Source organism: Pinus tabuliformis, chromosome 2_2 (assembly GCF_031772625.1).
Source record: "Pinus tabuliformis cultivar Carrire ecotype Pingquan chromosome 2_2, CPIR1, whole genome shotgun sequence".
Taxonomy (NCBI): domain Eukaryota; kingdom Viridiplantae; phylum Streptophyta; class Pinopsida; order Pinales; family Pinaceae; genus Pinus; species Pinus tabuliformis.
The window spans coordinates 160,974,649-161,046,737 of NC_142300.1; the positions used below are offsets into that span (position 1 = coordinate 160,974,649).

A 72,089-nucleotide genomic window follows, 5' to 3' on the forward strand; every position below is an offset into this window, starting at 1 on the left:
GGAAATTACTCTCATTGCCTTTGAAACCTGTTTTTGTGGAAGCCCCTTTCCAGTAGTGGGGGTTAGATTTTATTGGAAAAATACATCCTACATCTTCAGGCCAACATCGGTGGATCTTAATAGCCACTAATTACTTCACAAAATGGATTGAAGCAATTCCCACAAGACAAGCTACAGATGCAGTCATTATTCAATTTCTGGAAAATAACATCATGTCAAGATTTGGCTGCCCCATGAAGATCATCACTGACAATGCTCAGGATTTCAAATCAAAAAGGCTGGTAAGTTTTTGTAACCAGTATAATATCACTCTTGGTCATTCTACAACTTATTACCCCCAAGGTAATGGCTTAGCTAAATCTTTGAACAAAAGCCTAGTTAGAATCATCAAAAAGATTTTGCAGGAAAATAAAAGGTCATGGCATTTAAAGCTTAAATTTGCTCTATGGACTGAGAGAATTTGTACTAAAAGATCAATAGGGGTTTCACCTTATTAGGTAGTTTATGGAACTAAAGTTGTTTTTCCTAGTTCTCTTGGAGTTCTATTCATGAAACTCTTGCAGGGACTAGAAGAAGAACCAAATGTTATCCAAAGGAGGATCAACCAACTAATTTCTCTGTAGGAAAAACAAGAAGAAGTTTACAACAATCATCAACAATCTCAGAACAAAATAAAAAAGTCTTTCGACAAAAAATATCAAAGAAGAAAATTTCAGTCATCAAGATGTAGTTTTGAAGTGGGAAGCTAAGATTGAAGATAAAGGAAAACACGACAAGTTTGAGAATCTTCGGAAGGGCCGTATAAGATTTCAACCTATCATGGGAATAATACATTTATATTACAAGAGATGGATGGTCAACTATATGCGGGAGGACCTGTTAATGATAGGTTTCTGAAACATTATATCTCTTGATCTAGTTGAAATAAATACCATTGTATATATTCCATTTTTCTGTTTTCTCATTTGCTGGTGTGGATGATATATTTGACAAGTTTGAGCCCGAAGTGAAGACCATTAAAACTTGGAAATTATGTCGTCAATTTTCAGTTTTCAATAAGACAACTGGTCTATTGGTTCTTTCTTGCACCGCAACATCCTCACTAGAGCCATTGTTATCCATGATAACCCCTAGAAATAATTTGTTAGTTTGATTAATCATTTGCATCTGTTGCTTTTCCAAAAATGGTTGTTGTGCTTTGCAAATTGGAGATTAAAGAAGGAATGACAGGTCCAGTCTAATTTGTTTTGGATAAATTCCCATATTCTCTATAAAACACCATTTCTTTCACAAACCCCATTTTCCCCTTTGTATATCCCTCTAACTGCATTTCCATTTCGTTTATACATTGAAACTCTAACCGAAATCCATTTAATATTCCAACTCTAGCCATGTTCCCCATTCCCCTTTATTTTTTTTCATAAACCATGCCCCATCCTTTTTATTATATATATTTCATTATATATAACATACACCCCGCACCACTCCCGCTGTAATAAACCGGGTCCACAGGCCACATGTCGGCATATCGCATAAATCAATATAACAACTGCTTGTCTCCCTTTCTCTTTTGCGATTGCGATATCACATATCACAAGTTCTCCCGTTGATATCGCAAAGTTCCATGCCGCCGGCCAATTGTGATAAGTCTCCCCTCACCGATCACAAAGTTTTGTCTCCCTCATCGATCACAAAGTTCTGTCTCCCCTCGTCGATTGCAACAGTTCTCTCCCCACTGATTGTGATAAGTCCCGCTTGCCAATTGTGATAACTCCTCCCCCCGTCGATTGCGATATCGTAATCGGTGATCGCTCAAGTCACAAGTTCCTCTGTTGTCGAAGCCACTTCCGGGTTGCAATTGTTATGTGTTAATTTTTGGTATGTTCTATGCTAGAGCAATTTATTTAAATTTTCACAGTTAGCAATCACATCAGCATTACGATAAACTGCAGATAGAACATAAATATAATATGCAGAAGACAAGCCAAGACAAGAGGACACAAGATATGGCGCAAGCCAAGGACAAACCCCACAATGTGTGGGGAAACCCTTCGATCAAATCTTCTTTTATCTTCAAAGTTCAGCAGAGAAAGAGAGAGAGAGAGATATTAGTACATTTACAATAGAAGTCAACACTTTGACTTATCTCGATCTAGCATAGATCATTTCGTATAACGATGAGATCAGTTGAAGACATTCTGCATCAACTGATTCTCCAAGGTGATGGCTTCATCTATCGTAGTGCTGCATCTTGGTCCACCTGCTGCACCACTGCATATTGCACCATGCTACTCTAATTATGATTATCATCATGTTGCCCTTCATGTCCATGATCTCATTGATCATGATGCTCATAATTGCTATGTTGCCCATACATCATGCTGCCCATGATCTCTTGCATCATGCTGCTCATAATTGCTATGCTGCCCATACATCATGCTTCCCATGATCTCTTTTATCATGATGCTGCCTGTTGCATCATTCATCATAGTTGCACCATTGCTGCACCTTTACTGAGATCATGCTTGCAGTACCTTTTGAAGTTGTTACAGTAGCATCTTTCCTATGATGGGATCTATTGAGATCTTCACTATGCTCTTCATTTAGGGCTACATTATTATAATGACAGTTTCATATAAATACTATATATAAACTGTAGTGATAATTGTGAGATGACAACAATTGAGAAGCTCATCCTTAAATTAATGCCGATACATTACTGATGAGCTAGCAGGAGCACAGATCAACTCTCTGCCCTGCGTATAGAAGATGAGAGCATTACGTTGATTGTATAGACTGTGGCTACATTTGACTGCGAGTTAGGGTTTAGCGTATGAGTGCTGCGATCATCCCTTGACTGTGTTGCGTGATGAGGCTTATGGACAACGAATGATGCTACGTTCCATTGACATCGTTCATCTCTTGACTGCATTGCATATTGAGGCTTTTGGACAGTGTATGATGTTGCGTTCCCTTGACAACGTTCAGATTCCACGACTGTCCTTGCTGAATAGATTCTATAACTGCGTATTGTTTCCATTGCTGCGTATAGGGCATCACGTTGTCATGAACTGCATGTAATTTCACTTCCTTCATGACTGCGTATATCCATATTCCTTCATTCCCATATTGCGTGTTTCTGGATAGCGTATATATATATATATATATATATGTGTGTCCACGCATCTTTGCCTGCGTCCTAAATAGCGTGTAGATATTGCGTTGAAGGTGTATTGACTGCGTTGAATCCGATCATGAACAACGTGTAGATTACCATCCGTTGAAGGAGTATTGACTGCGTTGAATCCGATCATGTACAACGTGTAGATTACCATGCGTTGAAGGAGTATTGACTGCGTTGAATCCGATCATGTACAACGTGTAGATTACCATGCGTTGAAGGAGTATTGACTGCGTTGAATCCGATCATGTACAGCGTGTAGATTACCATGCGTTGTACTACAGCACCTCTTTATTACTGCGGCTCATTTCCATGAACAGCGTATAAGATATCTCCATTTGACAACGTGTAGGTGTCTCTGTTTGCTGCATAGATCGACTTGCGGCTAGGGCATCACCATAAGGCCAACATATCTTTTGGTTCTCTCCTTCCAAAAACCCAGACGTGGAGAGGAGATCACCTCAAGGATACATATTCAAAATGACTTCAAATCCTCACCAATTTATACTAAAACGAGGATGATGAATAGACACGTCGGTTGGGCTTCTAGAGCCTACATAAGAGCTGGTCGGCTTGGTAATAATTACATAAACAAAATAAATTCATATCTCCATAAATACTTATCAGAATCGGATGATCTTTGGATCAATCCTACACCTCTCGACGAGAGGGATCCAATAAAAATATCAGCTGCTAGAAATAAGCTAACCCACATGGAGTTTGGCCCTAGTTGCCAATTTAACACTCCCTCTCAACTAGGGAGAACTCCATCCGTTGATCCATATGTACGACTGTACTATCTCTGCCATTAGTGCCTTGCACCACTCTGCCTAGCTCTGCTAGCTCTACTCAGCTCTGCTGGCTTTGCTCTGCTCAGCTCAGTTCTGCTAGCTTTGCTCTGCTGGCTCTGCTCATCTCCGCTGAGCTATGAAGAAGAAGAATTGATCGAGAATGAGTCATATCATTCTCCACTGACCTGAAGTCAGTCTCAGAGTGCATACCACTAGTCCCAGACCAGTCTCAACTGACTCGAAGTCAGCTTCATAGTAAGTACCACTCCTACCACTGGTCCAAGACCAGTATCGCAGTCTCAGAGAGTGTACCACTGGTCCCAGACCAGTCTCAACCAACCCGAAGTCAACGTCATAGTATGTACCACTCTCACTAGTCCCAGACCAGTACTGCACTGACACGAAGTCAGTCTCGGAGTATGTACCACTGGTCCCAGACCAGTCTCAGCCGACTCGAAGTCAGCGTCATAGCATGTACAACTCCTACCACTGGTCCCAGACGAGTATCATTGATCCTAGATCAATGGAGGACATCCTAGCGTAGGGAGTACGGTAGATAGAATGATGCGTCCATCGATACTACTATGGTACCTAACTTCATTTCCCTAATCATTGATCAGATGAGAGGTACTTCCCATGAGTCCCAGACTGCATGGGTAGGATGCCTCGACAGGAGAACTTAATCAATCCTGTCCTCACAGGAGAAGACATCAATCCTGCTACAATCGCCATGGAGAACACATCAATCCAGGCTGCCATGGAGAACACATCAATCCAGGTCTCACAGGAGAACACATCAATCCTGCTACAATCGCCATGGAGAACACATCAATCCAGGCCTCACAGGAGAACACATCAATCCTGCTACAATCGCCATGGAGAACACATCAATCCAGGCCTCACAGGAGAACACATCAATCCTGCTACAATCGCCATGGAGAACACATCAATCCAGGCCTCACAGGAGAACTAATCATCCTGCTACACAAGAGAGCGAATCATCTTGTCCCACAGGAGAGCGAATCATCTTGTCCCACAAGAGAGCGAATCATCTTGTTTCAGTGCGCACCACCAGGGGAGGGTGAGTCACCCTGTGGTCGTATGTTGCTACAATAGAACTGCAAGCCCCCCAAAGCCCCGAGAGCTCAATGTATGCAGCATGCAGGACCCTTTTACAAAGGTCTCTCGACGACTCCAAGTCGTTCGGGAAAATCACAAATTTGATCTTTCCTCAGGGCTCTGTCCTGTACATCATCTCAGTGTGATGGAGCCTCCTTGATCATTGACTTACCATATCCCAGATAAGGTAGTAATTGATGTCTATCTGCTGGAGCAATTGTCAAATACGGGATTCCTCAATAATAGAATCCCATCTCTGGTTGTCACAGAGATTCACAGTGGTATTCATCATGTGTACAAACAGCTCACTGAAGAGCTTCAACAACCAGACTGCCTCACAGAAGGCCATACTATCAGCAATATATTCTGCCTTGGTGATGCACAGAGTCACCGACTTCTGCTTCTTGCTCATCCAGGATATCAAGGCAGATTCCAAACAACACTGAGAAGTGCTCTAGTGATCCTCCATACTTCCTGCCCACTCATCATTCGAATAATCACGTGGTTTCATATTTCCGGCAGTGTATCTCAATTCATGAGAGATTGTGCCCTGAAGATATCTTAGAAGATTCTTGGCACCAATCTAGTGAGGCTCAACCAAATATGAGCTCACCATGCTAACTGCAACACAGATGTCCGGACGGAGGTTCTCCAAGAACATCAACGCGAATGAGTTTATGAAACTCAGAGGCATTTCCCAAATCTGGTCCGACATCATTACCATATAACTTCTGAAAGTTAAGATCCTCGAGGCAGTCACAAGCTTGCAGCTTATCTTCTCACATTCAGAATCCAACTCCCTCTGTCTTCTATAAATGAGAGGGTCTGCACCTGTCAGACATAGGTGCCGGTAAGAGAGGTTTATCATCCACAACCTTCGAGTAATGGTTTGGATCGATTTCAATCCTAGTGAATCTCAGCTGCATTAGACAGCTATCAATCCTCTCATACTATGCCCGAGGTGTTTTCCTTCAAGCCATAGAGGGCTTTCTTCCACCTGTATACATGAGATTCCTTGATCATGATTCTCAAACTCCTCGGGTTGTTCCAAACCTGTGAACCTGCTGCATGAGGAGAATGGTCCCCTTATAATATTTTCCTTCGGTACTTTTCAGATGTGTACCTTCATACTTCTTTTTGAATTCAGGCATCCTAGTCACCATCTGACTCATAGACCTCCGGTGCTGAGTCAATGGACATGGTCCCTAGTGGACTTCCTGCAACTTGATACAACCTTGAACTCAAAAACATCTTTAAAAGATCTATGTTCAAACACGTACCTTTCCACCGATAAGTGCCACCCTGTAACCTTTGACTCCCATTTTCGAGATGGACATCAGGTTCGATCAGGTACATAAAAGAGATTTTGGGGTTCCTTGCTTTCCTGGAAGAGTCGACCATTTCCTTGATGACCTGCATTATCAGTCATTCTTTTGATCATTGAAGATGTCCCAAGAATGATTGTTATCTTCATCAAGAGATGTGTCTCTGCCATTCGAACACTCCTTCGCATAACGGCCGAACTTATTTCAACAAGGCATCCACCTTTCCTTCCACCCTTAGATCCGAACTTCCCGATGAAGTGATCTTAAGATGGACCATCATAATCTTCCGCTGCGCCATTCTGATAACATTCTCTGCTTTGACTTCACCCTAGGTGAATTATGAGGAACCCATTGATCCTTCTGTCTTGTCCCAACTGTCTTCGGTGATTTCTCTTTCACTCTTTCTTGGGCATTGTCTTCACCTCAGCTCCGATTCCATGTTAATTTTTGGTATGTTCTATGCTAGAGCAATTTATTTAAATTTTCACAGTTAGCAATCACATCAGCATTACGATAAACTGCAGATAGAACATAAATATAATATGCAAAAGACAATCCAAGACAAGAGGACACAAGATATGGCGCAAGCCAGGGACAAACCCCACAATGTGTGGGGAAACCCTTCGATCAAATCTTCTTTTATCTTCAAAGTTCAGCAGAGAAAGAGAGAGAGAGATATATAGTATATTTACAACAAAAGTCAACACTTTGACTTATCTCGATCTAGCATAGATCATTTCGTATAACGATGAGATCAGTTGAATACATTCTGCTTCAACTGATTCTCCAAGGTGATGGCTTCATCTATCGTAGTGCTGCATCTTGGTCCACTTGCTGCACCACTGCATATTGCACCATGCTGCTCTAATTATGATTATCATCATGCTGCCCTTCATGTCCATGATCTCATTGATCATGCTGCTCATAATTGCTATGCTGCCCATGATCTCTTGCATCATGCTGCTCATAATTGCTATGCTGCCCATGATCTCTTGCATCATGCTGCTCATAATTGCTATGCTGCCCATACATCATGCTGCCCATGATCTCTTGCATCATGCTACTCATAATTGCTATTCTGCCCATACATCATGCTGCCCATGATCTCTTTTATCATGATGCTGCCTGTTGCATCATTCATCATAGTTGCACCATTGTTGCACCTTTACTGAGATCATGCTTGCAATACCTTTTGAAGTTGTTACAGTAGCATCTTTCCTATGATGGGATCTATTGAGATCTTCACTATGCTCTTCATTTAGGGCTACATTATTATAATGACAGTTTCATATAAATACTATATATAAACTATAGTGATAACTGTGAGATGACAACAATTGAGAAGCTCATCCTTAAATTAATGCCGATACATTACTGATGAGCTAGCAGGAGCACAGATCAACTCTCTGCCCTGCGTATAGAAGATGAGAGCATTACGTTGATTGTATAGACTGTGGCTACATTTGACTGCGAGTTAGGGTTTAGCGTATGAGTGTTGCGATCATCCCTTGACTGTGTTGCGTGATGAGGCTTCTGGACAACGAATGATGCTACGTTCCATTGACATCGTTCATCTCTTGACTGCGTTGCATATTGAGGCTTCTGGACAGTGTATGATGCTGCGTTCCCTTGACAACGTTCAGATTCCATGACTGTCCTTGCTGAATAGATTCTATAACTGCGTATTGTTTCCATTGCTGCGTATAGGGCATCACGTTGTCATGAACTGCGTGTAATTTCACTTCCTTCATGACTGCGTATATCCATATTCCTTCATTCCCATATTGCGTGTTTCTGGATAGCGTATATATATATGTGTGTCCACGCATCTTTGCCTGTGTTCTAAATAGCGTGTAGATATTGCGTTGAAGGTGTATTGACTGCGTTGAATCCGATCATGTACAACGTGTAGATTACCATCCGTTGAAGGAGTATTGACTGCATTGAATCCGATCATGTACAGCGTGTAGATTACCATGCGTTGAAGGAGTATTGACTGCGTTGAATCCGATCATGTACAACGTGTATATTTCCATGCGTTGAAGGAGTATTGACTGCGTTGAATCCGATCATGTACAGCGTGTAGATTACCATGCGTTGTACTACAGCACCTCTTTATTACTGCGGCTCATTTCCATGAACAACGTATAAGAGATCTCCATTTGACAACGTGTAGGTGTCTCTGTTTGCTGCATAGATCGACCTGCGGCTAGGGCATCACCATAAGGCTAGCGTATCTTTTGGTTCTCTCCTTCCAAAAACCCAGACATGGAGAGGAGATCACCTCAAGGATACATATTCAAAATGACTTCAAATCCTCACCAATTTATACTAAAACGAGGATGATGAATAGACACGTCGGTTGGGCTTCTAGAGCCTACATAAGAGCTGGTCGGCTTGGTAATAATTACATAAACAAAATAAATTCATATCTCCATAAATACTTATCGGAATCGGATGATCTTTGGATCAATCCTACACCTCTCGACGAGAGGGATCCAATAAAAATATCAGCTGCCAGAAATAAGCTAACCCACATGGAGTTTGGCCCTAGTTTCCAATTTAACATTATGGATGCGATATTTTATATATTACAATTTGTTACAGTTTCAGGTCCAACCCATTGGCAAAACATTATGGAATATGGTAAAAGGTCCCCCTATTGTATTGTGATTGTGATAACAACAGGCTCAGATCAACGACCCAGATGGAATCTTGCTAGAACAACGACCCAGATCAACGAACATTAAGATATACATTTCACTTCTGCTCAGTGGGACAACGAGTGTGTTTTTCGGCATATATCCAGCAACATGGTCATCAAACAGAATGCAGAGAAAAGAGGACAGCGAGACACAGAGGACAATAGGGATAATTTTAAAAACCCCCGTAAATTTATATGTATAATAAATGGGTGAATCCCCATGATACATAAGGAAAATGGAAGGTGATTTTATCAATAATATAATATGCATATATAATTTTTTTGGCGAATCTCTCACCAAATTATATTATCTTGTAAAATTCATGGCGAATCTTTCACTGAATTATAAAAACTTGTAAGATCTTGGTGAATATTTCACTAAATAAAATAAATTTGTAAAGTCTCAGTGAATCTTTTACTAAGTTATAAAACATTGTGAAATCTTGGCGGGTTCACCAAAGACGCGTAGAATTGATCAAATAAGACTCGCAGAAGTTATCAAATTCAACACATAGTTAAATTCACAATGTTCACTACGTTGTGATTAGGGTTCACCATAGAGACCACTATAGGGATCAAAAGAGACAATAGCAGCACCCATGGCAATAAGAACACCCATTGATTATACTGGAACTTGTTCGTAAAGAGAAAAAAGATGCATCTCTAGGGTGCACTCTAATTTTTGTATTTTCGATATTTATATGTATAAATATCATATGCTAATCATTTTACAATGAAAAAATTCACTTTCATGATAATAGGGACAAGATTAGTTTTGAAATCAAGTTAGACCTTTGGTAGTGTCCAAAATTGCTGCGATGATGAATTCTATTAATAAAAAATTGACGGCACCCGGTGAAAACTAGATGTCACAATATCTTTTGTTGGTCACCAACAAGCAGTTTTTAGGTGTCCATATAGATTTGATGGAGGTGTCATGTTGAGCGCATCGTTTTAGCTATAGGAATAAATAAAATATAGAAAATTCCACTTTTATTCACAACACCAACTATAAGGAGCTCTAGTTTCTTTTAAGCATTGAACTGTGTAATTTATGGAATCAACAGATGCTACTAGCTCAACCATATGAAGGGAAGTGAATGAGTCTTGCACTGTATGAGATAATGGTTCTGTTTAAATGCATGGGTACACATGAATCAATATCATTGTAGCAGCACAAATTAAAAGAATGATCAACGCACATAACATTATCCCTTTCTGAAGTGATTCAATACCAATGGTAAAACTGACATATAGGAGGAATTGTACACAATATTATCTCTCTTTGTACATTTGGATTTGCGACTATATATATCTTTTCAAGAGATATCCCACCTAATTCAAGTATTGAGTGGGAAAGAATGATAGCTCAAATGCTTGTAGTGAAAATAACGAAGGTGTGGACAGATGCTTAGTATCGATTATGCTCACCAGATTTGGTGAGAACTCACTTATTCATTCAGAACAAATGTCTTCATACAACCCTTACTTTTCTTAAGACACTGGCACCTTTAAGGCACATTAAGACGCCAGGGTTGCAGTTGCATGTCTAGTGTTTGGATTGCTAGTTGTTGTTGATCATAGATTCAAATCTCTTTATGTGAGGCCACGTAAACAGGGTCGGTGGTTTATCCAGTTTAATATCTGCAAAATATGGGGAAGTACATTGGGGTTTCTCGTGCTTTCATTCCAAGTAGTAACCCAAAAAGAAATTGTATTATTCTTTAGGAATATAGATATGTGCATCGCCATCATTTAACATGACACCATTTCTAAATAATATAAAGAGCATAACCACACATCCCCCTAAAAACTAAACATAAATAACCAAAAAAAAACAAACTTCAAGATATTCAATCACAATTGCTAAAAACTTAGAAGGCATTTATGTGACTTGGCTCTCCTATCATTAACTAGCATTTTCACCAGGAGGTGCAAAGAACCGTCGATAATCTGTGTGGGTTATAATAATAAAAAACTAGATTGAAATAGAATGTAATGCTATATAAATAAAAACAAAATAAATACACATTTACAATGGATTTTCATCATAGAAAAGAAATACAAATCATATCCTTTCCCTTGTAGGATAATATCTCACATCATTGCCTGCAATATTCCATATGAAAGAGTGAAGCATGTAATTAACTTCGTTTTTTAGCAAATTCATTTTTGTAGATTATGCTAATTGGTGAATTAAGATTTTTGTGGATTTTGCTAATTGGTGAATTAAGCTTTTGAGGTTGGGTTGTCCTTTCACCTTTTTTTAAGACTTTGCATCTCCCCTTAAATCCCTAGGGATTTGGGAAGCTGATGATATCTTTGCATAAAGATGGCTTTCTCTTATTCATTGTAGCATCATTTTCAAAAATAAAAACCTATTTCCCTAAAAAAAATCACAGTAACACAGAATTAAATACCTGTTATGTTAACCATGTGAATAACATTTTACTGCTTTTGCATTTGTTTCCTCAATGCCCCTAACGGCCCATAAGCAACATATTCGTTTTGGGTTCCACAGGTGCAACTGTTCCTATTGAGGTCAGTACTACAACTGAGACACAGTCCTTTGTAATTTACATCACAAACACCATTGATAGTGAATTCAAGGTGCACGGTATCGCAAATATATTTTGAAATATCTATTTCTTTCTCCTCTGCAGGGAAATGCATTTGGTCATCCAAGTCAATCTCAGTCTCTTCTTCATCCTCACTAATTTCACCACCTCCCTTTGCTTTATCTAAAAACCTATTTCCCTATAAAATCACAGTAACACGAAAGTAAATACTTGTTATGTTAACCATGTGAATAACATTTTACTGCTTTTTCATTTGTTTCTTCAACGCCCCTAATGGCCCATAAGTAACATATTCGTTTTGGGTTCCTCCGGTGCAATTGTTCCTATTGAAGTTAGTACCACAACTGAGACACAATCCTTTGCAATTTACATCACAAACACCATTTATAGTGAATTCAAGGTGCACAGTATCACGAATATATTTTGCAATATCTATTTCTTTCTCCTCTGCAGGGAAATGCATTTTGTCATCCAAGTCAATCTCAGTCTCTTCTTCATCCTCACTAATTTCACCATCTCCCTTTGCTTTATCTAAAAACCTATTTCCCTAAAAAATCACAGTAACAAGGAAGTAAATACTTGTTATGTTAACCATGTGAATAACATTTTACTGCTTTTTCATTTGTTTCTTCAATGCCCCTAATGTCCCATAAGTAACATATTCATTTTGGGTTCCTCCGGTGCAACTGTTCCTATTGAGGTTAGTACCACAACTGAGACACAATCCTTTGCAATTTACATCACAAACACCATTGATAGTGAATTCAAGGTGCACGGTATCGCGAATATATTTTGAAATATCTATTTAAAATATCTCTTTCCACTTGAAGAGCAACTGCTACTACAAAATTGGTTCAAACTACTGAATTAGTCCAAACTCTTCCCCACAAGGTGAATCACTAAAGAATAACAACTTCTAATTTGAAAATACTGGTTTGCCATAGATCCATTGCATAGTCCTAAAACATGTTAAACTTTATTTATTTTAAACATGGACCTCAAAGTACAACAAAAACACAACATTTATATATATAAAATAAGCATGCAAAAAACTAGGTGGCATATATAAAGGAAAATGCAAAGTAATTCAGATAATTAAAAATGAAAGGCAGTATTTAGGTCAGAGATTTCAGTTATAAAAGAATTGAAAAGATCTCAACTTTCTAGGCAAAAAAAAATTGGACTTGTCTCCTTCATAATCATATCTTTCCACTGGGAGAAATCCTATGGCATATATTAGTCTGGGGCCAAATGGAATACATATTTTTTTTTTTTAAATTCAGGAGTGTTTTGTAACTATGAACCACTATTTGAAAATCTCTAGCTATTATATAACATAATACACTCATTGTCAATTCTACAGAGATGCTTGGAAATGGAGTCACAATAAGATGCAGTTTCAACATATGTCTCAGTAACAACATACTGAATACATACTATTTTGAGGGCTTTCAAATAAAATCAAAATGCCACGGTTCAATGAACAAATAAAATAACTATAGAGGATGTAATATTCATGGCTTAATGAACAAATAAAATAGTTATAGAGTAAACAAATAAAATAGTTATAAAAGATGTAATAATCATAATAATCTAAGATAATATTTATAGTTGGACCAAAAGTGCAGCAAGAAATATTCTACAACCTGTGAGTGATTTACAGTGTGTAGTATGTAAAGGTGTATTGAAATTAAATGAGTGAAACTCAAGATACCTTTTACAACTTGCTAATAGTGATCTATACTGTATAGTGTGTATAATGGCATGTTTATAATGACATATTAAATCTAGACAATGTATTGCGTAGATTGGTTATACATACAAGGTACATACATATGTGAACCTGGAGCCAGAAGAATTGAGCTCAAAGGTGGGAATGTTTGTGGTTTTGGATACTCTAGAGACGACACTCCAAGGCTTGTAATGCATTTTTGGCATGCCAAGAGATTCAAAATGATTAAGAAATGGGGCAACTATCTTACGTGGGGCTTTTTTGGCAGGTAAGCATCAATGAACCATCTCATACTTTCATGCGTTTGAAGAATAATGAGTTTGACAGAATGCTCGGCTTGTCTTTAATAGAAGTTTATTTTTCGAGAAATTGCTAATTGTGGGAATTCACCATCATTAAAAAGCTTGCCGGAAATGTTGTCTGCAAAGTTTCGTGCAAGTTTAGAATTTGGATTTTCTGTGTCTGCCTATTTTCTCAAACTGTATCTGTCTGTTTTTATATTGCCAACATATATGACACTCGCAGTGCGTCATAACATCAAGAAACGACTTTACATACAAAATACAACTTTGATCATTTTATTTGCAAAGTACGACTTCAAAATGCTGCATTTTAGGTTAAAAATGCACCAAAATTAACTAAGTAAATGAAGTGAACTTAAAGTGGACATACTCCCTCCTGTTGGATAGTGTTGTCCCATTGGACATAGGTTTCAATTTTTGCAGATGTGTTAAGTTCGTGACACATGTTCCCATTTGAACAGAATAACCTTCAAAGTAAAATCAGTGACCGCATCTTTCGAGAATGTATCGTTAAAATTCTTGAATCATTTGTTTCTTTCTTGAAGTGTAGATCATCTTTGTAAACTTTTAAACTTTGAAATATTGTACCAGTACACAGCATGCAGATGCTCAAGTGAAATGCAGTATATTCAGAGTGGTGAAAATGAATGAAATTTAATGCCAAAGTATTTTAGAAAATTGCCTATGAAAATTCCAGAGATAAAAGATAAGCCTTCACTTTTACTGGAGCAGGAAATTGGATTGTAGTAACGTCTTAGGCTAGGGGGGATCTCAGTATGCATCCCTTGATTAAAAATGCTTTAAAATGCAGAGGCAGAGGATCAAGGGTTGTGTTGAAATGGTCCAAGTCGAGGGCACTGCTGCATGATGCAAGCTACTTTAGCGCTGTTCAGTTGGAGGGCCCTGAGGCAAGTGCAGTCACTGACTCTTTAATTCATTGCTTCCTAATGTTATTCTACAGGGATAGGATGTTGAACTTGATAGATTTACTTTGTAGTATTAGGAAGCATTCTTTTGCATGTAGTTCAAGCACTTGTTGCCTTTTTGTTGTTTTTATTACTTTATTTTGATTGCACTTTTGTTCTCTTATCTATATTTGGCAGGGTTCCCTTTTGAATGTTCTGGGAATGATACTAGAGCCTGCACCACCATCAGTGGAAGCCATGTCAGAAATGAAAAACGCTGAATTATATAGAATGTGTTGTGGGACTGCTATGGTAAGGCAGTTTGTGGAAATAGGTTCCTTATTGTGACTTTGTTCATGTTGTGTTCTTTTTCTCATAAAACCTAGTATATGATTGTAACAAATTATATATTTGAGGGATGTCTTAAAATCAAAATTTGCAGTTGAACAAAGTTGGGGAATCCCCTCACGACTCTATTTCACTTGTGACTTACTTGTGGTGTCCATCTGCTAGTAATATGCATAAAGAGACAACCCATAGACATGTAATGTAGGCTAATCTTTCACCCATAGACATATTTGATGAATAATATTGCATACCTATGTTAAAATGTTGTAAATACGCTTCTCAAAACTATTCAACTCAACGAAATCATTCATTTGATTGCTGCCCCTTGGAAATCAGAGGCAACCGCTACTGTTTTTTTCCACTGGAAAAATCCGTAATTTTCATTATATGGAAAATTACATATTGTAGATGCTATACGCATATGCCTGAGGTCACTATTCACAGTGTGCCTGTTAGTTACAAAAAGGATTCTGTTCATGTATATCAGATCAGATGTACCACGCAGGGTCATCTTCCAATATTCTATAAAAAACCTGTTTACAAAAATGCCTTCCGGCTTTCCTAGCTGTTCAAACATGTTTAAAGATTACAAAAAACTGTTGCTGTCATGTACAAAAATTCATCAGATAATTTATTGCTCAGGTGCATGCTGATATCTCGGATCATTGTATGGACGATGGTAGTATTTGTACTCCTGTTGGCCTTGAACCTCTGTGATCTCCCATACTCCTCTGTCCATCATCGAGGCCTCCTTGGATAGTTTGTCAGCACTCTCGTTATGTTCCCTGTAGATGTGTGAACATGTGATGTTGTTAAAAGCTGCTTTGAGTTCAAGAACTTCATTCAATATAATGCTGAGTGTGTGAATGTGACAAATAGATATGTTGTTGAACCAATTTATGATGATTTTTGAATCCCCGAAGATGTTTATGCAAGTGAAATGATGACTCAAAGCAAAATGAAGTAAATGACGAAGGGTGATGAGCTCTGCAAAATTGTTTGTTCCCATTCCCAGTCCTGCTTTTATTTTGTAATAATGATGCTCGGTTTTGTATATGATAAAACCGCCCCCACAACTCTGCTGGTTTGCGGCCCCATCAAAATATGCCCAAGGTGTGTTTTGATCTATTCGGGGGGGCGGATGAGGATGACGCACTTGCGGGGGCGGGGGGTCTGGTAGTTCTCTATATGCTGCGATAATGCCTGCCTCCACCATTTGCCAGAATACAGGTTGGTCATTGAATATGATTCGGTTTCTAGCTTTCCATATGTGCCAATTTACAAGAATTGGTAGGTTAATAATCTTTGTTCCTTTGTGCCGCGTCTCCCAATCTGTCCAAGCCCCAGACAGATCAGTGCCCTCCCAGTTGCCAGAGTAAGTAATGGTGTTTTTGATAGCGGTCCACAGATCTTGTATCAACCTGCATCGCAAGAATAGATGTTCTGTGGTTTCGGATGCTTCTTTGCATATCGCACACCAGGATGGTCCATGGTAAGCTCTGTGCGATAGGTTTTCTCCAGTGGGCACCTTGTTCCTTAGGACACACCAGAAGAAAAGTTTGGATCGCGGTGATGCAGTGAGCTTCCAGATGCTGTGCCACCAGTTCGAAATAACCTCTGGCTTTTTGTGACTGATAAGAAGGGCGTAACCAGCCTTTGGTGTGTAATAACCGTTCTCAGACTGGTTCCAAATTAGTTCATCCGGCCCCTCAATGATTCTGATGTGAGATTCAATCAGGGCCTCCCTGTAAGTCTGCCATGCCTGATGCCATCTAGGAGGGAGATTTAATTGATGAGCAGTCCTCCAGGCCTGATGAAAAATATCAGAGGTTTCTCTGTCTGCAATCTGGGCAATCACTTTGATATTGCGAGCAAGTAAGTGTTCAACCAAGTCATGTGGCAGAGTGTGCCTGCCTCCACTGCCAGCCCATGGGTCGATGCCAATCCTAGCCAGGGTCCCGTCTCTGATTTTCCAGACCAAGTTGTCTCTGATCATAGGCATTGAGTGTAGTAGTGCTTTCCATATAGATGATATACCTGTTCTGTTCCAATTAGGGAGTCTGATCCAATCCAGGGTGCCAAGGGGCCATATATATTTGTGGTAAGAGAGACGGGTCCATAAGTTCTGGCTAGTTATCAATGCCCAGCTCATTTTTGCTGCCAATGCTTGTGCGAACAGAGGAAGGTCTTTTAGTCCCCATCCCCCCCACTTCTTTGGGAGTGCGATCTTCTGCCAACCGATCCAGGCAAATATGCGTTTGTCTTGGCTTCCTGCCCATAGATATCTGTTGCAAATTTGCTGGAGGCGTGCCAGAGTGTGTCTTGGAATCCATGCTAGAGCCATCCAGAAAACCGGTGTTGCTTCCAGCACTGATTTGATGAGGATTAATCGGCCTGCCCTGGAGAGGTATCTGTGGCTCCAGCAGGAGAGCCTTTTTTCCAATTTTGATACCAGCCAAGTCCAATCTGCAATCTTCTGGCAAGTGGGCTTTAACCAGAAACCCAGATACTTTAGACCCCTATCCAATGGGTGAATGATGTAGGGGAAAGCCTGCTGAGCGGTTTGAGATTCATTGACTGAGGTACGGGCCAGCGATATGGTAGATTTCTCTCGGTTTACCTGCATACCCGTGGCCTGTGAGAAGAGCTGAAGAATGCGAGAAAAAGTCAGTGAGTCTCTGATGCTACCATCCAATAGGATGAGTACATCATCCACGAACAGCAGGTGTGTGAGGAAACATTCTTCTGTGATCTTGAGGCCTTTTAGGGATCCTTCCCTTGTAGCAGAGATGATTAAGCGGCTCAGTCCTTCCATGACCAATAGAAATAGAAGAGGTGATAGGGGGCAGCCCTGCCGAAGCCCCCTTTCAGAGTGAAAGAAATGGGAGGCTGATCCATTGATCAGGATGCTGAACGTAGGAGTGGTGATACAGGCCATGATCCAGTTTATGAAAGGAAGAGGGAAGCCCAGATGAATAAGGAGCATCTTAATGTATAGCCAGCTGACACGGTCGAAGGCCTTTGATAGATCGATTTTCAAGAGAGTGCACTTGAGATGCTTAGACCAGATGGAGTGCAGGGCTTCCTGGGCGGATCCAATGGCTTCATGAATCTGTCTATCCTCAAGGAAAGCAAATTGCTGGGGAGCTATGTGAGTTGAAAGGATAGGTTTAAGCCGGTTTGCAATTATCTTAGATATAATCTTGTAGAGTACATTGCAGAGTGAGATGGGGCGGAAATCATCAAATGAAGATGGGGAGTCAGACTTGGGAATGAGAGCAATGAATGTAGAGTTTATAGCATGATATAAACACCCAGATGATCTGCTTTCCTCTATCACACTGAGCAGGTCCTGTCCCAGCAGGTCAAAGAAGGCTAAGTAGAATTCGATGGTCCAACCGTCAGGGCCGGGGCTCTTGTCCTTCTTGAACCACTTGAGAGTGCTTTCCAGTTCCTCCATTGTGACCGGGGCCATGAGATCAGCCGAGTCATCCTCGTTTACAAATCTTGGGAAATGTGAGGCCACATCAATGATCTCTGCCAAGTTTGTGCCAGGAGGGCTTCTGTACAAGCTTCTAAAATGTGATGTACCCAGCTGGGAGAGTTTATTGAAAGTGTCTGCAAGGCCCCCTTCCGGTAGGGGGAGATTCCAGATAGTGTTTGCCACTTTCCTTCCCTTAGCATAGTTGTGGAAAAATCTTGAGTTTTCGTCCCCAGCTTTCAGCCAAATAGCTCTGCTGCGTAATCTGAGGGATTCCTCCCTTTGTCTAAGCAAATTTGACCTCTGATTTTCCAGCTCAATCAGTCGAGTCTTGTCCACGCCCGAGGTGAATCCTAGGTTTCGCTCATCTAGAAGGGTTCTCAACTCTTCTTCAACTGATGTGAGCTGGGCAGTTTCCTTTCTGTTCTTCTCCTTGGCCCAATTTATGACAATATGCTTTAGCTCCGAGAGGTTTTTACAAAAACCCTTTGTCAATGAAGCTTCTCTGTTTATGGGATGTGCCTTCCAGTAATCAGAGACCAATTTCATGAAATCTTGGTCTTGGAGCCAGATATGGTTGAATTTGAAAGGGGCTTTTGGCTTATGGTGAGGCCCTAGGATTTCCAGAAAAATGGGGGAGTGATCTGATAATCCCCCAGATCCAACCCATTGTTTATAGTGGTGTAGATGCTGAATCAGGGGTCCTTTAAGTAGGAATCTGTCCAGTCTTCGAGCCAAAGCTGCAGCTCCCACCCTTCTGTTCCTCCACGTAGGCATAGGCTTCTGCATGGGGATATCAACAAAGTCTGTCTGATCTAGGATATTTCTCATGTAATCTGTAATGGAATCCACTTGTGCCATGGAACCCCAAGATTCACGGAAGCCCAGAGAAAAATTTAGGTCTCCCCCCAGGATGGTATGGTCCGCTGCCAATAAGGTAAGATTAAGTAGGTGCCTCCAGAATGGCTCCCTGAGGTGGCATGGGCCATAAACATTCACAATACGGAATGCTTGTCCAAGATCTGCAGCAAAAATGTCCAGTCCCATGAATCCTTGTCCACCCCAGGATGAATCGATCCTGATTGACCTAGGGTTGTATCCGAGCGCCAGTCCCCCCGATCGACCCGAGGCATCCATGGCCAAGAACTTCCATCTTGGTGCCAATGTGTGTAAGCAATGAGAGATGTCCTCTGCCGAGCCCAGAGTCTCTTGGAGGAGGATAATGTCAGGTTGCTCAATCTCAAAGAGTCTCCGGATGGCTAGTTTTTTGGGGGCACTAGCCAAGCCCCTGCAATTGAATGATAAGCACTTCATGGAGGACCGCCCCGGGGGGTTACGGCTGCTCTAAGGACCCCATCAATTGTGGATTGCCGACCAGATGCGACCTCCGCACCGGCCCTCCAGATGGCTTTGGAGAGATCAGATTTTCTACCTCTGGATGTCAGAGGTCCCAGTCCCAGAGGGACAATGCCCAGGCCTCCCTGAGAGCCCGGAAGTTGAGGACGAGGGCGAAGAGAATAAGGGTGGGAGGAAGTCCGCGAGGAGGATGATAGCGAGGAAGAGGAGGAGAAGGGTGGCACGGATGGTGGAGCAGTAGAGGCACACAGAGGAGGAGTCGAGAGAGGGCAATGAGCCATAGTGCAAGGTGCAGATGATGTAACGAATGCAGATGAGCTACCAAGAGATAAGGAGGAAGGGATTAGAACAGTACCCGTGGCCTGTGCGGCTGCTGCAGCGGCCCGAGCCCTAGTCATAGGGGGCGATGACGGTCCCGGCCCCTTCGACCCAGTCTTCGCTGGCGAGCCCTGTACAGATGCTTCCCCCTGTGTTGGACGAAGGATTACCGGGGATGCCTCTCGAGCTGAAATGGGAGTGATCCTTGGGGAAGCCTCTGGACTCTTGTTCAGCGGACAGTCCTTAAATAGGTGTCCCACTTGATGACAGCGGTTGCAGCGGAATGGAACGCCCTCGTAGTCGAGAATTTGTGTCCTGCTGTATTTTCCCCATTTCAGAGTGATCTTTTCCTCTAATCCTTCACGCGTGTCCAGGTGAACCAGCACACGAGCTAGGGTTCGCTTCTTTGATTCAACATACGTGCGATCATGATCCAGATACGTGCCCAAAGCATTTCCTATCTTGATGAGTGCTTCCTCGCTCCAATACTGTAATGGTAGTCCAGGCAATCGTACCCACAGGGGACCTGCTCCAATCTGTTCACGTTCTGGGTCAAAGAGGGGACTCCACCTCTTTAACAGAACAGGTGCGGTTTCGATGTGCCAATATTTTGCCAAGACTAAATCCGTGTAGTCCTCCTTAGTGAAATGGAGGGAGAACCACCCACGGGGGAGAACATGTACCTCCGGGAGTTCCTTGAGCAGGGCACCCCAGATTTCCTTTACCCATTGTGTCAGTCGGCTGGCTGTGTAGGCGCGTCCCCGCACATGTCCTACCAATACCGTTCGGGCCATGGACACCGCTTCCCCGAGAGCCGATGGGTCGCCAAAGGAGATAGTGATATCTTTGGTCGTCGCTTTGATACACCTGGTTTTCCTCTTCTTTGTGCGAGGTGCAGAAGGGTGGTCGACAAAGGGGTTTGTTACACCTTCAGGGGGAATGGGCTTCGAGGGTTTAACATTTACCGCCGGGGTGCTAAAACATCCAGAAGGCCGAATCCCAGAGGTCGGTAGGGTTTGAGGTCCCGTAACCGGAAAGTCCACGGCTGTAGTCGGTAGATCAGAGGGTAAGAACGGGGGCTGATCGAATGACAAAATCTGTGGTGAGAGCGAAGCGAGAAGCTGTTCCGTACCGGGCGATAGAGGTGGGGCTTCAAGGCCAGGCGGTGAAACCGGAGCGAATTCAGAGACAGAGCGGTTAGTGTGCGATCTAGAATGCGTGACCACAGGCGAGGTAACGGGGGAGCAGGGAACAGAGGCGGTTTGAGAGGCATTAACCGGCACGGCGAAATTAGGGTTTTCGAAAATAATGCGGTCCTCGAATGGATCCTCAGAATAATCCACAAGGTCCGTCTCCATGTGGCCTTCCATGACGGTAATCAGGCAAGACAGACAGTAAAACGGCGTAAGGACGACTCCGATGTTCCGGTTGAGAAACGGTAGTCCGGTGACCGCGACTGCCTGCGGCTGCCAGCAAAACCTATCGTGCTTATCCTAGACCTACGCGCTCCTGTAGCTCCATCCTTCTACCGGTCCTCCGCAACCGCTACTGTTATACGAGATACTCCTGAGCATTTACACTTGGTTTACAAATGGATTGTAGCAGATATAACTACTTTGCTTAAGCATACCTGATTATCTATTTTCAAGACATATCGACTGTTGACACTGCAACGTCGTGAAGTACGTGATCTTGATTTTATGGTGGATGACAGAGAGAGACTTCTCCTCGAGAAGCATTCAGATTGTAATGACGTCTCATTAAGAATATGTTTACCAAACGTATGTGATTTTAAACATGTACCATTCATATTAAAGGAACAAGTATCATGCTTTAAACTGTGTTGCTTCCCTTTGTCAAGAGCAAAAATACTGAATTTTTGTCGTCAACCCCATTTTCATCTAAACTACCTACAACTTGTTGACCATCTGAATTCTATGACCAATAGTCATCGTCTTATTCATCAAAAGGAGCCAAATATTCATATCCTTCATCAGACCTTGCACATAATAAACATAGAACACTCAACACTTCACATAATATATGTGGAATATATTAAATTCAATTTCACTTTGCTAAACATCTTAGGCACCTACACCATAAGCTGCTTATCTTATATAATAAGCATCCTTAGGCGTCCATCTTAACTGCATATCTTAGATAATAAGCATCACATGCAAAAAATACAAAAAAAAAAACTAAGCACTATACAAAAGAACTAAAGAACTAACACTATAGAAAAATCCAAACACTAGTAACATTCTCTTTATGCCCCACATAACAATGACTTACACCAGAAAGGCGACCAAAGATAACTCGCAGATTGAATAACATTGCAACATATTTAAAATGACACCTTGAAATAATTTACCACTCAAGGAAGCACCATCCCAATTTAGGACGACATGCCACCAAAGATAATTTCCAGATTGAATAACATTTCAACATATTTAACATGATACCTTGAAAATTTTTACAACTCTCAAGGAAGTACCATCCCAATCATATTCTTCATATAAATAAGGTTGGACCGAAAATTAATTTTGAATAACATTGTATATCAGAAAACTTTTACAACTCTCAAGGAAGTACTAAAACATTTTGGGAGGACATCCAAAATGGCATTCTTCATATAAATAAGATTTGACCAAAAATTAATTTTGAGTGGGTATAACTGTGGTTCTCTTTGCAATCCATCTTAAATTTTTAATCAAAAGTTGGTCATGTATGAGCGTGCTATGAATAAGAATGTTCTAAATCTCAATGGAAGGTGTTTTATTTGCAGTCAATCTAACCCCTCTAATAAAACCCTCCAATCAGAAGTTGGTCTTGTAACATCGTGCCATGAATAAGAGAAAGCGCTTAAATTGCAATGAAGCTAGATCCTTACAGCCACAAGGTGTCTTTATGTCAAATCCTTCCTGTACAAACAAGAAAATGACAATGAGGGTTATTTGCCAATAAATGTGTAAGGGTGTTGTTGGCCAAAATTCCTCTTTGAAATGGTTGCATTACTATGTTTCTAAAGCTCTTAGTTTAGTAAATTCGTATTTTCAAGTTCAAAAAAATATACTTCACAACCTGCATATTTATATAGTTTTTTCACATACATAATTTTACGTCTTCAATTGAAGCGTGAAGTTAATTTTTTCCACATTCCCTTAATGTAGCATTTGTTTCAACCTCACTTGAATGTGGAATGGATTGAGTTCACTAAAATAAAAGGCCCAAATGCTACGCCAAGGGAATGTAGATTGGATTAACTCCACTGAAATAAAGTGCCATGAAATGATGCCTGCAATACCTACCAAAACATGCATGTTGAGAAGCATATTCATCCAAACTTCAAAACATTAACTCACTAATCTGAGCTTCAAAAACATGGTTATGAAACCAATAAAAAGGAGTTACAAAAAGTAAACATAGACACCTGAAATCCTATACAAAAGTTCCCTGGGCATGATGTGAAGATCTTTGCATTACGTAAGGACCCTCTGGAGGTCTTCAACTTCACTCTCCCTAAAAAAGGGCTTCAAGTTGCCTAGCTTGTTTTTGCACAACTTGCTTTTGCCCATCTTGTTTTCCCAAGCATAATTGCCTAAGCATATTTAGGTCCACAACATTTCGAGCTTGTTTTTATGCAACTTGTTCGCTGGAGAATAATTTCCTAAGCATATTTAGGTCCTCAAAACTTCCAGCAAACCCATAATAGTTTTTCAAAGTGGTGAATTATATGGATAGACAAAAATTGTTACATCTTAAATCCAAGGGAAATATTCTTAACACAAAACTAAAATGCAATGACTCTAGATTTTGGTTAGAAGCAACATATGCCTTCTAATGTGTTGTGTTTAGTGAAGATTTGATAAGCTTAATGTTTTGAGACCCTTTATATGCACAAAATGTGGGAATAACAAACTCCATGGAAGAGTAAGTTATATGCATTTCCAAAGCACTAAAAAAGTCCCATTGTTAGAATTAACTGATTTTTGACATGGTCAATTGTTTTTTCTCCGGTGGTCAAAACAGTTGTCTGTTTTTCTTCCTCTGTCATCTTAGAGGAAGAAGATGAAAAATTCTGCTTAACATGACAACCTTCTACTAAGATAATTCTTAAAAAATCATGATATCTACGCCAAATAATAACCACCGAATCAAATCCACCACTTGTTTCTCCACTGATTGATGTACTTTTTGGGCCTCATTGACCTATTTGGGTTATTTTTCAATATTAATATCATGTACTTATGGATTTGACAATACAACTACCAAGGATGTAAAGCGCAGGCACATAGTGTTTCTATTTGCTTGTCATAAACTAATCAGAACTGAGATTCCCATAGCAATCAATAGGCCAGTCTACAACAAGGTTTTTTATAATTAATAACTTGCATTGTTCATTTGCAATAACGAAATATCTAAATATAATGCATGGTAACAAAGTTTAACTAAATGTACTCAATACTCTCTGGATCCTTCAATAGAATTAAAGTATTTATGGAAATGAATAATTAGTAAAAGTTTTTTTTTTTTTTTTTTTTTTTTTTTTCAGAAGAAAAAAACCATATAGATTATATTAAGGAAATATAATGGAGCACAAGCCATTCAACAAAGTATCGAATCACAAAAATAGATACACTTTGCGAACCATAATTGTACTTATAGTGATTCTCTCAATTATCTTGCAGTTCTACACTTCAAAGGGTTTGGACAACCTTCTAGCTGCCACAAAAAAAATTATATTTAAGAGTGAATTTTAGCATAGAATCCACCAATGACATACACGTAATATTTGCGTGATAAATACAAGGAAACTACCAATGGTAGAGAATGACTTTGGAATAAAATTGAATAACTATGCCAGGCCCAGCTTTGAGTTTTATATAGACAACTTGACAGCATATATGCATAACATTTCCTATAGAAAGTTGGGAAAACAAGTACTTACACCTTCTTGCTTAATGCTTGAGTCACTAAGTTCATCCTCAGAATCAACAACAGGCACTTCATTTGGTTCTTCATCACTTCTTGGTATTGGCAATTCTTTAGTGAGCTGCAACCATAATAATATACTATACCAGATTGATACAAAGCTATAAAAAAACTAATATATCACAAGCCAAGGATGATATCGGTTGATAAATTGATTCAAAACTTTAAGAAGTTGGCTCAACAAGGAGAATAAAGGGTGCTTACCTGCATCATATAAAATGCAGGATTTTCCGTAATATGATTTCTTCCTTTCGAAGAATTCTTTTACTAGAGTTGTCTTACCTTCTCCACCTGACCCAACTACCCCCATGACTTGAGAACCTTTACTCTGTTGTTGCAATGAAACTTGTTTTTCTCCATACCTCTTACTTTTCTATGCAAACGACACCAATATCTGGCCTTTTGGATGTTGTGTTCTTTTTCTCAGAAAACCTAGTATATGATTGTAACAAATTATATATTTGAGCAATGTCTAAAAATCAACATTTGTATTTGAATAATGTTGGGGAATCCCCTCATGGCTTTATTTCACCTATGACTTACTTGTGGTGTCCATCTGCTAGTAATATGCATAAAGAGACAACCAACAGAGAGTTGAAGGATGGATGTGCTATTAACAACGATGGAAAGGATGAGAACAACTCGACACGATATTTATGGATATGGATCCATGTTGTTGCCTTCGATGATGCATTCAATAAATTACAGTCTACTTTTCAGAGACAAGTGACATATATACTTTCTTATTCAATGGGAAAAACTGGTAACCTTCTATTAGATATAGAAGTGAAGTGTACATTTTGTAGATGCAAGTTTCAACATTTAAAAGATGAAAACAAAATGACCCTAAGGCATAAAGCCATTGCTTCCTATATGATTTCCATTGCTTCCTATACACTTTATCATAGATCCAGGGATTACAAAGAATTTTCATTATGTTCTATCAAAAAACACTCCAAAGAGAGTATTCGTGCCTCACTAAATCTAAACTCATAACAGAGATGTATATTTTCACATATATCCTCAACAGGAGACTCATAACTATGCCAAGGCCCAAAATGCTATTCTGGATTTTAAAACCACACCAAACAACTTAATAGTTTTAAAGAGTATTTAAAATATACAATTTGTATGGCCAGAAAGGTCCAAAGACCTGTCCCTAACACCATTGTACCATAAATAAGCTTGGGAGGAGTGATGACTGACTGAATTGAAAATTTGGATATAGGTCGAGTGCTGAAAGAAAATCCCTCATGGGCTTCATTAACCATCCAAATGCTGACAACCATTGTTAATCTGAAAACCCTCTACAGAGATTTCCATGGGAAATAACATGCACATCATAATCTACACTTTACCCGGAAACACTGCCTAGCAACAAAAAAAAAAATTGTTTCCTTTTTTTTTCAAGGTTTTTAGATGAGTTTGGGTAACGTAATTTAGTTTACTAATAAAACCTTAACAGAAACATGAAAACCATTAATTTACCGACCTTCATCTTCTCTCAAATGAATAATGGGCGATGCATATCTTTGCTTTTGCAAATGGCTCCGTGTATCCTCAAAACAAATATTTTATTTTTCAAATGGCTTCGTGTATCCTCAAAACGTCCAAAGAAATAGAAAAAAAAGGAATTATTCACAAGTTTTAATAGTCTAGGGTTTTTATCACATCTAGGATGATTCTGATGGTTCTGACTCTCCTTGGCATCTCTATCTTGCTCCCTGTGAGAAGACATTCCTTTGTAGCACTGAAAACGGTGCCTCTAGTGGATAATAGGACGTAGGAAAGAGGCACATGAAATAACCCTTTATGCAGTGAAAGAGCATGACAGTTCTCTTCGATGCTTACCTGTGGAGATACCATATGCTTACCTTTGGCGATGGCCTGACTGAATGCTTTCCAACGTTGCAGAGGTACGACAGAGGATGGCATGACCATCACACTTTAGGTATGGTGGAGGATCGCGTGAGTACAAAACCGTCACAGGAAGGCATGGGAGAACTTGGGCTGAAGGCAATAGTCTAGATGTCAAATTTCCATTGGTCGGAGAGACAAACATGTGGCAAATTTTAACTAGTTGGAAGGGAGAAATTCAAACTCTCCCATTGGTTGAGTGAACAGTGTTTGCCCACCCAAAGCTAGAAAAGGAAATTCCTATTGGCGTAATTACAAGGTGACCTAAGATTCCTACTCTAAAGATCTCAAATTTACATAATAAACATCCACAATCATTTAGGTACCACAAAATATTCCCTAAAGAAAACACCAGAAAACTATCCGATGTAATATCAAGCAAATAAGAAACTAAATTACTGCAACTCCATATGTGCATAAATGCAAATCTTATAGTAATAATAAACCAAAATCAACAAAATAAATATACCAGTTTTACAGATGGAAATGGTTAATACCACAACATATATTATAGAAAAGGAGATGCAGTTCCAAGTCACAGAAATATTCTTTATCTGATGCATGTTTCAAATTCAACCTTAAATTCTGAGCATGCAATACTTAAAATGACAGTCTTTCATACCAAATATCACCACCACATACAACACGATCTAACAGAAACAAATAAATTCAACAACTTAGAAGAAGAGAAGGTGGGGCTCTTATTTCAAGATCTTTAAGTGGGAATGAAAAAAAGGTGCACCATGCATTTCTTTAGTGGAAATCCTCTAGTTGTCTATTTTTTTGAACACCGTTGTAGGATAGACCGCATGCACGCCTGTCATAAACGCTTTCTTGCAAACCATATTCACATCTTCATCCTTGAAGTATCACTCGGATGGAACATATATTAAACGAAGGATCATAAAACAATTAACTACACTTCAAAACATTGTAATTTTCTCATTGTACCGTGACACTAAACTGACACTAGTTATATGATATTTTGGCAAATCTAATATTTGACAGATTTTCTGGTATATAATATAAACAAAATGTTTGCATAATTTTCATTCACTTCATTGCTACATGTTCTTATCTAGATAGTATCCACCACTAGTAGATCTTTGTCGTGCACTAAAAGCATCATCTGGCTTGTCTAATTCCAATGAAGCAGAAGTGTATAATCTGCCACTAATATTTGCTAGAAATTACAAATATAACATATTACTATATTGGAAATTTACTATGAAATATAACTTTGATATTATGTAGATATCCAAGATAAATTTGGTACCATACTATGAGGTCCTTTGGTGCATATCTCAAACTACATATAACATATAATAGGAATTCCGAATGTTAAAAATAAATTCGTTCCATAATGACAAACAACTACATTGCGACAATGTACAACTACATTGCGACAATGTACTGTCAGAGATTCCCAAGCTAGAAATAGACTTAGTTGATTCCAGAAACTTCAGATATATGAACAAAACTTCAATATGGCATTTGCCATTTAAAAATATAGCTACCTCTGTTCAAAATTTTGACTAATGATAATTCAATAGACATACTCTAATTTTCTGTCAATGTTGTAAGAACATTTTCCCACTGCCTAAGATTTTTCCATCAAATTCCCACAATGACTTCCAGATAGTTTGGAAATAGACTTTGTTTATTCCAAAAACTTAAGAGATATGAATAGACCTTCAATATGACATTTTATATTTAAAAATCTAGCTACTATCTGATTAAAATTTTGAATAATCACAGTTCAATAAACATACTCTAATTTCGCTTCCAATATTGTAAGCACATTTTCTCATGCCCAAGATTTTGCCATCGAATTCCCACGTTGACTTCCAGGTAAACTCAAGTTATAATATAGTTTAAAAAATTATATTCCTCTCACACAACCAAATACTGGGCATTCAGTTAACTCTTAAATTGAAAGACAAGTCATCAAGTTTTGAAAAGTACTGTCAACTATAGAAATTACCTCACATTTCAAATAGAAAACAGTAAAGACATCCAAAATCCCAAAGACAATGCTATATATGCTCTTGCAGTGAATAACACTAGAAATTCAAACATTACACCATCACAAATTAGGCATTCTATAAATACTATTTGTCACACTACTCTCCAACCTTTTTTATTTTCACATACTTCCAAAAGACAAATAGTTTGCTTCCAACACATAAGACATCACAAGAATGCCATGCATCACTGATATTTGTTGAGCCACTCCGAAAAGAACAAGGGGTCTGCTTAAAATTCCCTTCAAACATTTAAAATGCTTTCTGATGTAATATTTCAAATTTTACCTCACTCGATGTCCCTACAAAGTTAAAAATATCTGCTGGTAACAAACTTACATAATACACATCCACCTTAAATTAAATTAATGTCATGTATGAACCTACTTAACATGCTTCCAAGTCTTAGGTAAGATAATGTGGTTATTTTAGAATGGGATAGGATCATTCCAATAAAAATCTATCCATGTCATTGGAGGTGTGGGATTTATATATGGAGGGCACTGAGTGGAAAGGAATGGTATACTTCAAACAAAATGAGAAGAAAGGTAAAAGTAAAGGAAATTTCATGTTTGATTTAAAAAATAGATTATATTAAAGAATTTTATTACATATATGTATGCCCATATAATATCTTGAAAATTTTCTAGCACTGTAACTATTGTATAAGCACACATATCTACTGACTTTTTAGGATGGAAAAAGCAGAACCCAATAAATTGTAGGTATGTACCTACCTCAATCCATTGACGACTTTGAATTTGATGCCATTGTAGCCCTGAATGGAGACTATGTGAGGCTCATTGAATGTCATCTAGTTCTTCACTCTATCTCCAAATTTCTCGAAGCATATTTCTGCAAACTTTGCATAGCCTATTTGCTCCCATGTTCAACCAACATAATAGATTTTACTCATTTTGTTCCCTCGCTTGCTCTAGTAAAAGCCATGAATCTATTGTGCAAACTAATTTCAATTGTAATAGTTATGAGGTAAGATATTTACATAATTTAGAGCTTAGCAAACCCTTATACACATCCTCTAGCGCTTGTAAGTGTGTACTCAGAGAACCCCCATCTAAATGATAAAGGTAAAAAATTAACAAGCATATATCCATCTAAAAACCCTAGAAAGAGCATAAGAATGTGTCAAATCATAGGAAGGCATTGAATTTTCCAATTATTAGAACGTAGTAGGCGTTGGAGGTCAGGAATGGGGCGCAAGTAAGATTGGGAATGAAATCATGCTTCATCTTGGGTGCCTAATTCGATTCCAAGATCAAGGATGTTTTTGTTCAAGTCAAGCCACAGACGTCAATTCTTCCATATGTGAACAATGATGAGAACATTGGAATTTTTTTCTTTTATAGTCTAACTTAAAAATTTGTCATATAAGATTACTCGGTAAGGCATATTCACTATCTTGGTTATAAGGTAAAGCCTTTACAAACCACAAAAGAACATAACTTCAACATATAGAAAGCTATCAAAAACAATATTAAAACATAAAACAAAATGTAAAGCAAACCTTAAACAATGAATGCAACCCATAAAAGAGCAAAACTTCGACATATAGCAAGCTATAAGAAATAGTGTTTAATATAAAATAGGATGTAAAGCAAATTGAAAATGAGAACGAAGAATGAAAAATAGCTGATTGAAACCCCTTTCTGCAACAAAGAGATCCTTCAAGCCCTTGGGCATGAAACAAAAGCAAACAAGAGAAGCTGCATACTATTTTTAATGCTACCCAACACAAATAACGAAATACAAACACAAATATGTCCAGTGATTGAACTGTGCATACATGTGGTTAGAAAACCTCACAAGACAAAAGAAAAAAAGAAATAACCATTGTTTTTCCATTTAAGGGGCATTTAATTTACCCAAAAAGATACAAATAAGACTGAATACATAGATAGGCCAAAAACGAGCCTAATGTATGAGTAGGAAGGGCCAAAGAAAAATATGACGAAGAGAGAAGAGCACTCGCATATTTACAACCATAGCCTCGATTTCTATGAATGGTAGAGGGCGAACCTAGTCAATTTGATAAAATGCACACGCTTTTGGTTCAATTGCTTAAACAGGTGTTGCCTTCGGGGGGTCCACTTTGTGCTCTATAAAGTCAAAAGCAGCTAAGGTAGTATCGAAGTAAGCCTATACAATAACAAAAAGTCACAGGCTTGAGTGTAACAATAATAATGCACAACTTGTATTTAGGTAAATAATAAGGTTCAACCTCAACTCATTCATAAAGCATAAGAGATAATGCAGAAAGTACAAGTCCTACCACTAGTAGCATAGGCGGTTAACCTAAATTCTAGAAGTAATTGATAGGTAACCTAACAATAAGGTGCAAAGACAAGGGTTGTTTCAGGACATAAACTTCTTATTACCTAGAGACGGGGTTCAAGCAGCAAAGTCACTTGAAGCAGTACCAGTTCCAACCAGGGTTGATTCAATTTCTGTTGATCTAGCCTTCGCAGAACCATTTGTTGATTCAGTTGATGAAGCATTCGTTGAAGCAATCCCAAGACATAAACTTCTTATTACCTAAAACACGGTTCAAGTAGCAAAGTCACCTGAAGTAGTACCAGTTTCCAACTAGGGTTGATTCATTTTCTCTTGATTCAGCCTTTGCAAAACCATTTGTGGATCTAGTTGATGAAACATTCGTTGAATCAATCCCTAACAAGTGCCATTCCTAGAAATCGGGGGGTGATTATGAGCAAATCCAAGTTGCCAATGATATTTTCAAGGCAAATCGGGGGTTGGAATGAAATTTGGGGAGGCGAAATTGTGTTTTATGGGCTTATCTTTCAGGCTAATATACAATATTTATTTATTTTTTAAATAATGTTTGGGTGAATTATAGAAAGGGGTTTAATATAAAAAATTCTCCCATTCAAAATATAAAACCCCTTAAATTTCACCCATGGGCTAAAATTCGCCCCTAAAATATTATATGGAGGATAGTGAAGGCACTTTCAAACAAGTTTTAATCAGCAAACAACACACCTACCAGCAGGACAAACAACATTGCTCATTTAAAGGCCCAAAAACAGCACCACGGGATTTGAAAGGCCAGATGTTCTGAATTTCCACAAATACAGTGCCAACATTACAAATAGTTGCAATTTTTTCCTAAATTATTGTAACAGTTAGATAAATTATGTTTAGATGTGACTCCTATTTGTATTCAAACTTTGTTAAAACAGAAAATCCCTATGAAAACTCTGTTAGTTAGAAGAAAAGAATGAACAAGTCTCTAGAACAATGAATCGAATTTGGCCCAGGTGGCAAGATATGTAAAGAGATCTTTTCTCTATAAATAAGTAGATTTTCAACTCTGAGGAGGATGGATGGAGAATGTGAAGAACTGACCTTCTGTAATATTTTGATCTTTTAATAGAAAATATGCAACAACTATGTTTCTGTACCTGAGATTCATGTCATGGCTTTTATGGGTTTTTATCATATTATTTCAATTTTTATATAGTATCTTGATTACTTGGAAATCCATTAAACTGTTCCAATTTCCTTCATTTACTGTGTATGACTATGGGTGTTCATTTGTACCATTTTCAAAGCCATAGATGCCTCAACTTCCATTAAACATTGTTGTTGATCATAATTTGTTTTAATTTGACTCCATCCCTAATGGTGGTCGTGATCACATTTTTCTTCACCTAAAAAATCACAGAAAGAGATCAGAGTTAGTCATCTAAATTTTGAGTTTATCAGTCATTTATAAATATTTTGAGAGAGCCATCTCAAATTGGAAGGACTAATGATCCAGACTTGAACAGGAACACAACAAATTACAAAGATAACCATAAACACAGGTATGCAGCGGAAATAATACTTCAATTCATTAATGTAAAATACTGAAATATGCTTACAAACAATAATGGAAATAAACCAGCTATGGCGATGGTAGCTTATCTCTGAGAAGAGATGTGGTGGCTACATGCCTCTGAACTGTGTTACAATGAGGCTCGAAGGCCTATTTATTGTTGACAAATAATGAAAAACCCTTAACATTCCAAAACCTAACCCTGGAAGATGAAACACCAAACTGTGGGCCCTGTTTGGGTAAATTGGTACATCAACTTCCTGGGGTCGTAACTTTGGCATACGATCTCGGTTTGACAGGTACAATAGCTCGTTAGAAAGATCTATCCAAGCACTACCACTTTGGGAAGAGAAACATCGGTCCATGTACCCATGTTGCCCCCAGATTTCCCAAAAAACGTCGTTTAGGGCCTCAAAACGGCTCCAAAAGTTCAGGACCCGAAAAACTGCTAAAAATAGTAAGTTGTGCTACAATTAAGGAAATTGAAAATGTTGAGAGAAACAATGGTGGGGGTCCAGGTGGACTTGGCAGGTGGCCACCAATATCCACCGGGATCATTCCTCCCCCCTTAGGAAGTAATGGTTCCCATTGCGTTGAGTTCCTCCATGAGATGAGGAAACTTTTGCTGAACTTGGTCCCTGGTGAGCCACTTGCCCTGGTGAAGGAGTTGGCCTGCTTTGACAACTCGATATAGTTGGATATTCTGTTGGCGAGTGTTCTTGATCTATGTGTCCATGATACGATCATTTGTAGCTTGTTCCATGCAATCTAGATTTGATTCTGTGGGTGTGAGTTGTTCTGCAATGTCGGATGTGTCTAGCAATGGTGGAAAGTATGGCCGAAGGCGGTCTACATTGAACACTGGGTACAGGCCAAGGAATGGGGGAATGATGAGCTCAAATGCATTGTCTCCCATAGCCTTAGTAATGGTGTAAGGACCATAGCAGATTGGTCTCAGTTTCCGATTGGCTCCAGTAAGGCATTCCTTTTGCAAATGCAACCAGACTTTGTCGCCCACTTGAAACTTGTGTGGCACCCAATGTTGATCATGTCGCTGCTTGTACTTGGCATTTGATTTCTCCAGAATGTCATGGACCTGCTGGCGAATATGTTGGATGTGCTCAATGAAGCTGGTTGCCTTGTCTATTTCAGACTGGACATGAGCTGAATCTGTGTGAGTAACTGCAAGTGGCATGGCCACATCAATGGGGCATAGTGGCTGGAATCCCAAGCCCACCTGAAAAGGGCTGTGGCCAGTCAAGCTGTGAAGAGCTCGGTTGTAACTGTGTTGAACATAGGGGAGGCTCTCGTCCCATGTGCGTGGATGCTTTGAGTTGTACATGCGTAGAATGTGTATAATCATCCTATTGACAACCTCTTTCTGGCCACCAGTTTGAGGATGGAAGGCTGTGGACTTAGTGAGTTTGGTGTCCAGCATTGACCAGAGACTGGACCAAAATGTACTGAGGAACCGATTGTCCCGATCTGAGATGATAGACTGTGGGATCCCAAAGTGCACCCACACTCGTTCAAAAAAGAGTTTAGCAGTGGCTTCCACTGTGATATTCTTCGAGAACCTGTCGACGACCACAAAAACACAGTCATTTCCATGCTTAGTGGAAGGAAGGCCTGACATGTAATCCATGGAGATGGATTCCTAAGGTCGACTAGGGATAGGCAGCGGAGTATAGAGGCCTTGCTTCTTGATGGTCGGTTTGGCAATGGCACAGGTAGTACATGATCTGATGTACTTCCCGACATCCTGTCGAAGATTCGGCCAATAGAAATACTTTTGTAGTGCTGCCACCATTTTCTCGACCCCAAAATGCCCAGTAGCCCGACTATAGTGTGCTTCCCAAATCATCTTGGCACGCTCGCTTGAAGGAACACAAAGGTGACCCAGGTGGCATAACAGGGCATCCTAGAGGTGAAAATCTGGAACATGCCGACCCTCCAAGAGTGTCTGGTATATGTGGTCGAATTTTGGGTCGCTTTTGTAGAGAAGTGGCCACTCAGAAGTCTCATGCCCACAAGAGTTGAGCACGGTGGTTAACGCCATGATCGGTGGTCGACTGAGGAAATTTGCAACATTATTGGTGTTGCCCTTCTTATACTTGATATTCAAATGGAACTGTTGCAGGTATGTAGACCACTTCTGATGGTGATCATTCTGCAATTTCCCTTGGGTCTGTATGAACTGCAGGGGTCGGTGGTCTGTGTGGATGACCGTTTCCTTCCCCAAAATGTCATGCTTCCATTATAGGCAGGCCTGCACAATGGAATACATCTCTTTATCATAAGTGGGATACTTCCTGACTGTGTCTCAAAGTGTTTCATTGTGATATGCCACTGGATGCCTGTGTTGAGTAAGGACTGCCCCAATAGCATAGTCAGAGGCCTCTGTCTCGACCTCAAATGGTTTTTGTAAATATGGTAATGCGAGCATTGGTGCTGTGCAGAGGAAATCTTTCAACTCTATGAATGCCTTCTGTTGAGATTCATACCAAAAGAATTTTTCTTTTGCTCCTCCCTTGGTGACTTGACTCAAAGGCCAAGTGATATGGGAAAACCCCAACATGAACCTGCAGTAGAAGTTGGCAAGGCCTAGAAAGCTACAGAGCTTTGTCAGAGTGGTTGGAGATGGCCAATCCCGAATGACTTGGAGCTTGGTTGGATCCACATGCACCCCCTTTTCATCAATAATGTATCCCAGATACTGAACCTGGCTCATGCCAAAAGTGCATTTCTCCAAATTGGCACATAGCTTGTGTTGCCGTAGTGTTTGGAGAACTTGTTGGATGTGGTGGAGGTGCTCTTCCCAACTCTGGCTGAAGATCAGAATGTCATCCAAGTATACCACTACAAATGAGTTGGTGAATGGCCGCAAGATGTCATCCATTAACCTCATGAAGGTTGTAAGAGCATTCGTCAATCCGAAAGGCATAACCAACCATTTGAAAAGGCCTCCTTGGCTTTGAAGGCAGTCTTCCACACATTAGAGGGTTCGATTGGTACCTGGTGATATCCTGACTTCAGATCGATCTTGCTGAAATATTTTGCCCCCTTTAGTTGGTCCAGGAGGTCATCAAGCCATGGGATCGGGTACCTATTACGGACAGTGATCTTGTTCAGTGCCCGATAGTCAATACAGAGTCTCCAAGTCCCATCCTTCTTCTGTACCAACACGATCGGGCTCCCACAAGGCGATGAACTCGGACGGATGTGACCTTTTTGCAGTAGCTCCTGAATCTGCCTCTTAATTTCATCGTTCTCCAGAACGGAGCGTCGATAAATTGGTCCATTGGGTAGTGGCACACTTGGGGTCAGATCGATGGAGTGCTTGACCTGACAGTGCAGAGGAACCCCTGTGGGGGAGTTGAAGATGTCCTCGTACTCCTCCACGACCTTGTCCATCTGTAGTTGTCATGCGGAGGGGCCCTATCTGGAGGCTGTGGCCACCGTCTTCTTCTTTCCTTGAGGGCGTATCATCAGGAAAACACATTTCCCGATTTTGGAAATGAGCTTACTGCATTGTTTTGCAGTAATCAAAGAGATGGCAGTAGGCAGTGCTACCTCTGGTATCTTGTACAACTTATTTCCCAATGTAATAATAATAGCAAGGGGCCTTGATTCATACATAGCATGTCGCTTCCACAAGTATGGTTGTCCTAATAATACATAACAAACTTCAAGGGGAGCAATGTCACACAATACCTCATCCGTGAAGGGCTTGATGTTGTATGGAAGGCGACACTGTTGGCTCACGCGAAGATCTCGTCCTTGGTGAAGCCATCCGATGGTGTACGGTTGTGGATGTGCTGTGGTCAGTAAGCCTAACTGCTTCACGACCTCTGCCAAAATGAGGTTCTTTTGGCTCCTGCTATAGACAATGAACTGTAGCGGGGAGCCCTTTACCCACATGTGGGAGTGGAAGAGACGCTCCTCCTCCTTTGGATCTTCGATTTCATTTTTCTGGATCTTGGAAGTAGCAGCAGTGGCGTTGGGATCTGCATCAATGATCTGCTTCCCTTTGTCATTCCCCTTGTCGGGTTCTAACTCAGAGTCGGAACATGCATCTTATTCTGAAACCTTTAGCTCAGCCACCAGTGACTGCTTGGCCCGACACTCACTTGTGTTGTGAGTGGAGCTCTTATGGAACTCACACCATTTTCCCGTGTCCTTTTTCGGCTTCGTGGTGCTGTTATTTGCTTGTAGCTTTGGCGGGTTGTCTTGGGCTGCCCCGCCTTGGATTTGTCCTTTGTTCTGTGGTTTAGGGGCACCTTTCCCTTGCTTTGAATTCATAGATCCAAAGTCCTGCTTCTTTTGTTTAAACTTCTGCTCGACCTTGACGGCATATCGGTATGCGGTGCCGAGTGAGGAGATGTTCAGGAATTCTATTTCTTCCTGGATGTACTTGTGCAGGCAGCCGCGGTATTTGAGTATCAAACGCTGCTCCGAATCCTTGATACCCAACTTTGTGTGAAGGGTATGGAAAAGATTGGTGAACTCTGGCACGTCTTGGTCCCTTCCCTGCCGCAGAGTGGTCCACTTTATGTATTCATCCTCATAGCTTCCAACGGGGTAGTACTGCTCCTTAATGTCATCCTGGAATGAATTCCAGATGGGTGCGGCTGAAAATAGTGAGCCGATATTTTCATCCTTCTACTTGCAGTAGGTTTCCCACGAGTCCTTGACATGGGGGGCTGCTTTGAGAAGAGCGAAAACAATCTTTTCCCGGCTCGAAACTTCATGAACAGAAAAATAACCCTCTAGTAGATTTAACCATTTATCTACGGCATCTGCGTCTATCTGACCCTCGAATATGGGGGTTTCAAAATTAACTTGTACCTTAAAGGGCGTGGCATTTGCAGAGTAGCTGCTGGAAGTCGATGCATCGCTTCTGGGTAGCCGCTGAAGGATATGGGCAAAGTTGTCCATCATCGCGTTCCGTTTTCGCTCGAGGGCTTCTTCGAGCAAGATTTTGATAGGATCTCCTACCCCCTCGTGTTTCTTCTCATCCGCCGTGGGAGGCCATCAGGATTTACGAGGCTAGTCTTGCAAAGGTTCGACCAGTTCAAGCCCTAACTCCTTATATCCCGACCTCGTTGGGGACATGCAAAGAAAAACAGAGAAAAATCAGACCGCTCTGATACCACTGATCCGGACTTAAACAGGAACGCAACAAATTACAAAGATAACCATATACACAAGTATGCAGCGGAAATAATACTTCAATTCATTAATGTAAAATACTGAAATATGCTTACAAACAATAATGGAAATAAACCAGCTAGGGCGATGGTAGCTTATCTATGAGAAGAGATGTGGTGGCTACATGCCTCTGAACTGTGTTACAATGAGGCTTGAAGGCCTATTTATTGTTGAGAAACAATGAAAAACCCTTAACATTCCAAAACCTAACCCTAGAAGATGAAATGCCAAACTGTGGGCCCCGTTTGGGTAAATTGGTACATCAACTTCTCGGGGTCGTAATTTGGCATACGATCTCTGTTTGATGCGTACAATAGCTTGTTAGAAAGATCTATCCAGGAACTACCACTTTTCGAAGGGCAACATCTCTCCACGGACCCATTGTTGCCCCCATATTTCCCCAAAAACTTCGTTTAGGGCCTCAAAACGGCTCCGGAAGTTCAGGACCCGAAAAATTGCTAAAAATAGTAAGTTGTGCTACAATTAAGGAAACTGAAAATGCTGAGAGAAACAACGGTGGGGGTCCAAGTGGACTTGGCAGGTGGCCACCAATATCCACCTGGATCAACTAACTTCAAGTCAAAAGTTGGTTTGAAATAGTTACACTTGGTTGAAGGTTGATACAGCCCAACCCTTTCCAGCCCAGTGATAACAAGAGGTACATTAAATCCTGCATTGCTTGTGCCACTGCCAAACCAACCATCAAGAAGCAAGGTCTATATACTCCTCTGCCTACTCATAGTCGACCTTGAGAATCCATCTCCATGGATTACATGTCCAACATTCCTTCTACTAAGCATGACAATGACTGTGTTTTCGTGGTCGTCGACATATTCTCTAAGATGGCCATTATGGTGGACTGCAAGAAAAGTATCACAATAGAGGCGGATTCTAAGCTCTTCCTTGAGTGAGTGTGGCTACAATTTGGGATCCCACAGTCCATTGCCTCTGATCAGGACAATAGATTCCTAAGTGCATTTTGGTCAAGTCTTTGGTTGATGCTGGATACCAAACTCACTAAGTCCACGAATTTCCATCCGCAAACTGATGGAAAAACAAAAGTCGTCAACAAGATGATTGTACACATTTTGTGCATGTACAACTCGAAGAATCCACACACATGGGATGAAAGCCTCCCCTATGTCTAGCACAGCTACAAGAGAGCTCTCCACAGCTCAACGGGCCATAGCCCCTTTCACGTAGGTTTGGGATTTCAGCCATTATGTCCCATTGATGTGGCCATATCATTTGCAGCTACTCAAGAAGATTCGGCTAATGTCCAGTCCGAAGCTGACACAACTAAAAGCTTCATTGAGCACATTCAACACATCCTCTAACAGGTCCATGATATATTAGACAAAGCCAAAGCTAAGTACAACCAACACTAAGATCAACATCAGGTGTTGCACAAGCTCCAGGTGGGTGATAAAGTTTGGCTACATTTGCAGAAGGAGTGTCTCGCTGGATCTCACTGCAAGCTTCGCCCGCTCCAATATGGTCCATACACCATCACCAAGGATGTAGAGGACAATGCCTTCGAGCTCAACATTCCACCATTCCTTGGTCTACACCCAGTGTTCAATGTAGATCACCTTCGGCCATACTTTCCACCATTGTTGGACACATCCGACATTGTAGAACAACTCACACCAATAGAGCTAAACCCAGACTGAATGGAACATGCCACAACTGATTAGATCGTGGACACATAGATCAATAACACTCGCCAACAGAAGATCTAACTATATAGGGTTGTCAAAGTTGGCCAATTGTTGCACCAAGGCAAGTGGCTCACCAGGGACCAAGTTTAGAAAACGTTTCCCCATCTCATGAAGGCACTCAATGGAATGGGGACCATTGCTTCATAAAGGGGGAGGACTGATCTAGGGTAGTACTATTTACTATTTTTGGCAGTTTTCGAGTCCTAAACTTCCGAAGTTGTTTTGAGGCCCTAAAAGACATTTTTAGGGAAAACAAAGAGACGTAAAAAGTCCTGAACTACCTGTCCATTATGTTTTCAACCTCCTCTTAAAGATCTTCGAAATGATCACCAAACAGAGATCGTATGCCAAAGTTACGGCCTCGGGAAGTTGATGTACCAATCTACCCAAACGGGGCCCAAAGTTTTGTTGCTTCATCTCCTAGGGATAGGATTTTGGATTTTTAGGGTTTTCCATTATTTCTCAATAATAAATAGGCCTTTAAGCCTCATTGTAACACAGTTCAGAGGCATGTAGCCGCCACATCTCTTCTCATAGATAAGCAACCATCGCCTGAGCTAGTTTATTTCCATTCTGTTTGTAAGCAAATTTCAATATTCTTATATTAATGAAATGAAGTGTTATTTCTACTGCATTTCTTTATTTATGATTATATATATAATTTGTTGCATTCTTGTTTAATTTCAGATCAGTGGTATCAGAGTGGTCTGCTCTTTCTCTGTTTTTCTTTGCATGTCCCCAATGAGGTTAGGGTATAAGGAGTTAAAGCTCGATCTAGTTGAATCTTTGCAAGACTAGCCTCACAAACCCCGATGGCCTCCCATGGCGGAAGAAAAGAAAGATGAGGGGGCACGGATCCTTTCAAAATATTGCTCGAGGAAGCCCTTGAGCCACAGAGGAATGCAATGATGGATAGCTTTTCCCAGATCCTTCGACGACTACCCATAGGCAATGCACCTTCCTCTAGAAACCACTCTGGAGGTGCCACTCCTTTTAAGATACAAGTTAACTTCGATATTCCCATATTTGAGGGCCAGATAGATGCAAATTCCATAGATAAAAGGTTGAATATGCTGGAAGGATTTTTTCAGTTCATGACTTTTCCAATCGGGAAAAGATTACTTTTCGACTTCTCAAAGCCACTCCACATGTCAAGGACTGGTGGGAAACCTACTATGAACAAAAGGACGAGAGGGAATCCTCATTGTTTGTAGCCACATCCACTTGGGATTCTTTCTGAGATGCCATCAAGGAAAAATATTACCCTGGTGAGAGCTATGAAGATAAATACATAAAGTGGACCACGCTACGACAGGGAAGGGACCAAGATGTGTCAGAGTTCACAAATGTTTTCCATAGCCTCCACATGAAGTTGGGTATCAAGGATTCTGAGCATTACTCAAGTACCATGACTGTCTACATAAATACATCCAGGATGACATGGATTTCTTGGACATCTCCTCGCTTGGCATGACATACTGATACCATGTCAAGATTGAGCAAAATTTTAAATAGAAGAAGCGAGACTTTGGATCTGCAAATCCAAAGCAAGGAAAAGGTGCCCCCAAACCACAGAGCAAAGGCAAAAGCCAAGGCAGGGCGACCTAAGACAACCTGTCGAAGCTGCAAGCAAAGAAAAACACCATGAAGACAAAGAAGGACATGGGAAAATGGTGTGAGTTCCATAAGAGCTCCACTCACAACACGAGTGTCAGGCCAAGCAATCACTGGTGGCCGAGCTGAAGGCTTCTGAATTAGACGCATGTTCCAACTCTGAGTCAGAACCTAACAAGGGGAATGATAAAGGTAAGCATATCATTGACGCGAAGCCCAGTGCCACCATGGCCACCACCAAGATCTGGAAGAATGACCCTAAAGATCCAGAGGAGGGAGGACACCTCTTCCACTCAAAGATGTGGGTGAAAGGTTCTCTGTTGCAATTCATTGTCGACAGTGGGAGCCAAAATAGCCCCATTTTAGCAGAGGTTGTGAAGCGGCTAGGCCTACTAATGACAACACATCTGCAACCGTACACCATCCGGTGGCTTCATCAGGGACGAGATCTCTGCATCATCCAATAGTGTTGCCTTCCCTACAACATCAAGCCCTTCACAAATTAGGTATTGTGTGATGTTTCTCCTCTTGAAGTTTGTGATTTATTATTAGGACAACCATACTTGTGGAAGCGGCATGTTGTATATGAGTCTAGACATCACTCTATGATTATTACTTTGGGAAATAAGATGTCCACCTATTGTTATCTCTTTGATCATTGCAAAGCAATGCATTAATATCATTTCCCAAACCAGCAAATTTGTTTTCCTTATGATTCACCCTCAGGAAAGAAGAAGGTTGTGGCCACAACTTCTAGACAGGGATCCTCCGCACAACAGCAACAGATGGACAAGGTCGTGGAGGAGTACAGGGACATTTTCGCCTCACCTACAGGGGTACCTCTGCACTGTCAGGTCAAGAACTCCATCAATTTGACACCAGGCGCACCACTACCCAATGGACTGATCTATCGATGCTCTATTCTAGAGAATGATGAGAACAAGAGGCATATTCAGGGGTTTTTGTAGAAAGGGCACATCGGGCCAAGCTCATCACCTTGCGGGAACCCTGTTGGGTTGTGTTATATTCTTTCCACGACTAGCCCACATAGTTAACCAGGGGTTAGAGGAGGGGAGGTCATAGGGGGTTTGAGGTGTACCCATAACCCCACTTTATGGGGTTTGGGGCAGCACCCCGGAAAATTTTGGTTTTGGACCCTATGTTAGGTTGGGCGGACCCACCTATGGTTTTGTGCATGATTTTCTACATGTTTTCTGGACGCGATGGTTTTTGGTCCATGGTTTTGGATGCGACGGTTTTCGGTCCATGGTATTGGATGCTTCGGTATGTATAGATATGTATTGTAACATTGAAAGGAAAATACTGAAAAATCAAGCTGGTAGTCCCGGTTTTGGGATCCAGGGGAAAATCTCTATGTATATGTGTTTTATGTGTTATGCTCGCGCATTGTTTATTTTTTGTGTTTTAGAATTCGTATGCAGGTAATTTTTGTACAGGGTTAAAACCTACATTTGGTATCAGAGTAGATTTGGCTTAAAGGGGACATATTTGTTGCTGAGGGGTTTCGCTCGAGCCTGTGGTAGACCCTGTTCAGTGGGAGATCTACAAGATCGATTCTCGTGGTGAAAGAAGATGGCGAGTAGTGGAAAGATAGAGATCGAGAAATTTAATGGTCAGAGTTTTGAGTTGTGGAAACTCACGATGGAGGATCTGTTGGTGGATAAAGATCAGTGGATCGTGGTAGATCTGGGTACTAAACCAACGCGAGTGTCCGACGAAGAATGGAAGAAGTTGTAAAGGAAGGCAAAGAGCACAATACGATTGTGTGTCTCAGATTCAGTATTGCTGAATGTATCAGGGGAAGCTACAGCGAAGGCTTTGTGGGACAAGTTAGGGACTTTGTACCAATCTAAGTCTTTGGTGAATAAACTGTTCCTGCAGAAAAAGCTATATAGCCCGAGGATGAAAGATGGAGACTCAGTGACAGAGCATTTGAGCGCATTTAATACTGTGTTAAGTCATTTAGCATCTGTTGATATTAAAATTTCAGATGAAGATAAGTGCATCAGTTTGTTGTGTTCTCTACCAAATTCGTGGGATAGTCTGGTTATTGCAATAGGTAGCAATGCAACTGCCTTGCAGTTTGATGAAATAGTCTCATATTTGCTTATGGAGGAAATGAGACGGAAAAATATGGAGAGACATAATGGTGATGCCTTGTCTGTACGAGGACGGTCCCAGAACAGAAACAAAAATAAGTCATCGAGTGGGAGATCTAAATCTAGAGGGAGATCTAAATCTCCAAGAAAACCTGTAAAGGTGGTGTGTTGGAAATGTGGAAAGGAAGGACAATTTAAAAGGGACTGTAAATCTAAAGTTCTTGACAAAGGAAAGGGATCTGATGAGGCTCCTTCTGCAGAGGCAAAAACCACCTCAGATGAAGGTGGGGATGTGTAATTGGCTTCTTCAAGTACACATGTAGATCATGAGGCATGGTTGATTGACTCAGGTGCATCCTTTCACTTCACTCCCCATAGAGAGTGGTTCTGCGAGTGCGAGAAATATGATGGTGGTGATGTCTTCTTGGGGGATGAAAGGAAGGCTAGAGTCGTTGGTCGTGGAAAAGTAAAGTTGAAGTTGCAAGGTGGAAGGGTTAGAACACTTCTAGGTGTTCTACATATTCCTGCATTAGCCATAAATCTGATTTCTGTTAGCACGCTGGATGATGTAGGTGTAAAAACAGTGTTCGAGAAGGATACCAGCAAGATGGTTCGGGGAGCACTGGTATTGATGCGGGGAGTTCAGATTGGAACTCTGTACAAGCTGCAAGGTAGCACTGTTATAGTTCTGTGGTTCCTGAAAGTGGAGTAGAAAATCTAGTGGTCTCTGGAGAGAAGACCATGCTGTGGCATCAAAGGCTTGGACATATTGGAGAAAAGGGCCTTCAGATACTTCATGGTAAAGGTATGGTGGAAGGTATGAGTAATAGCTCTCTCGATTTTGATTTTTGTGAAAATTGTGTATATGGGAAGTAGAATCGGGTGAGTTTTCTCTCTGGTAGTAAGAGGGTGAAACAGATATTAGAATTGTGCACAGTGATGTGTTTGGACCTGTGAAGGTTCCATCACTGGGTAGGTCTATGTACTATGTATCATTTATAGATGACTTCTCAAGGAATACATGGATATATTTCCTTAAGAAGAAATCTGAAGTCTTTGACAGGTTTAAAGAATTTAAGGCTGTCATGGAAAATCAGACAGAGAAGAAGATAAAGGTGCTGAGGACAGACAATGGTGGAGAGTTTTGCAGCAAGGAATTTGAAGAATTCTGTAAGAAGTGTGGTATATCACGATAGAAAACTACTCCATATACACCTCAGCAAAATGGAGTTGCAGAAAGAATGAACAAGATGTTGATGGAAAGGGCAAGAAGCATGCTCAGTGGTGTCGGGTTAGGATAGGAATTCTGGGTAGAGGTGGTGGATACTGCATGTTACCTGGTCAACAGGTCACCTTCATCAACATTGGAGAATGAGACTCCACAAGAGGTATGGACTGGTAAGAAAGCCTCTCTTTCACATCTAAGGGTATTTGGATGTGATGCATATGTACATGTTCCAAAGGAGAAATGAACCAAGTTGGATAGTAAATCTGAAAAGTGCATCTTTATTGGGTATAAGGATGGTTTAAAGGGTTATAAGCTTTGGAACTCAGTAACAACGAAGGTTGTGTACAACCAAGATGTGGTGTTCAGAGAGGTGAAAGATGCTATTAAACATGAAGTCCAACCAAGGGAACCTGAGAAGGTAGAGTTTGAGCTAAAGGAGGAAGAATTAGACTCTACAACAGAGGAGGAATCAGAAGATGAAGAGCCACAAACTCCAGCTGTGAGAAAATCAGTTCGAGAAAGAAGGCAGCCAGAAAGGTATAGTCCATTTGTTTTCTGTTCAAATTTTTCTTTGTCTGTTACTGATGATGATCCCAGAACTGTGAAGGAAGTAGTGGATTCAGAGGATGGAAAACTCTTGAAAGAGGCCATGGTTGATGAAATGGCATCTTTGCACAAAAATGAGGCTTAGGATTTGGTGGAGTTGCCGGCTGGAAGGAAACCCATTGGCAGCAAATGGGTGTTCAAAAAGAAGACAAATGCAGAAGGAAAAGTGGAGAAATACAAAGCTCTGTTGGTAGCAAAAGGTTATTCCCAGGGGTTGGGAATTGATTTTGGTGATATTTTTTCTCCTATTGCCAAGGTAACTTCTATTAGATTACTTTTATCTGTTGCTGTTGCTTTTGATTTTGAGGTAGAACAGATGGATGTGAAGACAACATTTCTTCACGGGGATCTGGAAGAGGAGATCTACATGAAGCAACCCGAAGGCTTTGCGGTGAAGGGTAAGAAAGAACTGGTATGTAATTCAAAGAAGTCTCTGTATGGGTTAAAATAGTCACCAAGGATGTGGTATCAAAAATTTGATACATTTATACGGGGACTTGGCTTCACCAGAAGCAAAGTAGATCAATGTGTGTATTTTAAATTAATTGGTGACCATGTTATTTATCTGGTCTTGTATGTGGATGATATGTCGTTGGTTGGAAATGACAAAGAAGTTATCTAGGATTTGAAGACCCAATTGTCCTCCAAATTCAACATGAAAGAACTTGGTGCTGGAAACTATATTTTGGGCATGGAAATTAAAAGAGATCGATTAAAGAGGAAGCTCTCGTTAAACTAGAGGAAGTATGTCAAGACAATATTGCAGAGGTTTAATATGCAGGATAGTAGACTGGTGAAAGTTCCTATTCCTGTAGGTGTGAGGTTTTCTGCTGAACAGTGTCCCAAGACACAAGAAGAGGAAGAGGACATGTCCCGTGTTCCATATGCAAGTGCATCCGGTAGCCTGATGTATGCAATGGTCTGTACTAGACCAGACATTGCACATGCAGTGGGAGTATTGAGCAGGTTTATGTCAAAACCAGGGAAGGAGCACTGGGCAACAGTGAAGTGGGTTTTCAAGTATTTGCGTGGCACTAGTGATTATGGTTTGTGCTACCACGGAAGACCAAGATTGGACAGAGTGTTGGATATTCATGGCTTTGTTGATGCAGATTATTCTGGAGATCTGGATCAGAGAAGATATACAAGTGGGTATGTGTTTAACCTATTTGGAGGTGCATTCAGTTGGATGAGTAAGAAACAATCTATAGTGGCTCTATCAACTACAGAGGCAGAATACATGGCAGCCACTCATGCAAGCAAGGAATCAGTTTGGTTGCAGAGATTGTGTTCAAGTATGGGGTTAGTATAGGAAGCTATAAGGATAGACTGTGACAACCAAAGTGCAATTTTCTTGGCAAAGAACCCTGCATATCATTCAAAGACAAAGCACATTGATGTTCAGTATCACTTTGTGAGGGATATGATAGAAGACAAAAAGGTGTTGCTGGTAAAGGTGGACACTTTGAAGAATACTGTAGATGCATTGACAAAATCTTTGAGCTCTGAGAAGTTCTCTTGGTGTAGAGAAACAATGGGGGATGCAGGGCTGGATAAATGACTAAGCTCTCTTGTGCCGCCTTGTGGAAAGAAAACAACAAGTGGCAGAATGTTGGGTTGTGTTATATTCTTTGCATGACTAGCCCACGTAGTTAACCAGGGGTTAGAGGGGGGGAGGTCACAGGGGGCTTGAGGTGTACCCATAACCCCACTTTATGGGGTCCAAGGCAGCGGCCCGAAAAATTTTGGTTTTGGACCCTATGTTAGGTTGGGCGGACCCACCTATGGTTTTGTGCATGATTTTTGCACATGTTTTTTGGACGCGATGGTTTTCGGTCCATGGTTTTGGACGCGATGGTTTTCGGTCCATGGTATTGGATGCTTCGGCATGTATAAATATGTATTGTAACATTGAAAAGAAAATAATGAAAAATCAAGCTGGTAGTCCCGGTTTTGGGATCCAGGGGAAAATCTCTATGTATATGTGTTTTATGTGTTATGCTCTCGCATTGTTAATTTTTTGTGTTTTAGAATTTGTATGCAGGTAATTTCTGTATGGTGTTAAAACCTACAAACCTGATTGTATTGGTATAGAATAAGGACGGGACTTGGAGACTCTGTATTGACTATTAGGTGTTGAACAAGATCACTGTCCGGAATGGGTAGCCAATCCCATGGATTGATGACCTCCTAGAGGGGCTCATAGGGGCCAAATAGTTCAACAAGATTGACTTGAAGTTCGGTTATCACCAGGTGCATATCGAACCCTCCGATGTGTGAAAGATTGCCTTCATATCCAAGGAGGGTTTTTTCGAATGGTTGGTCATGCCTTTCGGGTTGACAAATGCCCCCGCAAAATTTATGAGATTGATGGGTGACATCTTGAGACCCTTCACCAATGTATTCATGGTGGTGTATTTAGATGACATCTTGATCTTCAGCCAGATTTGGGAAGAGCACCTCCAACATATTCGAGAGGTCCTTCAAACCCTGCAACAACACAAGTTGCATGCCAATTTGGAGAAATGCACTTTCGGCATGATCCAGGTTCGATATCTGGGGTACATCATTGATGAGCAAGGTGCGCATTATAACATCCCTTGTGAAAATTTCATGTAATAAAAGTTAAAAACAACAACCACAGATGAAGGGGACATTTAGTCCAAGCTTAATGTTGGGCAAGGCATCCTAGGGGGTCTTCATTTGGTTGCTTATGGCTAAGGAAATTGGCAAAGGAAATCGCTAAGGCTTTGGAAAGACAAAATGGCATTTTGGGCACATTTATTTATGAAATTAACGGAAATTAGAAGAAAAAGGAGGTGAAAGGTCACAGGTTGCATGTGAGGAGGAAAATGAAGGAAAATAATGGAAAATGAAGAAAATAGAGGCCTCATTCATAAAAAGGTTTCTGAGGACCAATTAGTAACATTTTGTTAGTTTAGCTTTGGAGTTGTTTCATTATTCTCTCTCTCATACTCTTGGACACTTAGAGTTTTCTTAGCGCACTTTGGCATTGGAGCAAGAAAGGCAAAGAAGGCAAGAGGAAGCAAAGATCAAGTAGGGAAATGCAGGATCAAGCAATTATAGCACGTTTCATTACAGGTATCGACTTGCATGTGTATTTCCTTGCTATATTTGGCATGCATGGGATTCCATGTGTTTCTTTTCTACCATGACATGGGTTTTTCCAGGTGTGATAGTATTTTTAGCCTACCCTTGCCATTTCCTGATAGCTTTGATGAGATGGGTTCTCTCATTCATTTTATGTGGGATGGACGGATTGGATTCGAAGTTGAGTGTGTTGGATCTCTGAATTAACAAACACATGGTGTAGTGGTCCCTGAACTATACTAAGGATGCACCAAGCCACTGGCCTAGTAACCCTTGAACCAGATCGTGGATTGCGGTAAATCCAGATTGTGTGCCTTGGTGGGCATAGGAATCCTTGCTGATGAATGGCAGGATATATAGTAAAGCCAAGCGGTGGATTTTGTCTCCGTTGGACCTAGTGATTTCGGCACGGTAAAGCTTGGAGAGTATGTATCGCTGTAGGGCCTAGTGATCCATGGATCAGATTGCAGATGCACGGTAAAGCCTGAGAGACTAGGAGGCACTCAAATTCCTCACGATGTAGGTGGAGAACTCCGGTGGCATCCACATTGATTGGTTTTTCTTTTATGTGTTATATGAGTCCCACATTCATGCTTGGAATATGACACAAGGGTGATTGGATGAAGAGAGACTTGGCTCAGCCAATCTATGGTCAGGTGGAACATGGTAGTCCCATCACCGATTGGTTCATTGAAATGATTAATGAGAAATTTATTCCATTGATTTTCATGTGTAAATGTACTAATATATATATGGATTTTGATTGCTGATATGTTCATTGTAATTATGTTCCTATTATGCTGGTTAGATGTGTATTTTGTGATAGCAACTTGTTGTGACCACCAACAACCCCCCTACTTCTTTAGTATTAGCAATAACACTAAAGAAGTGGGGACCCTTAGTAAAAAATCCAAAAAGATTTTATAAATTTTTTTTGTATTATACTCCTCAAAAATACATCACACGGAGAAGAGTGAAGCATTTCTTTATGAGCACATGAAAACAACTGCGAAGAAGCGGCGCTAAATTCATCACATCGCATACATTAAGAAGTGCCCATAAATGAGAATCTTAAGAAATCTCCGATGGCCGATATGCGACATCACATATCGCAACGTCGCATAAACAACACACGAATAACTTAACAAATTGCGGTGATCTGCGATCTGCGATGCCGCGATGCTACGATAAATGTGATCTGCGATAAATGCGATCTGCGATCTTGCGATGCTGCGATACGAGTCGCAGAAATCACCCATCGCAAATTCTCCTCGGCTCAGCATTTAAGAAAAACTGTCCCTAAACCAAAAATTGGGCGCGCGCCTTAAAGAAGATTAATGAATGTACGCCAAGGTATTCATGAAGGACAGTTTTGTGTTTTTCGAAGAGTCAGTTCACCGTGGGTGTCATGATTTTATACATTCGTAGAGCTTAAAGCTTTCATGTCAAAATTTATTATCATTACTCTTTTCCTTTGCGTGAACTGTAGGAATAAAAAACAGGGAACAACATGAACCAATGTGTAGGAAACTTCTAAGGAAAGAGGGAAAGTGTCAAAGCTCGGAGAACAGAGAAGAGATGCCCTCATAAATAGATACCGCATACAACAGAAACACAGATTTCAGAGTGTTACTGAACAGATGTTGATATCAATAGGCGATTCGACACTCAAGGTCAAAAAACTCACAAAAGCAGCATGCTTGCAAAATTCTGAAGCTCATGCCCGGTAAAGGAAAAAGCGCTAAAGGCGGAAAACGCACCAGAAAGGCCCAGATCAAAGAACAGAGGCAGTTTTTGATGCGCGATTAGCTAATTGCGCATCGCTAAGAAAATTGTTCAGAAAGCAAAGTCCCTAACTTGCTTAGTCATCCACGAGTCTGGAAACCGAGATAGCAAAAACAGAGGCAGTTTAAGAATAATCTGGGTTGTTACCAAGCATACACGCAGTAAATTCGCCCAACCAGAAGATGATTCTCAAAAATATCTTCTAGTTTACTAAAAAGTGGTGCCAGCTCTTGCCATTTCTATTTTCTTAGCTCAAACAAAAGCAGAAGACGACCAGCCGACTCTTCCCAAGCAAATGTTGCATGCTCGCAGAGCTAAGGAGCAAATGCAGAAATAGTTAAAAATTAGATTCAATTTTTAGAAAAAAATTTGCTTAGATAAAGGGCGATCATTTAAACCTTATTCGAAATTTATGTAATTAAGTTATTTAGTTAGCATTATTTAAACCCTTCTCATGCATTTAGAGAAGGGTCCGGAAATTTGTCAAAAACTTGTCCTCAGAACATGCACTTTTGCGCCGTCAGAGGAGGTTTTGATGAATGAATGGATCAAGGTTTATTAATTTTTGCATTTGATATCTGTTACTGATGTTGCACTTCTGTACTCTTGGTAGATATCAGAACAAGGAGAGATAAATCATTATTACTTGAAGCTTATGAGTAGGATCAGTCATAAATGGTACTTTTATCTCTTGGCCATTTCTGCTTATATTCTTAAAGTGATATACAGTTTTTAGTTGTTTATATGTTATTGCATGAATGTGTGAGTTACCATTTGGCACTTTTGTACGGTGGAGTCATTTATTTATATTTGATATATGAATAACTTATTATGCGATATGCTGTTCACAACTGTTTTGCCTAACTTTTTATGCAAAGTGGTTGATCTTAATTGATTTCCATTCTTATGATAGTTGAATGATCTTTATTACCAGTTATTGTTTGAAATCTCTTTAGATCGCATAATATAAGAAATACACCCCGGGTTAGCATAGATTAGATGTGCTGTTTTCATTAGATTACAATAGCATAGAATTAGATTGAAGTAGCTTAGATTAGAACTCTTAGATCAGCATCATCCAACTTTGCACACACACACACCCTTAGATTGGGAAATTGGTCCCATTATCCCCAGTCGGACCCGCTATACCAAACGGATAAGGAGCTGCCAACCAAGGTCCGAATCGGGTGGGTATCCCCCTTGTTGTCGACCCGATTTTCGGGGCCTCAACATATTTGGCGCTAGAAGGAGGGCCTGAACTATGAATGGCACTTAAATCAAAATCTAAATACCATTCTGAGAGTAAATCGCCCTTATCATCTCCCCCGACTTCTCCAGTATATTTAAATCCAGAGTCGGAAGTCGCTCGAGTATCAATCGCTGCTACACACCCTGATATTTCAGACCAATTTACCATTAAACCTCCTGGAGTCGAATCTCTGATTCACAAACTTCAGGGATTTTCCATTTCTCCTCAGAGGTCTGATAAATCTCAAAGTAGTGTGACTTCGCAGTACAATCCTGCTCATCCCCTAACCAGATTGAAAAGTGAAAAATTTGGCATCCAGCCAACTGAGTTGCCTCTTCCCACCAGGAAAAGAGCGAGGAAATCACCACAAGAGTCTGACAGTGAGACTCTTTCGTCTACATCACCCATTTCAACTACCTCACTGCGAAGTCAACCACACACACCTCCATTCCAAACCATCATTCATCCGTCTACCACAATCCCTCTTCAATCATCCACGATCATAGTATCCTCATCTTCCCAACCACAGAGATCGTCTCCTGCACTTTTCTCTACTAGCGGCTCAACTATGGCCCAATCTCCATGGAACAACCCTGGGGCAGTCTTGATGCCTGCACCCTTGAGCCCAATACCGGCCCATCCTAAGAAATGGCTACCTAAATTCGATCCAGAAGCAGGCATGCTAGCAGAAGAACACATAAACAATTTCATGCTTTCTATCAATCTCAACGGAGTTACGAATGAAGATGCTGTTGTTCGGCTTTTTCCCTACACACTCCAAGGAACAGCCGGGTTATGGTATTTTTCATTACCTTCCGGGTCTATCACAAGTTGGGATATCTTCCACAATCAGTTCCTTATCAAGTTTGGTGATGACAGATCAACAACAACATTAAACAATGACCTATCCAATCTTAAGGTCCAAGCTAAAGAACCGGTCAAAGATTTCGATTTACGATTCAATAAGATTCTCAACAAAATTCCTACTACTTCCCAACCCAGCGAAGAAGTACGATGTGAATGGTATATTACTGCTTTACCATCAAACAGGTGGATAGAGCAAATAAAACAACCTTAGTTGAAAACATGACAGAGGCGATAGCAGTAGAGAAACGTGTAATAACCCTGGAAAAGAGATCCGCGATAGAGGAACAAAAGTCCAAAAAAGTCACCTTCAAGGAAGACTCCAAGAAGAAACAAACAAAAGACCCTTTCGATTTGGAAGGATTGCAGAAAGTATTAAAGACCATGTCTAATGAGATGATTGACATAAAAAAACAAGTAGCAGAAACTTCTTTAAAAAATCCCTACAGAACTTTTAAAAGAGGTCCTTCAACCGATGCAAAACCACCCAATGCCATCTCCAATGCTGAAACTGAGGAAGAGGAAGAAGAAGAAAGTGCCACTGAAGGGCAAACCGATGACGAAGAAGTTGTGGAATTACAAGGAATGTGGGATTTCATTCTCCCACAAGAAGAAGATCAAGAAGTATTTCCGGTTAACACACGAAGCAAAGATCAGCTTGATCCTCCCCAAACTACCCCTAAGCAGAAGGGCGCAAACCCTACAACAAAAGATAAAGTCGCAACAAAGAAAACAACAACTATAGCGACTCAATCTAGCCCAGTCCGAGAAGATCAAACAACTCCATCAAAAACACTGATAGTGTCGGATGAAATGGAGTACAATATTGTTGATGACATGAAAAATACTAGGGCTAATATTACTCTTTATGAATTGAGCAAATTGAAGCATCAACAGAAGATAATGATGAAAGAATTACATGCTGTGCCTATCATACCTTTGCCTACCGCTGTACTCTCTCAAGCTTCCCATAACATGGGAAGACCTCCAACTAAGGCGATCAATAAGATTGATCCAAATGATATCGCCTTGATTGGAGGAAGATCAAGATCTCACACTCCCCCGTTTCTTCTCACTTACGAGATTTTCAACAAAAATGTGCACAATTGTTTGGTAGATTCTGGTGCTTCTTCGAATATTTTAACCAGATCAATATGTGCTAAGCTAAATGTTCAACCACAAAAATCCGCAGTGCATATAGTTCAGCTTGATCGATCTCAAGTCGAAGTGATTGGTGAAATTAATCAAGTAACCATAAGATTGTCATCTAACCCGAAGGTATGTTAGGTTATTGACATCCTAGTGGTCGATATCCCAGAATTCTATGGATTAATTCTTAGCAGGGATTGGTCCGAGAAACTCCACGGATACTTTGCAACCGACTGGTCACACGTGGTTACCCTACAATGGTAAACTGAATTAGATAAAGGTTGAACGAGAGTTACACCAGAAGTACATAGTAACAGAATTAGAGGGAGAAAATGAAGCAGTATCGTATAACAGCAGTATCGTAGGCAATTACTCGGTAGATTCTTTTCTCGGTAATTTCAATGCTCACCCATCACCTTACTTAGAAAATTCAGTTTTGTCCCAAGTCGAAATTTTTTCCCAAACTGATAGTTCAAAGTGTGTTAATTTTGTAGATGAACTTGTAAATACATCTTTGTTTTGGAAATTATATTTCGATGGCTCTAAATCTAACGAAGGAGCAGGAGCAGGATGCGTTCTGATTAGTCCAGAAGGAAACAAGACCATGCTTACATGCAAACTCGAATTCAATTGCACAAACAATACAACAGAATATGAGGCCTTGGTGCAAGGCCTATACAAAGCAATCGGGTTAAACGTCAAGTATCTTCAGGTCTTTAGAGACTCTGATATTATCGTCAAACAGGTACGTAACACTATACATTGCCTATCAGGTCATTTAAAACACTATCAATCTTTAGTACAAGATCTGACTGAGCATTTCATAGCATTTAATATTTCTTAGATCCCGAGACTCCAAAATGCGAGCGCAGACCTTTTGGCTAATTTAGCCTCTAGTCTTATTCCCTCCGAAGATTTTAGTCCAGATAGATTCTCAATAGAATTAATCTTTAGACCATCCATCCCTGACAACATTACAAATTGGAGAGTATTCAATGACAATCCTGATATTGTAAATTTCCTCACTTCTGAAGGATCCTACTCCAATCAAATAATTGACGAAGACCATCACGATTGACAAACACAACAAAATAGCACTAATAATGCTATACCTAAATCAGTGGTTAAGTTAGAAGACTTGTACGATTTAAAAAATCGGTTTAAAAGGTCTACCAATTCAAAGCTCTACAGTTCAACTCTGAACTACGAATTAGTAAACCTAGGAACCGATGATAAACCACAAAACGTTAATCTAGGCATAGGCCTGGCCCCTGAAGAAAAACTAGCGTATATTCGTCTTTTGAGACAATATAAAAATGTTTTTGCCTGGTGTTATAGACATTTTTGTGCCTTACAGCTATAAGCATGAAATGTCCATAATCCAAGGGATCCAAAGTCCCTAAAGATGTTGATTACAGCATCTAGAACAATACACTAGGGACCGTATCTAGTTAGTTTATTTGTGTTTCTATTGTTGTTCTTCTCATAAACTTAGGAGTGCTCAATCGAACTGCATTTGCCATTTACAAATGCAAAGTAGAGATCTGCCACTCTATTCCACTCACTGGGCCTGTTTATGATCTGAACAAGCTGATCCACAAATGCTCTAACTGCCCTTTGTGATAGCTCTTAGTCCTCCTTTAAATCATCCTTCTAATTGTACGTTATTGATAGCTTTTATCCGGCCAAAAACCTCAGATTAAACTGTAAACCGTGACCCAGAACCCAGAGAAAATTCTCATTTCTGCTTCAGCGCAGGCTTTGTGAAGAGACTCTGCATTTCAATGCAGGTCCCGAGAAGGCTACCTGCACTGCAATTCAGTTTCTCTGTGCAACAGGTGCGCTGATCAGCCTTTGCCCTGTGCAACTGTGGTTCTTTGCATCCTTGTGTTCAGTTTTATCTCTGTTTTTTGCAGTCTGTTATCAGTTTGTGTACCTATCTGAAAACCCCTTTTCTCTGCCTTAATTCCGCCTCAGTTGTATAAAAGAAACTGTATTTGTTTTTGTGTATTTGTTACATCATTTGCAGTTTCCCATTACAAAAGTAAACTAGTCATACTGTCACCCTTAGATCTAGACTTGTCATAAGTGTCGTTTTGATCTTAGGAGTAAATTTGTTTGCTGTTGACAGTTGGTTGCACTTTTACTTTTGTCTTTTGGTTTGAATTTGTGAATTTCTAGTGTCGAAACAAGTGTTTACTTCAAAATCATAAAGTGTCGTAATCGTCTTTTTGATTTCAAAAAGAAACTTGTTTGTGTTTTCACTTGAAATCGAATTCAAATTTGTACAACAGCTTTCTTTTTAGGCATCAATATTAAGAAAGTGAAAACAAATACATGCATTTGTGCATTTGCATATTGATAGTTTGTATGGTTTGATTTAGGAAAAGTGCATTTACAGTGTGCTCTATGCTCTTTGAGAAAAGATTGTGTCTTTCTTTTCCCCTTGTAGCTAGGATTTTCATTGTTGAAAAGAGATAAAAGCTTGCTTATCATCTTTAGACTGCATTTAGGAATTGTATCTACATCTCGTGGTGATCCAAAAAGGCAAACTTCTAAAAAAGATCAACCTAAAATAAATTGAATGAACTTAACAACGCTTTGTAACTTAACGCACAACATAGAGGTCTAGGCTAGAGACGTGTTCCGGCGTCGTAAAACCTGGTGACAGTCGATCTCACTGATGGTTGGGTGATTCCTCCTGAGAGACGATAAGCGCCAGTACGGATTGTACTCCCACGTACCGTCGAGTATATATTGGGAGACCCCTATAGACATAAAACCTTTATCCATAGGAAGCCGTGTCGGCCGCCCTACTGATCGTAATGCACTGAGCACAGCATTCGGGAAGATTGACCGTCCGTACCTTAAAAAGTATTCTGTGGTTTTGCGATTGGTTTGGCACACCCTCTACCTAGAACTCTAGAGCAGTCCCTTTCGTTCCTTTTCAGGCTCTTAACGGAAAAGGTCCATCTGAGCACTTGTCACTTCAGGCTCATTAAAAATCGAAGGAGACTGGAGTCATCTTTTGCTTTTTCTCGACTCTTTAAAATTGAAAAAGCAAGTTGTGTCTAAAGCGTCTAAAATTCATTTAATTCAGAAACACATTTCCCTTTTTGTATTTTAGTTGATCGAGTAATCCGCAATCGTGGAAGAAAGTCAATTGAAACCCCGTCGTTCGCGGAGGCTTACGAGTCAACCGTCTTTGTCTCCGGAATCGAAAACAGTACGAACAAAGCGAACTCGTTTAACCGGTTCGAAATCTCCTATTAAAGTTAGAACAAGTGTTCCAACAACATCCGAGATTCCGGTTACTCCAAACATTTCTGGAAACCCTGCCTCTACAGAAGAAGTTCAACAGCCACAGAGGGACAGTGATACTGATCCTAGTCTGAGAGCAAACACTTGTGTTACTGAACCAGTTCCATCTGCAACCGGTTCGGAGAGTCTTGCTCCTCAAACATCTGTCGTTGTCGATTCAATCCCTTCTTCGGCACCATAAATATTTTACGGACCTGACGGTCTTCCCCTTCCACCTGGTTTGATTGCGATAGAGGAAATTGTAGAAGATCCGCAAGCAAGTACTCCAACACATTTTGGAGTCGGGGTCACTCTATTTCCTTCGACATCAGAAGTTAGTCTACCACCAGTGGAAGTTCCTGTAGAATCGATAGGTAATCTTTTGGATAGACTCAAAATGTCTGAACAACCGTCAACATCTAGGACTGTGTCGGCTGACACAGAGACAGCAGAACTCCCTGCCGTCACTCTAACAATGTTTGCCGGTGTACCATCTGTCCCGACTAGCTCACAACCGCTAGAAGGAGTCCATCCAGGGGCTATTTCGACAGTATGGTCCATTCCTGTTTGTTCCACCGGAATAATATCCGGCAAATATTATGTTGAGACTCGCCAAATTGATCCATTTGGAGGTCAATTTGGGCAATCCAGTCCCCAAGGGCAGACAATCCCTTTGAGTTCCGGATTGCCACCGTATGGGGGGCAGTATGCCCTTTCATTACCCCCTCCGGGAGGATATCCATACGGGAGTTCACAACAGTATTCCGGTTATACTGGAGTTACATCAAGTGGTTGGGTACCTATACTACCTCAACAACCAAGAGTTGTGTATTCTATGCAACAATGTGTACCTATGTCGAACATCCCGATTACACCAGCTATTGTGACAGTGTCACAAGTTCAAACGCTGCCTGTTGTATGTCAACCTCAGATTTATCAGGTTGTAATGCAACAGCCCCTTGACCCTGTGACTCAACCACAATCGCTGACTGGTGGGGCGACACAGGTCCAAACGGGTACAATTACCCCGCACCTTGGTCCAACAGTTAGTATAGCGCAAAAGAACATGGCCTCACAACCATGGCTGGTGCAATATCAACAACCACAATTCCAACAAGTATACCAAGGTACTGAGCAGCAGATCTTTGCGAACAGTGGACAGTCGTACATTCAAAACGGTCAAAATCAACCACTTTACAATGGTCATGTCTACCAACCGTATCAGTCATACCAGCATCAACTACATTATGCTGGTATGCAAAGGCCAACTGCTCAGGCAATTCCATCATATCCTGGGTATGCTTCACCTAACCTGAATCAACAGTTACTATTCGTGGCAACTTTAGAGTTCCCTGATTTACACCGGTTAATAAACAATCCAATTGCTTACGCTCCTTGGTGGCCAGCGATCCCTCATAAACTTCCATAAAATATTCCTAAATTTAATGGAAATCCAGGTGAAGATCCATCGAATCATGTGATGACATTTCATCTATGGTGTTCATCAAACACCCTAAACGAAGATTCGATAAGGCTTCGCCTTTTTCAGAGGACGTTAACGGGTCCAGCGGCAAAATGGTATATTGAATTGCCTAGAGCTTCGTTCGACAACTTCAGTACCTTAGCCACAACTTTTTTAACCCATTTTCAATTACCAATAAGGTATGAAATGGGAACGGAAATCCTAACCAACTTCAAGCAGACAACGGCTACTCACATATCTGATCATATACATGAGTGGCGACGTCGTCGTAGGATGGTAAAAACGTACGTTCCCAATCAGCTATTAGCTGAATGGTTTATCAAGTCGTTACTTCCTGCTATAACGGAAGATGTGGCAAAGGGGCGAGTCGTAACGAAAGAGCAAGTTATCGCTCGTGCGCAATATCTAGACTTGGTCTATACTCAGTCTGGCACGCTCTACGACAAAATACCTGACGCCCCTAGACCGGAATTTTCAATTCCTCCTCCTCCTAAATCAAACAATGACTCTCACGCCGGCGATGGTGTGATTGGCACGACAAACGCGAAATCGACAAAGGCTACGTCCAAGAAAGCCCGTAATATTTCAGATCAAAATGCAAAAGACGAAATTCTTGCTTCGGAAGTAAATGTCGTATCAGCAGATAAAGGCAAAGAAACCAAACAACCAGGAAGTAAGAAGAAACAAAGCAAAAGGAAGAAGAAGAAACAGGAGGAATCATCTCCTGAAAAACCTTCTTCAAACCCTCCTGGAAATAGGAAACCCCCTTCAGGGTGTCATATATGCGATGAGGATCATTGGACAACACATTGTCCATACAAAGCTGAGCTTAAAAGGTTCTTTAAAAGTTCGCAAACCTCAGCTGTGTTAACTGATCCGTTTCCAAATCTAGGGACAAATCTGGTTGATAGTGGAAACGCTTCCTCGTCGCAAGTGCTGATGCTGTCGATTTCGAAACAACAGAATGATGCTTTGATTTCGACAAGGAACAAAGATTACGGGAATCTGCAGCTATCGAACGACAAGGATAAAGATCAACCAAGTAGTTCGACAACAACTTCGACAGAAGTTGTACCACCCATCATTCCTGAATTAACAATAAAACCGCCAAAGGGAGTAGTACACAAGTCGACGTTTAATCCCCGCGCTAGAGTCGCGCAGCATTATAACATAGTGGAAGATTTGGCCCAATCGCCATCCGCCATGTTGACTCTTGAGGTGCTACAAAATTTCCCATCCCAAAGGCAGGCTTTGTTATCAGCCATTGGTGGGGTTGATCCTAAGGATTCCAATCTTGTATCCTTTGACCACAAAGGATACGATCCTCAGTTACCAGCCCAACTAGCTTTCCTTATTCAAGTGAAAGCCCTCAACAAAACTGTTCATAGAACAATTATTGATGAGGGGGAATCTACATGTATTATGTCGATGAGTTGCTGGAAAACTTTAGGATCTCCAACCCTGTCGCGATCTTCGATGACATTAAAAGCATTCGACGGAAGGACATATACCCCATATGGTATCCTAAATAACTTGAAAGTTGAACTAGGGGGAAAAACAATAGAAATAGATGTTGAAGTCATCGATGGAAATCTTGATTACAACATCCTACTAGGAAGACCGTGGATATATGCCATGGCAGCTGTTGTGTCGACCTATTTTAGAAAGATTTCATTTCCCTTTCAAGGAGGGATTACAATCGTCGATCAACAAAACTTCCTCCCTAATGGTTCTCAAGTTACAGGAAGCATTCCCATGATCCATGGAAGCCCCCATTCGCTTCAGAATATCGGAGTAGGCCTACTAAAAAATCCTATACTAATGGGAACTTTCGCTCTTCCACCTCCAATCAATCTGGTGGAAGTAGCGTCGATAGGAACCTGCAATATGATATCTTCCACAAAGATTTCAGAAAACGATATCAACATGGATCATGCAATGGTTTTGCCCCCAAGCCCAATAGAAGTGTTATAGCAATCAATGTTTCTAGCATGGGAGGCAAACCCGAATCAACGCTCGTCAAGCGTTTGGGTAGATAGGTCTAGAGAATATGGTACCCCTTCAGATCCTTGGTCGCGAGTGCATGGAACCGACGAAGGAATTGTACAATCAATGTCGATTGAAGGGGCACCATGGAATGATTGCCACCATCGTTCCCTTCTTCCGGATTGTGGAGAAGATACTCAAGATGACCTTTATCATCCTTCAGTTTTTGAATTCCTTTCAAATACTGTAAATACGGTGGATTCCGAGCGAAACTTATCCAACATTGAAGAGACTATAGCCATAAATATCTCAACTAAAACAGATATTGTAGAGAATATTTATGTTGGCAAATGTTGTTCTCCTTCAGAACTGGAAAAATATAACGCTCTTTTTCACGAATTCAGAGATGTCTTTGCTTGGTCATATAGTGATATGCCAGGCATCGACTCGAGTATCGTTGAACACGAAATTAAGATGTATCTAGATGTCAAACCGGTACGACAACGACTCAGGCAGGTGCACCCCAAGAAAGCCGCTGCCATTAAAGCAGAAGTTGAAAAACTTCTCCATGCTGGTTTCATCTACCCGGTTCCTCTAACCGATTGGGTATCGAATATTGTCCCTGTTATGAAGAAACAAGGGACAATTAGAGTGTGTGTCGATTATAGGGATGTAAATCAAGATTGTCCAAAAGACAACTACCCTACACCCTTCATCGACCAGATAATTGATGAATGCGCCGGATGCAATCTTTTCATTCATGGATGGATTTTTCGGGTATAATCAAATAAATATCCGCCCACAGGACCAGTCAAAGACTGCATTCATTTGTCCGTGGGGCACATTCGCATATCGAAAATTACCCTTCGGTTTAAAGAACGCAGGGGTGACATTTTAGAGGGCAATGAATTATGCCTTCCATGACATCAAGAACATCGTTCAACCATACCTCGACGACCTTCTGGCTCATTCGTGAAAGCGGACTGATCATCCGCAGCATTTAAGAGCAATATTTCTACGTTGCCGACACTACAAGATACGACTCAATCCACACAAATGTGTATTTTGCGTCAGTTCTGGTCGCTTACTTGGCTTTGTAGTCTCCAAGGATGGGATTCGTCTCGACCAGTGCAAGGTACAGGCAATCATAAATTTGCCTCCACCTTCAAATTTTGCTTCAGATTCAGAAACTCCAAGGGAAAGCAAACTTTCTGAGGAGGTTCATTCCAAATTACGCCGAACTTGCTAAAGGTTATACACGTCTTTTGAAAAAGGAGGTACCCTTCGTCTAGGATCAGGTTGCACAAGCTTCCTTTGATGCTTTAAAAGATTCCCTAATGAAAGCATCATTAATGTATGCCCCCGATTATCAAAGAGATTTTAACCTGTATCTGGCTGCAGCAGATACGACCATCGCAATGGTTTTAGTTCAAGAAGTCGATGGAATTGAACACCCTATATATTATTTAAGTAAAAACTTAAATGATACAGAAAGTAAATATTCTTATGTTGAAAAACTAGCGCTTGCAACTGTTCAAGCGATACAAAGATTTCAACACTATGTCCTCTTTCGGAAAACTACCATTTTGTCTGATTGCAACCCCATGACTTATATATTGTCGCGACAGTTGATGGGGGGCAAATATTCAAAATGGATAGCAATCCTTCAAGAGTTTGATCTGGAATTTGTAAAATCCAAATCAAAGAAAGCTCTAGTTTTTGCAGAATTATTATGCGATCTCCCATCATCGTCCAACGATGAAACATCCGAAGAATCAATCGTGGACGAGAATTTGTTTCTGATATCCATAAGCAATGAGTGGTATGGAGATATAATAATTTATCTCCAAACCCAAAAGTTTAGGCCTAACACCTCTCACACTGAAAAAAAACGTATACGATACCAAGCAAAAGACTACATGATCGTCGGTGATACATTATCCGTCGTGGTATCGATACAGTTCTGAGAAGGTGCCTCACCCATGAGGAGGCCGAAAAAGCCCTGAATGAGTGTCATTCAGGAGCTTGTGGGGGGCATCAATCTGGATATGCTACAACACAAAAAATCTTACGAGCAGGATACTTCTGGCCAACAATGTTCAAAGATTGCATAACCGCAGTCAGAAGTTGCCATGCTTGTCAAATTTTTGATAGCAAAACCAGAAGACCACCCGCACCTCTACAGCCAATAGTTGCTGTTGGGCCATTCGCCAAATGGGGCATCGATTTCATGACATGTAACCCCACCTCGACCGGGGGGCATGGGTATATCATAGTCGCAGTTGACTATTTTACCAAATGGGCCGAGGCGATGCCTACATTAGATAACACTGGTGAAACAACTGCCCTTTTCTTTTTCAATCATGTAGTCGTCAGATTCGGCATACCACAGGCTATAGTCACGGATCATGGATCGCATTTTCACAATCACATGATGCTTGAATTAGCTGCCAAGCTAGGATTGTCTCACGACAGCTCTACTCCGTATTATCCGCAAGCCAACGGACAAGTTGAAGCGATCAAAAATATCCTGAAGCGTATGTTGCAAAGGATGATCGAAGTTCATAAAAGAAGATGGCACCTAATCCTGTACTCAGCCTTGTGGGCTTACCAAACATCGGTAAGGAATGCGACCGGGTTCACACCCTTCCAACTGGTATATGGCCTGGAAGCAGTCTTACCAGTCCAGTGTGAAATCTCGTCTCTTAAACTCGCAATCGATCTCCTCCCCGGAACTTCAGAAGAAGAGGCTCGTTTCTTGGAATTAATCCAATTGGATGAAACCTGTCGTGATGCCGCTTTGGCTAATGAAGCCCATAAGAAACGAGTCAAGGCGCAATTCGACAAAAATGTCAAACCCCGTGTCTTCTCAGAAGGTGACTTGGTCTTGCTTTACGACCAAGAATCCGATAAATTGGGAGCAGGTAAATTTAATTCTTTATGGATGGGCCCCTATATTGTTAAACGAGTGTTAGCAAAAGGAGCCTACGAGTTAATGGATTATGACGGAATTCCACTGGCGCAACCTCGTAATGGGTTGTACCTCAAGCGTTACTATGCTTAAATAGTAACCAACATGATTTTGTTGTATTTTGTTTTCGCAAAAGTGTTCGTTTTGGTTGAGTAATCCACCTTTTTAACATTTATTGCAGATGTCAAACCTTTTGGAGACATGTGTTGGATATGCCGACGGAGCGAGTCGTAGTTCGCAGAACCTGTCCTCCGCCGCCTGGGCCATTTTTGATCCAAGCGACGAGTTAGTAAGTTTCAGAGGTGTATGTATCGGTCAATCAACGAATAATATCGCTGAGTATAGCGCGTTGATAGAACTTCTCTCTGATGCCATCACCCATGGTATACGCCGACTAATCGTCAGGCTAGACTCACAACTCGTAATACTACAACTCAATGGTATATATTCCGTCCGAAACCCAGCTATTTATCGCATGTTCCTAAGAGTTAAGATTTTGGAAAGACAATTTGATTTTATTCAATACCAACATATTTCCAGAAACTTAAACACATTAACCGACTCATTAGCAAACTATGTGTTAGATAGACATTTGCGACATTTATAAAAAGAAACACATCATCAATGTTTTACATGTGGATCATATAGCTCAACCAGAATAAAACCCCGAAAACCAAAATATATATATATAGTTGTTTATGGTTTACATATAATGTTCTGTAACCAAGACAAAATCGGTCACATGACCCAAAAAACTCAAAATTATAGGGGGCACCCTAGTCTAATGATGCTCGTGATAGCAAGTCACAGCCTGTGCAATCATGCGTAAGAGACGAGTCCATCGTCTAGGCACACCAGTAGTATGTCGCTGTAACTGCAAAGGTAGCTCGTCGATCCTCACATCGGGAATACCGAGAGTAAGGCTCTCAACCTGCTCCTGCACAGCTGTGAGAGTCTCGGCCACATCAAGGTCACGAACGATAACCCTCCCGACAGCCTCTCCTGCTGGGGCAGCGGCCGGCACTCTCAGACGGACTACTGGACGAACAGGACCAACATCTGCATGAACACAAGAGTTTGATTAAAAGTCTGGATAAAATAAAGCACAAGGACATTATAAATAAGAACAATAAACAGTGATATGGTCAAAGATTTTACCAATAGCGCCCCATTGCTCGCCATCCGGTAGTACTAAATCCGGATCACCCCGGAAATCCATGCCAGCATATGGATACTCGGCATAAGCCATCTCCTGCCGATCAACACACCTGAAGAAGGTATCGGAAAACGAAATCTGAGACTGACCAGCATGCCTAGACATATGGTCAACCCATCTCTGCATACGTGGTACGGTAGGAGGAGGTATGTCGAGTGCAATGTACTGCGACTGCATCAGTGGTATTTTCTCCAAGGCAAAGGCGGTCAAAATAGAACCAAATCCAAAGTTCTTCAACCTCCCGTCCTTTATCTTGGTCAACTGACTCTTCATCACAAGAAGTACTGCATCACACCAGTTGAATATTTTCGGTTGAAGGCATTCCAAGGCATGCTGCATATAGGACCTGTTGGCTACATGAAGAGATGCACTCCCGGCCATCCTACCAAAAGTGAACAGGATAGACCTGAGGGACCTTTCAGCGACGTCTCGGATGATGATCTTGCCGTCTTTACTCGGCTGAGATCCTTCCCTGCAATACTGGCGGACATAATCTCTCACAGAGTCACTCCCTCGGGCCGAACTTGAAAAAGAAATGGGGGCACCCCGCCGCGACAAGCCAGTCAAGAAGTAAATGTCTACTGCAGTCAAGGGGATGGATTTGCCCCTAATCTGGAAAACTTGGTTGATAGGATCCCAAGCATCGAGAAAATACTGCAGTAGGTTGATCTGCTGTCTCATGCTAGAGATGCGGAAGAACTTCAACAAACCACAGTTCCGCAGCGCGTTCACTGTAACAGGATCATGTAGGGCAATCATGTCCTCTTCTTCATGTTCTCGTTCTCGCCATGTAAGGGTCATTTTGCTCCAATATCTCTGCAAAAACAAACAAGAGAGGAGATTAAACCCTAATTTTGATGAGAAACAGGGAAAAATTTCATTAAAAACTGTGCTACATCTTTCCTTTCTGCGCCCAACGCACCTACACAGGTGTTATGGGTGTGTTGAATGTCAGGTCACCTTCATGATGACCCACAATCAGCGTAGGTTTCGACATGCCTAGGGTGAGTTGATGGCAGAACGCTCCCATCAAACCCCAGGGGCTCAGAAAAGCAGGGACTGAAGCACAGAATGCAGAAAAGAAACCATGAAATGAAAGAGCTCAGGTTTAGCTCCTACCTGGTCCAGACGGCGCCGAGAATCGTCCACAGAATCTCCCGAAATCAGCTGATGAAAATCAAGGGGGAAGAGGCACCTCCAAAGCTCCAACAAACCAAGTTCAAATGAAATGGTAAAATGAGAGGTAAAAACGCTTTTTAATTGCTTTTTACGTAGTTCAAAGTAAAATATTAGCGCTTTAATCTCATTTTTCAAGCAAATGTTGTTCATTTCTAACTAAGTTTGATGAAGCAATTGAAAGAACAGTACTATCTTTGAAAAAGTAAAGCTATTTATGGTAAAAATCAAAACAAGACCATGTTATCGAGCAGTTTTAGCACGTAGTTCATGCTCGTTAAAAAATAAACATAAGATCGAGCAAATGTTTCAACATGCGTTTAAGCTCGTTAAAAAATGAACTATCCTTCGGTAAATAACCATCGTGAATGTAACATTATCAGCCATTAAAGCCTTGGTCGTGTTTGCACCGTCACCTCCACTTTTCCATTGGCCGATCATTCACCTCCATATGATTGTTTACCCATTTTGAGGAACAGCTGCGAAGAGTGATTTCACTAGCCATCCTTGTGACACTGCCGTGCTTGGAAAATTCCAACCCTTACCTGGAATCAGATGCTACCCATTTTATCACTCGTTCCTCAAAAGACGAGTCTTATTTAAGCTCTTTTCATCTGACTCGTAAAATATGAAAAGATTGCCGAGTTTTGGCCTTCCAGCTCGTTAAAGCGATCGGAAGAGCTATCCCTCCTCTAGATTTTAATCTTTTTGGACCTGAGGGATTATTGCACAAAAAGATCGAGCGCTTGTTTTGTTCGGCTCGTTAAAACTATCGAAAATTCATCCCTTCTGTATTGTTTTATACTTTTTCGGAATTAAGGGATTAGATGACGAAAAAGGACTTCTGGAGTTAACTTTACGTACCTTTTCAGACTCTCTAAAAATGAAAAGGACCGAGTTATCTTTGTCGTTAGACTCATTAAAAACATTAATAGCGACAAACTTGTCTTTAGACGAGAACGACTTTCACTATCGCTAGGCTCGTTAAAACATAGCAATGGGTTTGCCCGAAGGGCAAATTATAGAACAAGCATATGTTATCCTCCTCAAGCTTGACAAAAATAAAGAGGTACTGGTCAGCAATGACTGGGGAAAAATTGGGAAGAAACTCAAAGAACCTTTATTGGTAGCAGGTCGCTCTTGAACATGACACTTCCACTCCGTGCCTGAGTCAGGTTGGGTTGTTTCATTCACCGGTCACATCACCATGGTCTCGCCATACCATCCACCTTTGGGGTAAATGCTACCAATCCATCACATAAGTGTCGCTGATATGTTCAAGAGAAGTCATCCAGAAAAGTCAACCGTGTCCCATCCACTACCATACATTATACTTCATTCTTTCATGACCGCCACCCTGAACCATATATCATCAGATCGTTTTCACCTCCATCAAAATCATTTGCTCCGTTCCGTGTCACTGATGTGGGATACATCAAGGCCCTCCTTTGACGAATCGCTTCTTGTCGACATCATCTCATTATCCAAGAAGTTGATCTAGGAACACCCCCTTCAGTACTTTGAAGCTTGCATGCCTCAATGGCAAGTTTCTCACTTCCGGCGACAGGTATACATCAATGACCTTCGATCGAAAGATTTTGCGTGGTGTTAGACGCCAAGTCCTTTATTCACACCACGTGAATTGTACTGCAGTACCTTGAGGGTCATTATCATTATCGGTGATTCCTCTCGCGCTTGTTAACAATTTACATCATTGACTGGTAATCAAGCGATGTCTTTCCATGTTCGACTTCAAAACATTTCTCACATGGATCGACTTGTACTTCGAGTGAAGATAGGACGAGATTGAAGACCCCGGATCTAGTTTCATCCATCCGGGCTGCAATATATATTCAGGAAAAATAAAGACATTGACATGTACAGCACTGCAGAACAGATAATCATCCTACCAAAAGGATGATGATTTCATTAGAATCATCAGTCTACCATCAGACAATTGTCTGTCCTATGTACATAAAAATGAATTTATAAAGCTGAGCATGGGAATGCCCGCCTCAGTTAGATCATGAAAACAATATGAAAAATAATGTATTGTATTGTATCTTATTACAGGTCTCCTCCCAGCATTGAATGAACTTCGGATCCTCCTAATAAAGCATTTCACCCGATAAACGGCCTCATACTTTAGGGGGCAACTGTTATAGACATTTTTGTGCCTTACAGCTATAAGCATGAAATGTCCATAATCCAAGGGATCCAAAGTCCCTAAAGATGTTGTTACAGCTCCTAAAGGAACAAGGTCAACCAATGACAGCTTCTCCCAGAAGTTCTCCACCAAAAGCCACTCAAAAACAGTCAATTCAGGATCAATTCAAGTGCTCCACTAGCTGCCTGCGTTGCAAAGCACCCCAGTACACTGTCTAGGTGCGTTGCAATGCACTTGAATGCACTACCTAGGTGCGTTGAGCGGGAAATGACAAGTGGCAGAGTCATTCAACGAGGTGGAAAGACCATGGAAGCTTCCAAAATCTTCTCCAATGACACTTGCCTCACTGAATTCGACCAAGTGATGAGTAAGAGGCTCTCAGTCTCCAAGTGGAAGCAAGAACTGACAGAGAGAAGCCACAAGTCAAAACATAAGCTGACTCATCCTCTCTGTTTACATCTATATATGGATCCCTCATCCCAGAGATCCAGAGGCTGGAATTTTGTACTTTGCAGAGAATTGCTGTTGGTTTGAGATTGAGATTAGTACATTGGGTGATTTATGCTTTGTTGGAGGAGAGGAAGGGATTCCTTTGCTGGGAGGTAGATGCTGGATCGGAACTCACTTGGTTGTATCTCCTCTTGGAATTTCTTATCATATCAATAAAATTATTTGAGTTTCTCCTACATGCTGTGTATCAATGATGTTTTGTTATATTTGCATGTTTAGCTTAATCTAATCTTGAGCTTTTTATGAATGTATATCTATATCTTCATGTAGTTTCTCTCTCTTGTGATCTTGCAGGAATTTGGTGAAGCTGGGCCGGTATGGGAGCAGGGAGCTGGGAGCTATTGAAGAGAGGAGCGATTGGATCAACAAACTAGCGAAAGACACAGGTTAGTTACATCCTTTCTCCTCATTTACATCTCATAAAGAAGAATACTCAAATAGTTTTCCTTGTTTGTTGCTAAGGCACTATCACACCTTAGAGTGGGATAGGGGCGTTTTGAATAGATACTTTTCCCAAAAACACCTGGAATTACGATGAGCTGAAGACGTACGACACTTCTATCATTCAACACACTATTCTTATGATTGACAACGAAAAACCTGTCCAACAGAAACTGAGAAAGATCCACCCCAATTTATAAAATCAGATAAAAACTGAGCTAAATAAGTTATTAAAAGCCAGAATAATTTTCCCCGTCAGACATTCCAAATGGGTCTCCAATATGGTACCCGTTAGAAAGAAAAACGGAGATATTAGAATCTGTATCGATTTTCGGAATCTTAACAAAACCTGTCAAAAGGACAATTTTCCTCTTCCACCTATGGAATAGATATTACAGGCAGTAGCAGGCTCAGAACTTATGTCTTTCTTGGACGGATTTTCAGGATATAATCAAGTGCTGGTGCATCCCAATGATCAGTTGAAAACCACATTCAGAACTAAATGGGGCACATATGCATATCGAAAGATGCCATTTGGTTTGATTAATGCCGACGCTACATTTCAAAGAGCCATGGACATCGCATTTAAGGGTCTAGTCAACAAATCTGTAGTGATTTATTTGGATGATATAACAGTGTATTCCAAGAAGCGAAGCGACCATCTCAGAGATTTAAACAAAATTTTCAACAATGTTTAAGGTATGGGATTTCACTTAGCCCAAAGAAATCTTTTTTCGCATTAAGTGAAGGAAAACTTCTAGGATTCATAGTGTCAAAATCCGGCATTCACATTGATCCTGATAGAATCAAACAAATCTAAGAAATATCCCTACCTCATAATAAAAAAGCCATGCAATCTTTCCTTGGTCAAATCAATTTTGTAAAGAGATTTGTACCAGATTTTTCACGAATTGTGTCTCCTTTGCAAACCATGATTAAAAAGAATTCAACTTTCAAATGGGGTCAAGATGAACATGAAGCATTCAACCTGATCAAACAAGCTATTATTAATGCTCCATCTTTAGCAACCCCGAATTTTTCAGAATCTTTTGTTTTATACACATTTGCCTCAGAGAAATCATATGCTGCGATTCTAACCCAAGCAAATCAAGAAAAAACAGAAGCTCCAATTGCGTTTTTTAGCTCAAATTTACAAGGTGCTGAACTCAATTATTCAGACGTAGAGAAACAGGCCTATGCTGTTTTCAAAGCGGTCAAATATTTCAGACCTTTCTTACTCAAAACCCATATTAAGATCATAGTACCGTTTCCAGCGGTAAGAAATCTTCTAGTACAGAAGGATATGGGCGAGAAAAGAGCAAATTGGATCACTGCTTTACAGGAATACGATCTTGAGATTAAACCAACAAACATTGTAAGAGGTCAAGGCTTCTGTAAAATGTTGGCTGGGGCATCGCAAATCCATGAAATTTCATCTGAAGAGGTACAAATGTATGAGGTAAGCCTAAACGATGCAAAATCATTGTATGCTGATATCATTTTTTATCTTAAGAACGGATATGCTCCATCACACCTGGATCACACTAAGAAAAGAGCTCTGAGATTGAAAGCTAAACAATATCAGCTCATAAATGATATTCTTTTTAGAAAAAATTATGATTATGTTCTTCTTAGATGTCTTGAAAAAACTGAAGCCGAAAAAGTTTTGCAGGAACTCCACGATGGACCAGCAGGCGGACACTATGCTGGAGATGCTACTGCACATAAAATTTTACGTGCAGGATATTACTGGCCTACACTGTTCAAAGATTCACATAGTTACGTGAAGAAATGTCAAGTCTGCCAAACGACTGTTGGAAGACAAAAGAAGCCGTCCCTGCCACTACAACCGGTGAACATCGAGCAACCATTCAGCCAGTGGGGCTTGGACATAATAGGTGAGATCGTTCCTCACTCTTCTAAGCAACATAGATACATCCTCACGGCAACATATTATTTTACTAAATGGGTAGAGGCAGTTCCTCTCAAGACAACTAATTCTGAAAATATTATCGAATTCATAGATCAATTTATAATCACTAGGTTTGGATTGCCAACGGCTTTAATGTTTGATAATGCATCATAATTTTCTGGAAATGCAATGACTGAGTTTGCACTTAAAAGAGGATTCAAACTAAAATATTAGGCCAATTACTATCTGCAAGGTAATGGGTTAGCTGAGTCAACAAATAAAAACCTAATTAGGATTATTAAAAGAACAGTTGACCAGAACCAAAAGAATTGGCATAAAGCTTTGGTAAATGCTTTATGGGCGGATAGAATAACAAAAAAAGCTTCGATCGACACTTCCCCCTTTAATTTAGTATATGGGAAAGAAGCGGTTCTTCCAACTCACTTAGTCATTCCCTCTTTGTCTTTAATACAATACATTGATGAAGTACCTACTTCCTCCATACAACTAAGACAAATGGAAATAATCAAATTAGAAGAGCAACGAGAACAAGATAAGAGAAACCATGCTCATCATCAAGCGCTAATAAAATCCTCTTTCGATTCAAACAAAATGACCAGAATTTTTTTTCAGATGGGAGATTTAGTTTTAAGATGGGATAAAGCTCATGAAGAAAAGGGCAAACATACAAAATTTCAAAAGATGTGGCTTGGTCATTTTCAGATTGTTGAAGTGATAGGTCCATCAACGTTTGTCTTACAGGATCTAGCAGGTAGAAGGGATTCTTTGCCTGTTAATGGTCAAATCCTTAAAATATATTTTCCATAGAAGATTGTTCTTCTATTTTGTAGAATAGTTTTTTTTTTTTTTTTTTTCATAATAAAACCGGTTGTTAATGGTTACTATCGGTATTCGTGAAAGGACACCAATTCTCTTTCAGATTTTGAGCTTTTTGCTTGTATAAATAGAAAATTTTTGAAAATCTAATATTTATTATTGACAGATATAGTTAAAAACTTTAGCCTAGATATGATATTAGTTTCAACTTCAAAAAATTTGATGAAAGCAACCTTTAGCGAAGGAATTGTTTTATATCAGCACAATGAAAGGTATCAATAACAAAATAAAGATTCTCTGTAAAACTGCTGTTTTCAAACTCTATTATTGTCGTCCAGAGCTTTCTTAAGGAAAACAATGATATCCTTCTTGTTAAAGAAAATCGCAACATTCAGAGGGACAATCCAAGAAACACTATATCTCAAAGAATAAGAGGTCTCATCACGAGCCGGCTTATCATGATCACAGATATTATGACTTTGCTGACTTTTCCAAACACTGT

General features: G+C 40.6%; 2 protein-coding genes across 6 annotated transcripts; both read right to left on the reverse strand.

Annotated features, from left to right (window-relative positions):
* Nucleotides 1-11,568: 11,568 nt before the first annotated feature.
* LOC149191923 (uncharacterized) lies at nt 11,569-19,604 on the reverse strand. Its single transcript, XM_089406778.1, has 4 exons — nt 18,201-19,604; nt 16,143-17,633; nt 12,070-12,246; nt 11,569-11,877 (listed from the first exon to the last, which is right to left on the reverse strand). Exons 1-4 carry the CDS (start codon nt 19,602-19,604, stop codon nt 11,569-11,571), a joined length of 3,381 nt encoding a protein of 1,126 aa, XP_089262904.1.
* Nucleotides 19,605-19,642: 38 nt separating this feature from the next.
* LOC149191924 (uncharacterized) lies at nt 19,643-27,258 on the reverse strand. Of its 5 annotated transcripts, none has more exons than XM_089404422.1 (3): nt 27,008-27,258; nt 25,090-25,194; nt 19,643-23,062 (listed from the first exon to the last, which is right to left on the reverse strand). In XM_089404422.1, the coding sequence occupies exon 3, from the start codon at nt 21,509-21,511 to the stop codon at nt 19,778-19,780; it is 1,734 nt and encodes a 577-aa protein (XP_089260548.1). In that variant the 5' UTR covers nt 21,512-23,062; nt 25,090-25,194; nt 27,008-27,258; the 3' UTR covers nt 19,643-19,777. The 5 variants fall into 5 exon arrangements, with proteins under 5 accessions (XP_089260548.1, XP_089260549.1, XP_089260551.1 ...); XM_089404423.1 differs by lacking the exon at nt 27,008-27,258 and adding an exon at nt 25,338-26,619; XM_089404425.1 differs by lacking the exon at nt 25,090-25,194.
* Between the last annotated feature and the right edge of the window lie 44,831 nt (nt 27,259-72,089).

Coding starts and splice junctions, on each gene's coding strand:
- LOC149191923 (XM_089406778.1), bottom strand. CDS start 19,604: ATGGATGCCTCGGGTCGATCGGGGGGACTGGCGCTCGGATACAACCCT. Junction 12,247..16,142: donor CAGACCCCCCGCCCCCGCAA/GTGCGTCATCCT, acceptor GTGATTTTTTAG/GGAAATAGGTTTTTAGATAA. Junction 11,878..12,069: donor CTATAAATGGTGTTTGTGAT/GTAAATTGCAAA, acceptor GTGATTTTATAG/GGAAATAGGTTTTTAGATAA.
- LOC149191924 (XM_089404425.1), bottom strand. CDS start 21,511: ATGGAAGGCCACATGGAGACGGACCTTGTGGATTATTCTGAGGATCCA.